The sequence below is a fragment of the Lathyrus oleraceus genome, chromosome 4, assembly GCF_024323335.1.
Source record: "Lathyrus oleraceus cultivar Zhongwan6 chromosome 4, CAAS_Psat_ZW6_1.0, whole genome shotgun sequence".
Classification (NCBI taxonomy): domain Eukaryota; kingdom Viridiplantae; phylum Streptophyta; class Magnoliopsida; order Fabales; family Fabaceae; genus Lathyrus; species Lathyrus oleraceus.
In genome coordinates, this window is record NC_066582.1 from 337757596 (window position 1) to 337829684 (window position 72089).

At 40.9% G+C, this 72089-nt stretch overlaps 1 protein-coding gene across 1 annotated transcript; it reads right to left on the reverse strand.

Moving 5' to 3' along the window:
* Positions 1–35467: 35467 nt before the first annotated feature.
* Positions 35468–36799, reverse strand: LOC127137332 (uncharacterized). The gene has a single exon (XM_051063804.1). The coding sequence runs from the start codon at positions 36797–36799 to the stop codon at positions 35468–35470; it is 1332 nt and encodes a 443-aa protein (XP_050919761.1).
* Positions 36800–72089: the final 35290 nt, after the last annotated feature.

The following is a 72089-nucleotide window of genomic DNA, read 5'->3' on the forward strand; positions in this document are numbered from 1 at the left end:
TCACACACACACACACACACTGAAGACAACGCAGGTGGGGTAAAAAAGGAGAGGGCTCGCTAGGACATCGCGTCATATGCCTACGTATCTCGTCTGGAACGAGAATCAGAGCTGCCGTAGTTCGGCTCACGCACGCCAAACAAGACACACACAAACACGGGTAAACTTGGAACCCGAATGCCAATCGCTGGACTTACATCGGCTTCCGAACCAAACAAACACAATCAGGATACGGACAACCAATCGCTGGGCTTACATCCATATCCTGACACACAAAAGGGTTAACAAGCAAATACACACAAAAAGAAAAAAGGGTGCCCGGAGAGACCTCGCACGGTCTCCTGCCTACGTACCTCATCTGGTATGAGGATCAGGGCGACGTAGTTCCCCTGAAAGGGAAAGAAATTCTAACCAGATACAAAGGGAGACACACTACTAGGGAGCTGTACTCGAGCCTAGATGTTATCATGCATCATTGCCCTATGTTATGGTTTCTACCTACTTGCACAACAGCAAGCTAATCCTAACCAGGAAGCAAGCAAAACACACATGCTCAATCAAAATAAAGCAAACATTCACATAACACACACTATATCCAGTCAAGTGAGGCTCAAACAAAGGGTGAGACTGCCAAGGCAAGTCAACTGTACAGGGTAGTGTTCGCTCTTAACCCTGACATTGAGAGTCAGGGTGAAGCAGATGAAAGGTGAGTGAAGATGAGACTTCACAGCTCTTATCCCTGGCCAGGGAGAGCTTCAGACAAAGGAGCGTGGGTTCAGAAAGGAGGAACCCTTCTACACTCATGACTCTGACTCGACTGTACAAATGTACAAGATCTTGGGTTAATGTCCCAATGCATCAACACAGTGGTGTGAGCAGAGGGACGACTCAACAGAATAGCGGGGGATGGATTGCACATCCCTTGGGTTCCGCCAATTGCCTTAATCAAGGTCTTTACCTGCTTGGGGACAAAAGTAAACAATCACAAACATCGCCTCTTAAGGAGGACTTCAGACAGTTGCTTGGCTAAATAACAAGCCAGGTCTTCCAGACTACATGGAGACAAGAGAGTCTACCTCAATTGGTTTATACAACCAAGCAGCAGCACAAAGCAAGTTCAAAGATGAACTGTTAGCGACTATGGTACCTGAAATCAATCTAATTCAGTCAGTATACCAATCACAGAGTCAAAACAAACAGCATAAGAACCAACAGACAATGTATAATAAGACAATGCAATGTGCAAAGCACAATCAACTCAAGTGAGCCAAGCACAAGCTCAAGGCAAGTGAGCCAAGCATCCTACAAAACACACAAGTTAGTTCACAACAATTAGCCAAATCAAACTCAATTAACTTGCATTATTCTCCTTTAAAGCATTTGCATCTCAACCTGAAACACAATTTAAAAGTGAGAAACAAGACCACTAGGACAAGCCTAGGGTCAAAAGGAGATGAAAAATCCAAAACAGCAAGTGAAAATCATCCAAAATCACAATCAATCAATTTAGAAACAAATCCACTTGGTCCCATGCTCATATCATTCATTATCATCATTTCATAAACAAAATATCACAAAGCATGCCATTTGCAACCTCAAAAGACCAAACAGAATGATCACAATCAAATCAATATCAAAACAGCTCAATAAATTCCACAAAAATTCCAACCTAAACAGAACACATTCAATGAGCCTCATATCAAATTTCATGCTATTTGGACCAGAGGAAGTATGGAAATTAAATTCATAAAGTCCAGACGAGTTCAAGCAAGCCAACACAAGGCATCAAAACAATCATCAACTTCCATCAATCATAAAACAGAAATGAAATATGATAAATGAATGGGATCAAAACCACAATGACCTATAATATGTCTAGAATTCACATGTCAAATTTCACACTCATCCACTCAATAACCAGAATTTCACAAGCCAAATGCCAACATGTGTCACAAAAAATCAACAAATGACCAAACAGAGGGAAAAATTCCAATCAAATAGGAAATACCATCAATAAATCCAGAAAAATTCACATGTAATCTCAACACCCTTATGCTCAATCATGCAAAAATTTGGCTCAATCCAATGTCCACAAGCACATCAAATAAAATCATGAAATTCATCAAGCATGGTGTGACACAAATTGTCACACCTCTAATCAAAAATTTATATCTCCTCAACCAGGGATCCAAAAATTGCAAACCACATATCAAAATCACCAGCAAAGAGTCCAGAACATGCACAAAAAATTTCAAGCATTTCTATGGAAGCATCATCATTTTATGAGTGAAATGGCAAAGCATATACATGAAGCATACATCCCAACAATCCCTAAGCAATTTATTTTTTCACACGTGCACAAAAATATTAAAAATCACCATTAAACACTACACATCATAAGGAGAATCATGCAAAAAACCTCACAAAATTTGGACAAGAAATGAATTAGATATGGATTTTCTAAGTTCATGCATCAAAAATGAAATGGAATTGAAAAAAGAAAAAGAAATAAACATGAATTAATATCAGAAATGGCATTTTTGTAATTTTTTGCAACGTGACCAAAACACGGTCGTTTAAATAAATGAAGTGGCAACGTGTGAGTGGCTGCTGGCAGCGTGAAACAGAAAATTCAAAGCGAAACCAGGCCAATCAGAATCAAACGCGTCTTGGCATCGTGTTCTTCATCATCTTGTTCATAAAATTTCCAGAAATCACATATGAACAGATCTCAACCTAATTCATCAAATCATATACCAATAGAACCGTCTAATCATGCACATCATGGATATGAAACTAGTTTATCCTAATTCTACCTATGCTGCACGGATCGAGCGAATTAAGTTTCATGTCCAAATGTTCAAATCACGATAACTAGAGCAATTCTTAATGAAAATCAATTTCACAAGTTGCAGCGTGCTCAGCAATGAATGAACTACAAAAAACACATCACAATTTTGAGAATCATTGAGATCGATTTCTAACCTTGTGGTGATGGCAGATCGTGATTTGTGCTTTTCCAGGTGCAAGAAGCCAAAACAGTTGCAGCTTATTGATGAGGAAGTTGATTGGAAGGGATAGCTTAGCTCAATACAGTACCAGATGCAGGAATCAACAAAACTCCATGAATGAGTGAGCTTCCAACAGTTGCGAATCTTCCATGTTCTAGCCTTGATTTTGCAAAACAGTTCCTCAATGATGATTATAGAAAGTGAATCCAACAAGCACGAGCAAGATTGATGAAGATTTTGATGAGAATTGATGAAAAATGTTGGAAAAAGTTTGAGAGAATTTGGTGAAAATTGGAGGGAAATTCTGTTACAATCTTGAGAAATGTGAATGTGATTATGATTTTCTGTTATGCTTAACACTTTATACCACATCCTAATCAATTTGCTAATCACAATTAGCAAAATTGAGTGAATTAGTGAAATGTGATTTTCAAGTGAAATGTCAAAATGGTCCTTTTCCAAATTAGGCCAATGTAACAGTAAATGACAGTTGGAGCAAGTTCTAAATGCTATTTGGGATGTGTATGAATAGGCCTTGTATGCAAAAACCATGTAATTCTCAAAATCACCATTTTTCCCACCAATTTTCAAATAATCCACTTGAAAAATGACTTTTTGCCATGATTATTTTTAATGAAATTTGATCATGCATCATGAAAGTACATGTGAAATGGGGTTTGCTCAAAGAAAGATCACCCAATTTGGCCATTCCATGTGAAAGTTATGCCACTTTGAACTTAGGCAGTTTTGGAAAATGATTTGTTCACAACTTGCCAACCATACATGAGAAATTCATGTTCTTGGACTTTTTGGAAAGGTGAGAGCAAGATCTACAACTTTCATGTTGAACAAAATTTCATTTGAAGCATTTTTGGACATGTAATTTTGTGATGAAAAACTTTCCATTTTTGGAAACTTTCAATTACAAGTCACTTTCCATTTTTGGAAAGTTTTCTCCTGACTTTATTTTCTTCATTCTTGATGTTTAAAATGTCAAATGAAACTTGTGTCAACATGAATGAAGTGTATCCAACCTTCTCCCACCTCCAAATCCATCAATTCAAGCACAGTTGACCACAGTTGACTTTTCTGACTGATAGATGAATCTGGCTATGCACTGATCAAGTTGAGCCTCAAACTCCTGATGAAATGGCTCAATGATGAAACCCTAGCTTCCATAAGCTCAATATAATCACATGATGATCCCCATATCCATTGTAGACCCCATCTCCATGCCATGCCCTGATTGGCCTAATGCAGATGATTCAACTGATTAGGGTTGACCAGTGGTCAAAACCCTAATCTCAAGGTATCTGATCAATCTTCTTGAATCTCTTGGATGATAGCAAGACCATGATGATGATGATGTATCATAGCAACCAAGATCAAGCTCAATCTTCTTGAGAAATCATGAAACCCTAATTTGAATCACACACCCTCAGATGGCTAATGATCCAGTCCATTCAATCAATGAAACCCTCAGCTTGAATCTCAACCTCTTATCTTCTGACCAAGACCTAGAAGGATGACTTGCTCCATGTTACCACATGATATGCAATATGCAATGTTTAATGACCTACAAATGATATGTAAAAAATGCAAAGCTAGTCCCAAGAGAGGAGGGCAAATTTTGAGGTGTTACAGCTGCCCCTATTCAATCCACTGTGAACCTGTCGATATGAATAGCCTTTGCTTTCAGATGATCAGGATGAAGAGTGATTGAATACCAAGAACAGACGAACAATTTGCACTCTGATGGGAAATAATTAACAATGCCGGTCAGAATTGGCAAAGAAGCAATCTTGAAATAAGAACCCGTCTGGTACGGAGAAAGTCGGCCTGATCACCGAAACAGAATGTCGTCCTGGATACCAAAATAAATGGTAACGCAGGGATAACCATGGCCTGAACACCACATCCGCTGGGGATTATCATGCTTTTCTTGAACCCCGAAAATTTCTCATGATTTCTCTTTTTTTCTATTTTCTCGAACCCCGAAATTTTCTTCGCACAAATGATCCCGGATCATTGCATTTGAACCCCGACATCTTTGTTTGCCAACATAATGAACCCCATTCTCCATTTGAACCCCAGTCGCCTGACGATAACTTGTGATCGCCATTGTGAACCCCGTTCCCCAGAAAATGTCGCAACATTTCCCTTTCTCCATTTGAACCCCGCTCTCCAGAAAATGTCACAACATTTCCCTTTCTCCATTTGAACCCCGATCTCTAGAAAATGCCTCAACACTTCCCTTTCTCCGTTTGAACCCCGTTCTCCAATTCCTTGTGATAATTCCGCTGGCAACATCGGAAATAACACCAAACACCACTCTGAGGGCGACATATCAGAGGGTACACCTTCACAAAAGGAAGGTAACATGTGCATCTCTTCTTCAGAAGACACCCATAACGACTTCCGTTGGCCTCAGCCAAAGTCTAAGGTGACACATGAACAGAAGATAATCCTGAGGACCTCATCCCGGATATAATCTTCATCTCCAATTTCCATTTGAACCCCGTTCTCCAGAAAATGTCTCAACATTTCCTTTTCTCCAATTGAACCCCGATCTCCAGAAAATGTCTCAACACTTCCTTTTCTCCAATTGAACCCCGATTGTCGCGCTGATCGCGTAGCGTCCTTTGATTTTATTTCCATCTCCGCCCTACGGAAAAGTTTCCTCCAGTATCGCACTACTGGGGGAACATTGCTGATCTGTCATCATGGTGCTAAACTCCTCAGAGTAACATCTTCCAACTTCTGTCTCGCACGACAGGAATCTCCTCCAGTATCGCACTACTGGGGAACATTGTTGAACCAACACCACCATATTGAACTCCTCAGAGTAACATCTCCACCATCCGGCGAAACTAAATCTCAAACGGTAACCACGGCTTGAGTTGCGCTGATCGCATAACATTCCCATCTCTGTCCGACGGAAAAGTTTCCTCCAGTATCGCACTACTGGGGAAGTACTGTTGATAAAAACGGTGCCAAACTCCTCGGAGAAACACCTTCACCCTCAGGCAACCACTTCTCAAACGGTAACCACGGTCTGAGACTAGCTCATGCCTGCAATATGATGCATGATTGATTTTTCTGCGTAATGCTCCATAATTATGGAAATGCTACGCGATTCTTTATGCAACATGCTATGCTATTTTTTCATGATGAATGTATAAAAAGCATCCCCCTCAAGGGACTCTTCTGAGGAGCTCGAGACACTCTGTTGAGGAACTCGCCAATACTCCGATTCCACCCTGCTGGGGAATAGCACTGCTGCTGGGAAAAAGGCAACCCTTGCTGGGAAAAACCTCCTTCGCACCCGATCCGCTTGGGGAATTGCTGGGGATAGAACCACCAATGCACTCTGTGGGGATACAACAATCTTTGACTTGCTGGGGATATCAATCCCGACTCTGCTTGAGACACCACCACGCACAAATACTTCCGCTGGGGAAATTGTCACCTTCAGGCCTGGCGACTGGGGAATATTGATCCAAGACCTGCTGGGGATAACCATCCTGACCCTGCTAGGGAAGCCACAGACCTTGGATCTGCTGGGGAATTAGTCCTCACGACTCTGCTTGGAGATGAGGAAAATCTGGTACCGAACACCCGTCGACTCGTCGACCCCTTGGTTTTCATATCCAACTCCCATGTCAGCTTTCCAATTTTGAGAGCTCCCAGACCCGTCTGGACTTTTCTGCTCCATCATCTTGTATTCCCAACCGTTCCGCGCTCGACGGAGAGCGAACTCCTGGGACCTATACAGACTTTTAAATCTTCAGACTTTGAAGAGTCTTCTTGATTAATTCCCAGGATCGTCGTACGTCTCGTCGTCGTCTCTTCACTGTTCTTCTATTCATTTGTCCCTGATTGGACTCCGTGGGGACTGTTTCGTCAACAGCTTCCACATCACAACCTGCAAGTGAGTGAAAATACCTAACAGTACCTGCAAAACAGATCGTTAGATAAAACCGTGCCCCAGGCGTGTCAAGATTTCAACACTTGGGTCACTCATCCTTCCGAATAAGATTTCAAGCTTCAATCTTATAAGCATGCACTGGAAGGGACCTGTATGTCTTAAAATGCAAGATTCTTTATCAAAATAATCGGATGTTTTTGCAATCAAAGCGGTAATGAAAAACAAAAACAAAATTATTTGACTGAATATGCATTTTATTGATTGGAAAAGTGTGGCTCAAAACTGAGCAATACAAAGGAAGCAATTCCTGAAAAGAGGTAATTGCGCACAAAAGGAAAAATCTATCCTAATGGCAATGTGAAACCGTGATCTCATCGAGTTCCAACTCGGTTACACCCCATATGTCCTCAGACTCTCCGTGCTTTCTGCCTTCTGAATAAGACGATTCTGATTGATCCCTACCGGGTATTATCCATGTGCCTTAACCAAAGCGCAAACGATCATGCCAGACGCAGTTGTTCGTTTCAATCCCTCTTTTGCCTGGACCGCCCTTTCGGGTTTTCAGCCCACCGGGATACCCCTTTTTGCCCAAGCCGCCTTTTCAGGTTTTCGACTTGCCGGGTGTACAATTTTTCATTTTTATCCCTAATTTTTGCCCGAACCTTTTCTTTCTGTTTTTTGGTTCGCCGGGATGCCCATTTTTGCCTGGACTATTTTATTCTTTTCGTCCAGCGGGTCTCTTTATACGAAGTATTCTTTAACTGCGTCCGCATTCACAGGGGATGGAAAATCCTCGCCATCCATGGTCGTTAACAACAAGGCTCCGCTAGAGAAAACCTTCTTGACCATGAATGGACCTTCATAATTGGGTGTCCATTTGCCCCTACGATCATTTTGAGGAGGAAGGATCCTTTTTAGCACCATATCACCCACGTGATATACCCGAGGTCGTACCTTTCTGACAAAAGCACGCTTCATCCTTTGCTGGTATAACTGCCCATGACATATGGCTTCCAGCCTCTTTTCCTCTATCAGGCTCAACTCTTCGTACCGGGTCCTTACCCATTCCGCCTCTTGCAATTTCACGTCCATCAGGACTCTCAACGAGGGAATCTGAACCTCAACCGGTAGCACAACTTCCATTCCATATACCAATGAGAAAGGAGTTGCCCCAGTAGATGTGCGCACCGACGTTCGATACCCATGCAATGCAAACGGCAACATCTCATGCCAGTCTTTATAGGTTACCACCATTTTCTGCACAATCTTCTTTATATTCTTATTGGCTGCCTCAACCGCCCCATTCATCTTCGGACGATAGGGAGAAGAATTGTGATGCTCAATCTTGAATTCCCGGCACAGTTCTGCCATCATCTTATTATTCAAATTAGAACCATTATCAGTAATGATTCTCTCGGGAACCCCATATCGGCAAATGATGTCTCTCTTGAGAAATCTGGCAACGACTTGCTTTGTCACGTTCGTATAAGAGGCCGCTTCTACCCACGTGGTGAAGTAATCAATAGCCACTAATATGAATCTGTGCCCATTCGAAGCCGTAGGCTCAATCTTTCCGATCATATCAATGCCCCACATAGCAAACGGCCATGGAGACGACATTAAGCTCAACGGATTTTGAGGCACGTGCACCTTGTCAACATAAATCTGGCATTTATGACACTTCCGCACGAAATTAAAACATTGGGCCTCCATTGTCATCCAATAATAGCCTGCCCTCAGCAGCTTCTTTACCATCGCATTCCCACTGGCATGGGTACCAAACGACCCTTCGTGAACCTCTTTCATCAATTGGCTTGCTTCTCTATCATCAACACATCTGAGCAAGACCCAATCAAAATTCCTCTTGTACAAAACCCCATCCTTATTCAGGTAGAACACCATGGCCAACCTCCGCAGAGTCTTTCGGTCCTTCTTGGATGCTCCCTCAGGATACTCTTGAGTCTCCAGATAGCGCTTGATATCATAATACCACGGCTTCTCGTCATCAGGCGCTGTATCAACAGCAAACACATAAGCCGGTCTATCCAGACGACCCACTTCCATACTGGGAAACTGATTCCATCATTGCACTTTAATCAAGGCAGCCAGAGTAGCCAAAGCATCTGCCAAAGGGTTCTCTTCTCTGGGCACATGATGCATCTTCACCTTGGTGAAAAACGTCAACAATCTCCTCGTATAGTCCCGGTACAACACTAAATGAGACTGATGCGTATACCATTTTCCGTTAACTTGATTTATAACCAGAGCTGAATCTCCATATATGACAAGGTTCTTGATCCTCAAATCAATCGCCTCTTCAATCCCCAATATACAAGCTTCGTATTCAGCCACGTTGTTGGTGCACTCAAATGTCAGCCGGGCAGCAAAAGGAATATGGGATCCTTTCGGCGTAACCAAAACAGCACCAACACCGCTATCATTCACGTTAACGGCCCCATCAAACATCAGAATCCATTCGGATTCAGGGTCAGGCCCCTCCTCCGGGATTGGTTCCTCACAATCTTTCGATTTGAGAAACATGATGTCCTCATCAGGGAATTCAAACTTCATCGGTTGATAATCATCAATGGGTTGCTGAGCGAGGTAATCAGACAATACACTCCCCTTGATCGCCTTCTGAAAGGTATACTGTATATCATATTCAGTCAAAATCATTTGCCACCTCGTAACCCGTCCGGTCAATGCTGGCTTCTCAAAAATGTACTTGATTGGATCCATCTTGGAAATCAACAAAGTGGTATGAACCAGCATATATTGTCTCAGTCGGCGAGCAGCCCAGACCAAAGCACAGCAAGTTTTCTCGAGCAGTGAATATCTTGTTTCACAGTCGGTAAACTTTTTGCTAAGGTAGTATATGGCATGCTCTTTTCGACCAGACTCGTCATGCTGCCCCAATACACACCCCATAGACCCCTCGAGGACTGTCAGGTACAGAATTAACGATCGTCCCTCCACAGGAGGCATCAGAATCGGAGGCTCCTGCAAATACTCTTTTATTTTTTCAAATGCCGCTTGGCAATCATTATTCCACCAACAACTTGAATATTGGTTCACACGTGGCTGTTAGGTGAGATATGAACCGTGAAATGTAGTTCAATCTACCTAAGAAACCATAAACCTCCTTCTCTGTTCTCGGTTCAGGCATTTCTCTTATTGCTTTTACTTTTGCAGGATCAACCTCGATTCCTTTCTCACTTACAATAAACCCCAGCAATTTACCGGACCGCACCCCGAATGTGCACTTATTCGGATTCAACCTCAGTCTGAACTGTCTCAGCCGGTCGAACAACTTGGCCAGATCTACCAAATGCCCCTCTTCTGTTTGGGACTTTGCTATCATGTCATCAACATAGCATTCAATTTCATGATGAATCATATCATGAAACAAAGTCACCATGGCCCTCTGATAGGTAGCACCGGCGTTCTTGAGACCGAATGGCATCACCTTATAACAAAAAGTGCCCCATGGTGTGATGAACGTTGTTTTCTCCATATCATCTGGCGACATTTTGATTTGATTATAGCCAGAAAATCCATCCATGAAGGAAAACACCGAGAATTGAGCTGTATTGTCTACCAACACATCAATGTGAGGTAGCGGAAAATCATCCTTCGGGCTAGCTCTATTCAGATCTCGATAGTCCACACACATTCTCACTTTCCCATCTTTCTTCGGGACTGGCACGATGTTCGCGACCCAAGGCGGATAATTAGTGACAGCAAGGAAACCAGCATCCCACTGCTTCTGCACTTCCTCTTTAATCTTCATCGCCATATCAGGTCGAGTTCTGCGCAACTTCTGCTTCACTGGAGGACAATCTGCTCTCAACGGTAGCTTGTGCATAACAATATCGGTATCCAACCCTGGCATATCTTGATAAGACCAGGCAAAGATGTCGACATACTCTTTCAACAATGCTACCATTCTACTCTTGACACTTCCCTCCAAAGCAGCCCCGATTTTCACCTCTTTCTTGACCTCATCGGTACCCAGATTCACAACCTCAATCTGCTCTTCATGCGGCTGAATCACCTTCTCCTCTTGTTTCAACAACCTGGCTAATTCCCCTGGCAGTTCACAATCTTCTTCGCCTTCTTCTTCGGCTTGATAGATCGGATTGTCGAAGTCATATGAGGGTGTAACAGGATTGTTATCAATGAGATCCGGAGAATGATCGCATCTGCATGAATGTGGATTCATGCATTGCTTAGAACCGGAATGAGACAAATTGAAAAAGAAAAATGAAAACACTGCCATTTTTATTTTTAAACTGCAAAAATAAATGAAAAACAGGGAACACCGCTTTTTAACTGAAAAACATCCTTTTATTAATGATGCAAACTTGCAAATTTTAAACATGAGGTGGCCCTTACAATGAACCATTACGTGTCGGGCAACGCGTATGGCTTTCATGCATATAAAATCAAAACAGGAAAAATATTACTCTTCCAGCAGAGTGACCGTGATGATCTTTTCAGCCTTCCAGTTCTGGATTCCCATCCCTGGTGCGCACGGCTTTATCCATTGGTCAATTTCGCAGTCACTATCAGCTTCCTCACTCATCATGCAGATGTGATCCGGATCCAGCATTCCGGCACTAGTGAAAGTGACTGACGGACGACGTCCTCTTCCTTGTCCTGAGCCTCGGCCCGGCTGATATCCCACTCCGAAGCGGTCTTTCTTTGCGGAGATATCCATCATCCTGCCCCAACCAGGAGCCTCTCCATTCTTCACCACCTCGGCGGCCTGTTTGTACGAAGATATGGACGGTTTCTCTTCTTCTTTTGCAAACAAAGCATTCTCCACCTTAACGGTTTCGAAAGCTTGACTCGGCGTCTCCCATATATCGCCGTCCATTTCAACGTATTTGAATGAGGACAGGTGGCTGACAAAGATGTCCTCCTCTCCGCAGACGGTGACAACCTGTCCTTCCCAGATATATTTCAACTTTTGGTGCAAAGTCGATGTTACAGCCCCAGCAGCATGGATCCATGGGCGACCCAACAAGCAACTGTATGCCGGTTGGATATCCATGACATAGAAAGTCGACTTAAACAACTCCGGGCCTATCTTCACCGGAAGCTCAACTTCTCCAAACACGGCCCGCTTCGACCCGTCAAACGCCCTCACTATCAGATCAGTGGGTGTCTGAATCAGCCCGTCACAATTCAGCTTAGCCAGAGCCTTCTTCGGCAACACATTCAATGAGGAGCCGGTATCAACCAGCACATGCGAAAACACGGCTCCTTTGCATTCCATTGCAATGTGTAGAGCCTGATTATGATTTCTCCCATCCACAGTCAGATCCATGTCTGTAAAACCCAACCCATGGCTGGCATGCACATTAGACACGACCGTTTCCAACTGATTAATTGTTATCTCCTGAGGAACATAGGCCTTCTTCAAAATTTTCAACAAAGCCTCCCTGTGCCCCTCAGAGCTTAACAGCAACGATAAGATCGATATCTTGGAAGGAGTTTGCTGTAGATGGTCAACCAACTTGTACTCAGACTTCTTGATGATCCTCAAGAATTCTTCTGCATCATCATCAAGCTTTTCTTCCGACCCCACCGGCGCCGGTGTCACCACTGGAGTACCATCACTCACCACTGCCTTCCCTTTTGCCCTGGCTAAAGCCTCGGCCTTTTCTTTTTTCTCTTTTTCTCCTTCCCCTCCCCTCAAGGCATCAGGAGCAAACAGTCTTCCACTACGAGTGAAACCGCTGGGACCGGCATTATCCACCTTTGAAACGGTGGTTTCACCTGCAGTCTGGTCTTCCACCTTCTCTCCGTTGCAGTACACTTCTCCCCCATAATGCCATGGCACGGCATCATCTTTGTCATACGGAATTGGTCCAGGTACCGTGATGGTAACTGGAGCCGCCTCAGCAAGAGTAGACAAATCCACCGGATCAAAATAAATCGTTATGGTGAAGACCTCATCTCTCCCCTTATCAGCCTTCTCAATCAAAATACTCCCCTCGTCCATCAGACCCTGAACAATCCTCCTCAACAATGAACACCCATTCTGAACAACAGTGCACTCAGCACAATCAATACCGCAGCCCGGGTGAACCCCATTTAACATCAATTGCCTCTTAACCTCAGCCAGAGGAGTCTTCAACTGATCAACAGTAGACAGCCCAACCCTACTCTCTTCAGAAATAGCATTCACCCCCCTTTGACCATGCGCGGGCATGGGATTAGCATTGACATTGGGAGATGGTGCGAAGTTGATAGCTTTCGAATCCACCAGGTCTTGAACCGTGTGCTTAAAAGCTTTACAGTTCTCTATATTATGTCCGGGAGCACCCGAATGGAATTCACATTTGGCATTTTCATCATAATTGGCTGGCCTCTGATCAGGTCTCAAAGGTGCCAGAGTCCTTAGTTGTACCAGCCCCAAGTCCATCAACTTTTTAAATAGAAAAGAATAAGTCACAGGCGGCCTGTCAAACTGCCTATCATTCATCTTTCCCCGCACCTGATAACCAGCCCTCTGAGGCCTCTGCTGAAACGGTTGTCTTTGCTGTTGAGGTTGTTGCTGTTGTTGTTGCTGTGCAGGTTGATGCTCAGCAGGAATAGTTACCGCAGCAGTGTGCTGAAAGTAACGATCCCTACTGGGTCCTTTCTGTGCGTAGACCGCACTGGTATCCCCCTCTTTCTTCCTCTGACCATTACTGAAGGGCTTCTTCGACCCTGACGACGAAGCACTACCCTGAATCTTCCCGAGCTTCAACCAGCTCTCAATTCTCTCTCCGGCCACGACGATGTTTGAAAAGTTGGTCACAGGACAACCAACCATTCTCTCAGCGTACGCCCCTTGCAGGGTCCCCATGAAGAGATCAGACATTTCCCTGTCAACTAGAGGAGGTTGCACTCGGGCAGCCAATTCCCTCCATCTCTGAGCGTATTCTTTAAACCCCTCATTATTCTTCTGAGACATACCTTGCAGCTGGGTACGACTCGGAGCCATATCAGCATTGAACTGATACTGTTTAAAGAATGCGTCCCCAAGATCCTGCCAGTTCTTGACATCTGAGGACTTGAGCTTGGTGTACCACTCCAGTGAGCCTCCGGACAGACTGTCCTGGAAGAAGTACATCCACAGCTTTTGGTCCATGGTGTATGCAGAGATCTTTCGGACAAACGCTTGCAGATGAGTCTCGGGGCAGGAACTCCCATTATACCGATCAAACGTGGGCGCTTTAAATTTTTGCGGGATCACAATCCCCTCTACCAACCCCATGTTTGACATGTTGACCACCCCAGGAGTGGCATAACTTTCCAATGCTCTGATCTTCTCAGCCAGCAGCTGGATCTCTTTATTCTGTGGTGGGGCACCGTATTGTCCGAACGGTTCATTGTGCATCGAGAACTGATCTGCCTCTCGGTCTTCCTCTCTGTCGTCATCAACACCGAAGAAAGGCGGGAACAGACTGTCCTTCATGTTCTGACCCGGTTGACCACCCGCAGTACCGAAACCAGCGGCATTGTTCACTATTCCCACAGTTGTTCTCTTTCCACCGTCTCGAGAACCACCCAGCCCCTGGTTGGAGACACCATCCAGGTTTACACCATTGTTTGCCGCTGAAGCCCGCTCGAGCTTCTCAACTTTATCAGCTAGAGCCTTTTGACCAACTGCAAAACCTTGCATGATGTTGATCAGCTCGTTCATCTTGTCTTTCAGCTCAAGGATATCAGTGTTTGGGAGATCCATTAGTCTGGGAGTATTGCGCCGAGTGAAGTATCTGTGCGGGCGTGTTGAGTGCAAAGGTACAGTTCTGCGAGCACGAGCAATGATTCCTGAAACAATCAAGCACGTTAGAACTGATACCTGCAAAATAAAACACAAGTTATTATGATCATGCATGAATGCAGTGTTTATCCATATGAGGAACACTTTGTCTCTCGATCCTGGCTTCATCGAGACAAATAATAATCCGGTATCCATATTCTGACATTTAGCATCTGATTTCATCATACAGATCAGAGATATATGATTTAGCAAAATACCCCCAACCATGTGTGTGATGTGTGAGTGCATACGGTAAAGCAAATAAAGCTTGAAGATTGATAACTGAATAAAAATAACCATCACATAGCAAAATGCACAATAAGTGCCATAGTCATACATCAAATCAGATACAAATCTTCAGAATCGGGAAAGAAATACAAGCAAAATGAATTCCGTCAACAAGCCTGACGGTAATCCACACAAATGATAACTATCCTGATGAGGGTCCCATAGAAGGCCCTATCTCATCAACCATCTTCGCGAACTCTGCGGCGAACCTGAGCTCGGTGTTCTCTTGCTGTAGTCTCCCCACCTCTTTCTAATGAATCTTCATCTGCCTGAAGTAATGATCTCTCTCAGCCATGTAATGATCCCTCTCGGCGATGGTCTTCACATTCTCCGCTTCCTTAATCTTCAGCTTGGCCTCCCACTCAGCAATGAGAACCCGGACTCTGTCGTCCCTCTGATCTCTCACGAGGATTTGCCTCCTCTTCTGATCTTCAATAACCTTTGAAGCCCTAGCCAATCTCTCTTTGGTGATGTCGTGCTCCTTTGTTGAAGATGCCAAAGCCTGACTGACCTTCCCATAGTAGGCAGTATCCATCTCAAAGCGCTTTGCCTCCAATGCATATCGCTTATCTTGATCTTCCATCCTCACTCTGATCTCCTGGTTGGCCGTCTGAATCCGAGCAACACTCATCTCCAATTCAGCTTTCTCCGCAAGCAACTGATCTCTGGCTCTCTTCATCTCGAGGAATTCTTCCATACTGACAGAAGAACGCGGACCCTCAATCATAGGACACCAAGGATCACCTCCCGGAAATGGTAGATGTGTGATCTCAATCCTCTTCCGAAGCCAATCATCGAATAGAGGAAAATACCGGCTGTTGACCTTGCCAAACGGAACCTTGCCCTTTCTTTGAATGTTACGCCATGACCCAGACACCTGCATCAGCTTGGCCTGATTACCCTCAACCGGGAAGTAAAAGGACTCCTGAGTCTCACACTCAAGGGGAGGAACTTCCATAGCAAATCCCATCTGTCTCCTAAGAAGTGTTGGGTTGTAATTAATGCAGCCCTGAACTCCTATAAGAGGCACATTGGGAAAATCCCCGCAGCTATATATAAAATTCCGTCCAGCCAAACCATTATGAGTCCATGCTATATCAGCAGCCCGCAAACCCATCAATCTGACCGACCACTTGACCGTAGGATCGAGATGAGCAAAAGCACCTCGGGAAGGCAAATACCCCATAAACCACTTGAATAGCATCTGAGCACAACATCGGATCAGACCACCACGCCGCTTCTCATTCCTGTTATGAACCGAATAATAGACGTCTCCGATCAGAGTAGGAATAGGGTTCCTCTGTATGAACAATCTGATAGCATTATGGTCGACAAAGCTCTTCTGATTAGGAAACAGAATAACCCCATAAATGCTTATAGCAATCAAAGCACAGACCGTCTTCCAATTACCCATAGCAGCATGTTCCTTGGCCTTAGCCTCCAAGAAACTCAAATGAAATCCAGGTAATTTTCCTTTCTCCTTCAAACCCTCCTTGGTCATCTCCGGACTCAAATAAAGAGCACGAGAAATCCCAAGGACATCAGGCTCTCCCCTAATAGCACAGAAAGGAATCTGATCTCGGATCGGAATACCCAAGATACTAGCATAATCCTCCATCAGAGGCCCCAACAAGTAGTCTGGGAACACAAAACATCTCAAACCCGGGTCATAGAACTGGAGAAGAGTATGAATGGCGCTTCTGTCACTGTCAGTGAGTCTGAAAACCATCTTCAGGATACTACCGTATGACTCTCTGAACATCCCCACATGGTCGGGCGTAATCAATGCTATCATATCCTTCAACTCATCAATCTCTGGGTTGAAGAAACTGTAGGCAACATCATGCTTCAAACCGGTCCTCATGTCTGAGCAAAGAGATCTCTCAACCAGGATCTCAATAGAAATGTCCCTGCATATGGATAAACATGTGTTAGATGCAAGTAAATGCAAAATATGATGATGCTGATGAATGAATGCAATGCATAGTGCCATCCTCCAAGTCATCTGAACATCTGTTGCACTGAATTACAGCCCTGATTTCTGAACCGATCACAACCATCTGAAGGAATATGTAACCACAAATCCACCTTAAAGGTTCCGAAATAAACGGAACTGAAAGATACACCATCATCATCATCACTGAGATCCACTGAATAGATAACCCCAATCCTCTGAATCGGCTCGGGGAATCCTGAAATAAACGGATCCCCACTGATAAATAACTCGGACAACACTTCGGCGTCTCAGAAACAAAGGTCCATAAATCCGACTTATAAATAGGACTCTGATCAACGGAACCAATAGTCACCATCGAAGTCACCATCTGAACATGCATCTGTAAGAATCACCCTCCCCTCACAGGTAAATTCTAAACAGGTCATCCTAAGGCGGATAATAGTCTTGACAATCGGGCAGAGATACTCAATGGGTTTGCCCTTTCGGGTGTGCCATTGTAGCTCTCCTGAGATCGTCTAAACCAAAGATCCGGGAAATGATCGGTCACCGAAGTCAATAGTTCAGATGAAGTGACACAACCAAAGTGGATACTCCACAGAGGAAGGGCACTATCAAATGAACCTCGTCCGGCTTGTGGTATGTCACGTTGCAACAATATGCTGATAAAGCAAATGAGGAACGCGAGACCACACTAATCCTAGGTGTACACTCGGGCCTGGGTTTTAGCCCCACTCAGAACACCCACCCAAAACAGAGGAACCACCTGTACAGAGGACAACAACATGATAGTATGATGCATGCAAATATTTATGCAAATATATACACAATCAGAATAATAAATGCAATAAATAAAGCAACACAAACAACCTAAACTATCCTAGAACGCTAGGAGAGACTCGCTTAGGGAAGATGGACCAGCACAGGTCAACATCTTGTGGGTCCCCAGCAGAGTCGCCAGCTGTCGCATCCGCGAAAAACAACCGGCGGGCTAAAACAAAACAACACAGAGCCGCCACCGTGCGTTATTTATCCCAAAAGAGGGAAAGGAAACGCTCAGAGTAAACCTGGGAAAAGCATGGTCTCGCGACCAAAGAGAAAGGGTACGGGAGTCGGTTACGCAAGGGGAAGGTATTAGCACCCCTCACGTCCGTCGTACTCGACGGGATCCACGCTCTAAAAGAAAGAAAAGGTTGCTAAACAAACATCACACACACACACACACTGAAGACAACGCAGGTGGGGTAAAAGAGGAGAGGGATCGCTAGGACATCGCGTCCTATGCCTACGTATCTCGTCTGGAACGAGAATCAGAGCTGCCGTAGTTCGGCTCACGCACGCCAAACAAGACACACACAAACACGGGCAAACTTGGAACCCGAATGCCAATCGCTGGACTTACATCGGCTTCCGAACCAAACAAACACAATCAGGATACGGACAGCCAATCGCTGGGCTTACATCCATATCCTGACACACAAAAGGGTTAACAAGCAAATACACACAAAAAGAAAAAAGGGTGCCCGGAGAGACCTCGCACGGTCTCCTGCCTACGTACCTCATCTGATATGAGGATCAGGGCGACGTAGTTCCCCTGAAAGGGAAAGAAATTCTAACCAGATACAAAGGGAGACACACTACTAGGGAGCTGTACTCGAGCCTAGATGTTATCATGCATCATTGCCCTATGTTATGGTTTCTACCTACTTGCACAACAGCAAGCTAATCCTAACTAGGAAGCAAGCAAAACACACATGCTCAATCAAAATAAAGCAAACATTCACATAGCACACACTATATCCAGTCAAGTGAGGCTCAAACAAAGGGTGAGACTGCCAAGGCAAGTCAACTGTACAGGGTAGTGTTCGCTCTTAACCCTGACATTGAGAGTCAGGGTGAAGCAGATGAAAGGTGAGTGAAGATGAGACTTCACAGCTCTTATCCCTGGCCAGGGAGAGCTTCAGACAAAGGAGCGTGGGTTCAGAAAGGAGGAACCCTTCTACACTCATGACTCTGACTCGACTGTACAAATGTACAAGATCTTGGGTTAATGTCCCAATGCATCAACACAGTGGTGTGAGCAGAGGGACGACTCAACAGAATAGCGGGGGATGGATTGCACATCCCTTGGGTTCCGCCAATTGCCTTAATCAAGGTCTTTACCTGCTTGGGGACAAAAGTAAACAATCACAAACATCGCCTCTTAAGGAGGACTTCAGACAGTTGCCTGGCTAAATAACAAGCCAGGTCTTCCAGACTACATGGAGACAAGAGAGTCTACCTCAATTGGTTTATACAACCAAGCAGCAGCACAAAGCAAGTTCAAAGATGAACTGTTAGCGACTATGGTACCTGAAATCAATCTAATTCAGTCAGTATACCAATCACAGAGTCAAAACAAACAGCATAAGAACCAACAGACAATGTATAATAAGACAATGCAATGTGCAAAGCACAATCAACTCAAGTGAGCCAAGCACAAGCTCAAGGCAAGTGAGCCAAGCATCCTACAAAACACACAAGTTAGTTCACAACAATTAGCCAAATCAAACTCAATTAACTTGCATTATTCTCCTTTAAAGCATTTGCATCTCAACCTGAAACACAATTCAAAAGTGAGAAACAAGACCACTAGGACAAGCCTAGGGTCAAAAGGAGATGAAAAATCCAAAACAGCAAGTGAAAATCATCCAAAATCACAATCAATCAATTTAGAAACAAATCCACTTGGTCCCATGCTCATATCATTCATTATCATCATTTCATAAACAAAATATCACAAAGCATGCCATTTGCAACCTCAAAAGACCAAACAGAATGATCACAATCAAATCAATATCAAAACAGCTCAATAAATTCCACAAAAATTCCAACCTAAACAGAACACATTCAATGAGCCTCATATCAAATTTCATGCTATTTGGACCAGAGGAAGTATGGAAATTAAATTCATAAAGTCCAGACGAGTTCAAGCAAGCCAACACAAGGCATCAAAACAATCATCAACTTCCATCAATCATAAAACAGAAATGAAATATGATAAATGAATGGGATCAAAACCACAATGACCTATAATATGTCTAGAATTCACATGTCAAATTTCACACTCATCCACTCAATAACCAGAATTTCACAAGCCAAATGCCAACATGTGTCACAAAAAATCAACAAATGACCAAACAGAGGGAAAAATTCCAATCAAATAGGAAATGCCATCAATAAATCCAGAAAAATTCACATGTAATCTCAACATCCTTATGCTCAATCATGCAAAAATTTGGCTCAATCCAATGTCCACAAGCACATCAAATAAAATCATGAAATTCACCAAGCATGGTGTGACACAAATTGTCACACCTCTAATAAAAAATTCATATCTCCTCAACCAGGGATCCAAAAATTGCAAACCACATATCAAAATCACCAGCAAAGAGTCCAGAACATGCACAAAAAATTTCAAGCATTTCTATGGAAGCATCATCATTTTATGAGTGAAATGGCAAAGCATATACATGAAGCATACATCCCAACAATCCCTAAGCAATTTATTTTTTCACACGTGCACAAAAATATTAAAAATCACCATTAAAAACTACACATCATAAGGAGAATCATGCAAAAAAACCTCACAAAATTTGGACAAGAAATGAATTAGATATGGATTTTCTAAGTTCATGCATCAAAAATGAAATGGAATTGAAAAAAGAAAAAGAAATAAACATGAATTAATATCAGAAATGGCATTTTTGTAATTTTTTGCAACGTGACCAAAACACGGTCGTTTAAATAAATGAAGTGGCAACGTGTGAGTGGCTGCTGGCAGCGGGAAACAGAAAATTCAAAGCGAAACCAGGCCAATCAGAATCAAACGCGTCTTGGCATCGTGTTCTTCATCATCTTGTTCATAAAATTTCCAGAAATCACATATGAACAAATCTCAACCTAATTCATCAAATCATATACCAATAGAACCGTCTAATCATGCACATCATGGATATGAAACTAGTTTATCCTAATTCTACCTATGCTGCACGGATCGAGCGAATTAAGTTTCATGTCCAAATGTTCAAATCACGATAACTAGAGCAATTCTTAATGAAAATCAATTTCACAAGTTGCAGCGTGCTCAGCAATGAATGAACTACAAAAAACACATCACAATTTTGAGAATCATTGAGATCGATTTCTAACCTTGTGGTGATGGCAGATCGTGATTTGTGCTTTTCCAGGTGCAAGAAGCCAAAACAGTTGCAGCTTATTGATGAGGAAGTTGATTGGAAGGGATAGCTTAGCTCAATACAGCACCAGATGCAAGAATCAACAAAACTCCATGATTGAGTGAGCTTCCAACAGTTGCGAATCTTCCATGTTCTGGCCTTGATTTTGCAAAACAGTTTGTTGCGGTGGAAATAGGATATCAAACTATTAATTAGCTTGAATCACAATTCTTAATTCACAACCGCTCTTTGATTTATCCGAAGGACAAGGTCAAAAGAGGAAAAACCTATACTTGCATCGTAAGCACAATGCGGGGAGATACCTAGGTAAGGGGTTGGTTAAGCTTAGGGAAGGTACTAGCACCCTAAACTTCGGTAGTACTCTACAGGAACCTTTTGTTGATTGTATGTCTTTTTATTTTTATTATCTGTTGGGAATATGTACTGAGCTAAAGGATAAAGTGACCTAAAAGAGACCTAAGGGTTAGTCCTAAGTTTACTCGGCAAGACGTCGCATCTTGTGCCTACATATCCTGACGGGAATGGAATCAGAGTAATTGTAGTTCCCCTCGAAAGGGAGGCTAGAAACTCCTTGACTGTGGTCAAGGTTTCGATGGGGCATAAGCATTTCTTAAGGAAACGCTTACGTGGAGCGTTGAAACTCCTATTCCTACGTTGAGGCATTGAATTGAAATTAGGGTTAAAATTAGGGATTCCACGGCGGGAAACCCTAAAGCAGAGTACGGCGACTCTTTGACCTAATGCTAGGGTAAAGGGCGTTTTCGTCCACGGCGGGACGCCTAGGCTATTGAGGTTTTGGAAACGGTCAAGGGTTTGAAAAGGGTCAAAATTTAGGGTTATTGACTCGGCGGTCACACTGCTAAACCTAATTCCTTCGGAGGGCAAGACGGTAAAAACATGCAAGCAACAGAATTATTACATGGCAGACATAAAAAATATGAAAATAAAGCAAGCAGTAAAGGAAAGCATCGCGACCACTCGCGTAAATTACAAATCCCCAAAAATGCGAAATAAAATAAACCGCGACCATGGCCTCGCATAAATTACATCCATGGGACAAAAACGAACAAATGAAATAATAATGATAAACTGAAACAAACAAATTAACCGGGGTTAGACGAAAATGAAACGGATAAGTCCAAACTGAATTTTTGATATTTTCCTTTGTTGAAAAGAAAAGTTATTATATATATTTTTTATGTTTTTGATAAGGAAGGGTTATTTTAAGACTAATGCCTTTTTTTCTAAAAAAAAACAAATTGTTTTAATTGGAAAGGTTTTTTGATTAAGAAAAGAACTTATTTTTGACTTTTGCGGTAAATAAATAAAAACAAATTAATCTAAACATTAAAAAACAACTGTGTTATTATTATCTTTTTTTAAACGGTGGAGAAGGATAAAAACAAATTATAAATTATGTACCTAGCTTTTAAAACAAATTAATTATAGACTATGAATAAAAACAAATTAATCTAAATAACAACAGCAAATTTGATTATAAATTATGTATCTAACTTTTTTTTTAAACAAAGAAAATTTATTACGTAAAAGTTATATATAAAAAAAATCTTACTTAATAACTAATTTTATTAATTAGAAGTTATTAGGAAACTTTTCAATTTACTATGTTAATAACTAATTGATTCTTGTTAAAACAATTACTAAAACTAATTACTAAATAACTAATTTACTATGTATTTAAAACAATTACTATGTTAATAACTAATTTACTATGTATTTAAAACAATTACTATAACCAAATTACCAAAACCCAACAGATAAACGTGAAAAGAAAATAGGTCATTTGGCTTTGTGGCTTGCTGCTAGGGTTTGTCCATCCTTTCTCTTTCTCTCCTTATACCGGCGGCGGCCATTGTTGCATGCTCCATGCTTCCTTCTTCTATCCTACACCTCTTCTTCTTAAACCTGAAATGCACACATCAGAGCAAAACGATTTACGGTAATAAAATCCTACCTGTACGCGTTTGCTATCGACGGCGTTTGTTGAGGTTCGTTGGCCGATGATGTTTTGCGACTGAGGCGTTGCTCGATGACGGTAATGAGTCCCGGTGGTAGTGGCAATCGGAAGGATCCACGGCCGCCACGAGTTCCCGACGTTGATCCGTTACACCGAAGCTTCGATTCTGGCTTTTTCTTCCCCTTTTCGGATTTCGGATCCCTCTTAATATTTATATCCCCCTCGAATCCACTGTGGGCTTTGATTTTTCATGATCTCCGCTGAAGTTGTTGCTAGATTTGCTGAGGTATTTTCGGAACAGATTATTAATTAGTTTTTGACTGAACGGCTTTGTTATATTGTTGCTGTGCTTTTGGATCCGGATTTTACGTTTATTGATTTTATTTCGGATTTGCTGGCTGATATTGTTTTGGATTGTTGAACGGATCCAGTGGATTTGAAAACTTGTTAATTAAACCGGTTCGATGGACTGGCTTCCTGAACCGTTTTTCTGAACTGGTTTCTGAATTGGTTTTGTTTGAACTATTTCAGCTTGTTGGACTTTTTGTTGGAATTGTGTTTCTTCATAGGATGATTGGAGTTAAGGTCCCATTTGGGGCAAACCGTCCTCCTGAGAAAAATCACTTCTCAAACCGGCTTTTCAAATAAGCTCTTTTCTGTATAATCTCTTTTTGGCCAAGCAATCTCAAAATGCAGTTTTCCTCTCAAACCGGCTTTTCAAATAAGCTCTTTTTTGTATAATCTCTTTTTGGCCAAGCAATCTCAAAATGCAGTTTTCCTCTTCCTCTTTCGGTGCCTTTCGATAAGAACAAACATCTGCCCTGTTCTGACCGAGGTCGCGAACCGGACATCCGATGATGATATCTCTGAGGGTGTCAAATTAACCGATTCAATTTCCTTGTTTTGCTCATTTTGCAGGTTTGAAGATATGTCGGAAAGGTCGGAGAATCGGAGCGAATAGACATCGGACAGCATAGTAACTTAAGAATTTTATGATTCCTTTTGTAGAAAATGTACTTATTATTTTTGTAATTTTATGTATTATTATTTTTGTGTAAAGAGCTAATAAAAATTCCTTATTTTTGTGAAAAATTATTATTATGATTATGCAAAACAAAATGAAAACCACTGCATATGCTGTTTGTTTAATGTTGGAAATAGAATTAAAATAAAACTATGAAATAAAGTTATAATTTTTTTTTAAAATGAAGTTATCTAAAATGAAATGAAAACTTAAAACGGGATTAAATGAAATGAAAACTTAAAACGGGATTAGCTATTTTAAAATGAAATAAAACTTAAAATGAGATTAGTTATTTTAAAATGAAATAAAACTTAAAATGAGATTATCTATTTTAAAATGAAATAAAACTTAAAATGAGATTATCTATTTTAAAATGAAATAAAACTTAAAATGAGATTATCTATTTTAAAATGAAATAAAACTTAAAATGAGATGAGTTATTTTAAAATGAAATAAAACTTAAAATGAGATTAGTTATTTTAAAATGAAATAAAACTTAAAATGAGATTAGTTATTTTAAAATGAAATAAAACTTAAAATGAGATTAATTATTTTAAAATGAAATAAAACTTAAAATGAGATTAATTATTTTAAAATGAAATAAAACTTAAAATGAGATTAATTATTTTAAAATGAAATAAAACTTAAAATGAGATGATCTATTTTAAAATGAAATGAAATATAAAATAGAATTAAATAAAATTAATTTAAAATAAAATGACGGTACAATGCAATATGGTTATCCGACTAACTTCGCTTCCGACACCATTTCCGATTAAAATCTCCCAACCAGATCAAACAAACCAAAGTTCCTGATTACAACTCAAAATTCAAACTTGACGGTCGGCTGTAAACAAATGACCGTTTTGCCCTTCATAAGCTAAAGAGCGCACCACGCGATGTTTCCTGCAAAAATCAACCAACTACAAGAACTTGTTAGTAATTAGTTAAATGCAAAAATGCAACAGAACGCGAGATGGTTCGACTAATCTTAGGGCAAAATTTGGGGTGTTACAGTTGCCCCTATTTAAATAACTTCGCCGAATGATTTGAGCGACGTAGGCTCGAGAAATCATGGTGAAAGGGATTTAAATATAGATAACCGAAAATTTTGCCCTTAGATGCGGCGATATGCACCGCTAGGGACAAAACGGAATAGAATAATCCTGACCATGCTATGATGCGTATGATGCGGATGATGGAATGATAAATGCAATGATACAGACGATACGACGACACAGGGGACAGACGCAATGAACGAACCACACTGGGGAATATGACGCACTGGGGAAACAGCGTGACACGGGGAATTCTAAAGATGATGGTCAACTGGTGCGAGCACGACCAACCGTCACTTTTAGAAAGGGAATAGTAAAACGGGATCCTCAATGGAGATGGCACCGATGGAACGGCCTCCACTGGGGAATATCTGAGAGTAAATGATCAACAGGTTCAGGTGTGACCGGCTGATAGCCTAGGGTAAAAAAGTAGGATCAGCACGACTGTAGGATCGATTAACAAGATGCTGGGGCATTGAGCAAAGCATAACCTCCGAGCTTCTGGAAACTCTCCCTCGTGACAGGATCAAACGGAATTTTTAGGAATCCGTAGGAAATATACGTGGTAAAACCGGCTGTATGCCAAAATAAATGGACTTTAATGGAAATGCCCTAATAAGCTTTCTCGAGAGAGAACTGCCACTTATCGTTGGAAGGGACTTATATGCCAAACTAAATAAGCTTTCCAATAAAGAGGTTGTTGCTTATCTGTGGATAATAAATGAAAAATTGATTGATTGATGAGCTCCGTTGGAGGGAATTGTCACTCATCTGATAGATAAACCTCTTCATATCTAAGGTCGGCGCCCGGAATATGATTCAGATTCTTCTTTTACTAAAGGATAAAATGGTCCACGGAGGGAGGCCCAAGAATGAGTACGGCGACTCAACATTTTGAAGTTTAGGAAAAGATATGTCCACAGCGGGACACCCAAACATGAGTGCGGCGACTCACCTTCTTAAGGTTTAGGGAAGGATATGTCCACGACGGGATGCTCAAGAATGAGTGCGGCGACCCAACGTCTTAAGGTTTGATGTAGGTGATACGCTCCTCGGCTGGGAACTGTCGCTTGTCTGCAAAGGATTGTAAATGATTTCCTTGAAAGATAGTGCAAAATAAATGCACGTCCAGGTAGGTTCAGTGACCGACGGGACCGAAGTTCGATCTGGAACTGGGCTAGAAAGACTCTATTGGGGAAATAACCTCAAATGGGGACTATCTTATCCTAACACGGAAAGATAGCTGAAATAACCATCGTCCACGAGGGTTGAACTCTGTGGCGATTAGCTGGAAATAAATAGTATTTTATGCTTAGGCTGACGATCTACTTGGAGAGAGCGGACTAACCTAGTTACTCGGAGGTAACGACAAAGGATGACGATGAATAGCAAACATGCTAATGCGCATGCCAAAGTGTATACTACTGTGTATGTAAAAACGTCATGCAATGAATATGCACTGCTTAGGCTCATGTGTATGCTGACAAAACCGACGAGCGGAGGACCTGAGATGAAATAAGCATTTCGATGGGAATACCCGGGGACCTCTGCAACAGTACCCCTCTTAGGGGATAAGAAGAGCTGATGGGAGAACCGAAATTTGGCTTCAAGGTATGACTTCCCTGGGGAGATAATATCGTGACTTTCATATGGGGATATGATACGGCTTTACTGGAGAGTATGATATCACGACTTCCACTGGGGATCTTTGACTTATGCATGAGGATACGATGTCAGGACTATCCGTGGGGGATAGCTGTCATGAACCATAGTCAGCCAAAGAACTATTAGGATCAGAGACTTCCGGGGATAAATATCCGCTTCGCGGGGACGATATGGAATTAGGCCGCTTCATGGAGACAACGTAGCAACTTCCTGGGAATAGTACCTCGGCTTCCTACTGGGGAGAACTCAACAGACATTCCTGGGGGAAGTATTCCTAAGGCAAGTAAGGCAATTCTACTGAGGAACAGATGATCCCATTGAGGATGGGCCTTCCAGAATAGATATCACTTGGAGGATACCGGGGATAGCTCTGCAGTCTTGAGAGTCACTGGGGATTATCGAATGAATCACAAAAGTGTTGTCAACTTAAAATCTCGCTGGGGACTGTCTCTGGGAATATGATGGTAATGATCAAATGCTTATGCAACACCGAGACTTACCGGGGAGCGAAAAGATCCTTCACAGATTTCCATGAGTCAAAGTAACTTTTGTTTCCAAATGTATTTTCGAGAAAATTATTTTGGTTTTGAAAACACTTTTCACGTTCAAATTTTATTAACAAAAGCAAATTGCATAACAAAATAAAACGGAGATACTGTGAACAAGGAAATTGAATAGCGAAAGGTAAATTTTATTGAAGAATGGTAACTTGCTAAAGGCATAGCTCCATGGAAAATTACAATTTTAAATTGGCAATATGGGAAAGGTTACATTGAATCCAACGACCTACTATCCCTAATGACCAAGACTACCCAAAACCTTGCTCATGAAGAGAGTGATTGGATTTGAAGTGGACTTCTGTAAATGTATCTGCGATGTTTGGTGTCATCCGATGCAGTGAAATGCCATGTCCCTAACTTTTGCCTGGACTGCCCTTTTGGGTTTTCAATCCACCGGGACGCTCATTTTTGCCTAAGCCGCCCTTTCGGGTTTTCAACTTAGCGAGCCATAGTATTATTTTTTCTTTAGGCATAATATTTTCGGACTGCATCGGAGTTCACAGGATGTGCGAGCTCTTCTCCATCCATTGTTGTAAGAATTAGCGATCCTCCGGAGAAGACTGTCTTAACAACAAATGGACCGTCGTAATTGGGCATCCACTTCCCGCGCATGTCCTTGTGAACTGGCAAGATCTTCTTGAGTACAAGTTCTCCTTGTTGAAACTCACGGATTCGGACTTTCTTGTCGAAGGCTCTCTTCATCCGTTTCTGGTATAGCTGCCCATGGCACATAGCCGTCAAACGCTTCTCGTCGATGAGGTTTAGCTGGTCGAATCTGTCTTGAACCCACTCGGTTTCATCTAGCTTGGCTTCCCTCAATACCCTTAAGGAAGGTAGCTCAACTTCAATGGGGAGGACGGCATCCATTCCATATACTAGTGAGAAAGGTGTTGCCCCTGTTGAAGTCCGAACAGTAGTTCTGTATCCATGCAAAGCGAATGGTAACATCTCATGCCAATCCTTGTAAGTCTTAACCATCTTTTGTAGGATCTTTTTGATGTTCTTGTTCGCAGCTTCAACAACTCCATTCATCTTAGGACGGTATGGAGAAGAATTATGATGTGCAATCTTGAAGGTATCACATAACTCCTTCATAGTCTTATTGTTCAAATTGGTACCATTGTCAGTTATGATCCGACTTGGAACTCCATAACGACAAATAATTTCTTTCCTGATGAAGCGGGCAACCACCTGTTTGGTCACATTGGCGTAGGAAGCAGCTTCTACCCACTTGGTGAAATAGTCAATAGCAACTAGGATGAATCGGTGACCATTGGAAGCTTTTGGCTCAATTGCCCCAATCACGTCAATGCCCCACATGGAGAAAGGCCACGGTGAAGTCAAAACGTTCAACGGTGCAGGAGGAACATGCATTTTGTCAGCGTAGATCTGGCACTTGGGACACTTCCGGGCGTATTGGATACAGTCAGACTCCATCGTTAACCAGTAATATCCAGCTCTTAACATCTTTTTAGACATCGCATAACCATTGGCATGAGTCCCGAAGGTTCCCTCATGAATCTCCTGAAGTAACATGTCTGCTTCATGCTTGTCAACACATCTGAGCAAAACCATGTCGTAACTTCTTTTGTATAACACACCATTGCTGATGAAGAAACGGGATGCCAGTCTTCTCAATGTCTTCTTGTCAAGACAGGAAGCACCCTCGGGATACTCCTGTTTGAGCACATAATTCTTAATATCATGAAACCAGGGCTTTTCATCCACCTCATTTTCTTCGACCACCTGACAGTACGCGGGCTCGGTCCTGCGTTCAATTCGAATGAGAGGTGCTTCATTGACCAATTTGACCTTCCACATGGATGCTAACATGGCTAAAGAATCAGCCACATGATTCTCAGATCTCGGAACATGTTCGAACTTGATCTCGTCAAAATACTTAATCAACTCGATGATGTAGGCTCTATAAGGGATTAAATTCTCGTGCTTCGTCTCCCATTTACCCTTTACTTGATAAATAACCAAGGCTGAATCTCCACTTACCTTGAGAAGTTTGATTCGGAGGTCGATAGCTGCTTCAAGGCCAAGAATGCATGCTTCATACTCTGCGACATTGTTTGTACATTCAAAGTCTAACCTTGCTGTAAAAGGGGTGAACCCACCTTTTGGATTCATCAGAACTGCGCCTATACCATGCCCACTGTAATTTGAAGAACCATCAAACATCATCCTCCACCAGAGACCCGGTTCCGGACCTTCCTCCGGACCTGGCTCTTCACAATCTCTCTTTATCAATAGGATGTCTTCATCAGGAAAGTCGAACTTGAGAGGCTCATAATCTTCTACGGGCTGATCTGCCAGATAATCTGATAAAATACTTCCTTTGATAGCTTTCTGCGGTACGTACTGGATGTCATATTCCGATAGCAACATGTGCCAACGGGCAAGCCTCCCCGTCTGAGCCGGCTTTTCGAAAATGTACTTTATTGGATCCATCTTCGAAATCAATAATGTGGTATGACAAATCATGTACTGCCGGAGACGTCTAGCAGCCCATGCTAGCGCACAACAAGTCTTCTCCAAGAGTGAATATCTGTTTTCACAATCAGTGAACTTCTTGCTTAGATAGTATATGGCATGTTCCTTCCTTCCAGTCTCATCATGTTGCCCAAGTACGCAACCCATAGACTTCTCAAGAACGGTAAGGTACATGAACAACGGTCTTCCAGGAACAGGAGGGATTAAGATAGGAGGCTCTTGCAAGTAATCCTTGATCTTTTCAAACGCCCGCTGACAGTCATGATTCCAATCAATAGTCTGGCCTTTGCATAGCAACTTGAAGATCGGTTCACAAGTAGCAGTCAAATTAGAGATAAACCTGGAAATATAGTTTAAACGCCCCAGAAAACATCTGACTTGTGTTTCAGTCTGCGGAGCTGGCATGTCTCGAATGGCTCGGACTTTATCAGGGTCTACTTCAATTCCTCGCTGACTGACAATAAAACCAAGTAGTTTTCCAGATCGAATACCAAAGGTACACTTAGCGGGATTCAGCTTCAATTGGTACTTTCTGAGTCGTTCAAATAACTTTATCAAATGATCCAAATGGTCCTCTTCGTTTCGAGATTTGGCGATCATATCATCCACATAAACTTCAATTTCTTTGTGCATCATGTCATGGAAGAGGGCAGTCATGGCCCGCTGATAGGTTGCTCCTGCGTTCTTCAACCCGAAAGGCATAACTTTGTAGCAGAAGGTCCCCCAAGGGGTAATAAATGTAGTCTTTTCTCGGTCGGCTGGATCCATCTTGATCTGATTATAACCGGAGAAACCATCCATAAATGAGAAAACTGCAAAACTAGCTGTATTGTCGACAAGGGTATCAATATGAGGCAATGGGAAATCGTCTTTTGGACTAGCTTTGTTCAGATCCCTGTAGTCTACGCACATTCTGACCTTACCGTCCTTTTTGGGCACTGGAACAATGTTGGCAACCCAATCAGGATACTTTGCAACCGCAAGGAAACCCGCATCCAACTGTTTCTTAACCTCATCTCGAATCTTCAAAGCCATGTCAGGTCTCGTTCTTCGAAGTTTCTGTTTGACAGGAGGACATTCTGGCTTAAGCGGTAGTTTGTGAACTACAATATCTGTGTCTAAACCTGGCATATCTTGATACGACCATGCGAACACATCAACGTATTCCTTCAAAAGCTTTATCAACCCCTTCTTGATCTCAGCCCCAAGCATTGTACCAACCTTGACCTCTTTCTTGTTCTCGTCTGTGCCAAGATTAACCAAATCTACCTGCTCCTTATCTGGTTGAAGTTCTGTGTACTCGTACTCGACCAACTTTGTCAGTTCAGTGGGTACTTCAGAATCTTCCTCACCCTCATCTTTAGCTTGATAAATGGGTGAATCCCAATCAGGAGAGACAATATCGTCATTAGATTCAACAAGGTTTGTAATGTCACTGCATGTTGAAAGGTTTATTTTATTAAATGCTTAATGAAAATGAGAGAAGTGAAAATGTATTTTAGTTTGTTTTTGAAAAGATTGCCAATTTCATTTTTAAAGGTGAAAAAAAAAACAGTGGAACAATTTGGAACAGAACAAAATGCATTTATTAATAATTGTTTGAAATGAAAGGTGGCCCTACAATGCGATCCAATAGCCTGGGGCAGAGCTAATGGATTTGAAAACACAAATGAGACATTAAATTACTTTGACACTGGAAAAATAACAGGAATCTCTATAGCCTCCCAGTTGCTCAATGTTGCACTACTCTTGAACACCAGGTTGCTTAAATCGTCATCTTCATCACCATCGCTGATGGCATTAACTTGAAAACCTCCGCTGATAAACACTTCTTGGTAAATCTTCGGACGCCCTTCGACATTTGTAGAAGCTTTATCATGAGTTGGTCTGTAACCCAACCCGTGGCGATCAGTTTTGGTCTTGACGTTGATTATCTCTCCCCAACCTTCAGGAATGCCCCTGTCAATTGTTGATCTGGTACTCTTTAAGGATGAAAAAGATGGATTACTCTGGCCTTCCACAGTCTCTTCGACCTCCACTAACACAGCATTGGCGATCTCAAGTGCTTGGAAAGAAGTTTCCAACGCGTCTTCATCGGCCTCAATATAACGGAACGAAGATAAATTACTGACCATTAAATCCTCCTCACCGTGAATAATCACCAGCTTATCATCAACTACAAACTTCATCTTTTGGTGCAAGGTAGAAGTCACAGCCCCAGCAGCATGGATCCAAGGTCTTCCAAGTAGACAGCTGTAATTGGGATTGATATCCATGACTTGGAAAGTGATATTGAAAACATGCGGACCAATCAGAATTGGAAGTTCCACTTCTCCAATCACAGCTCTACGAGAACCATCAAACGCCTTGACAATCAAAGACGTAGGCTTCACCATAGTTTCTTTGTAAGCCAACTTGCTAAGAACTCTCTTGGGTAGGACGTTCAAAGATGAACCGGTATCCACAAGCACCCTGGCTAAATTATCCTCTTGACACTTCGCTGATATGTGCAAAGCACGGTTGTGATTCGGGCCCTCTTTCGGTAGCTCTTCATTGCTGAAGCTAAGAGTATTACATGCGGTAATATTGGCGATCACACTATCAAACTGACCGGTAGTAATATCTTGAGCGACATGAGCTTGCGTCAACACTTTCTGCAAAGCAGCCCTATGAGCGGGTGAATTCAATAACAGAGACAGGATAGAGATCTTCGAAGGGGTCTGATGAAGCTGATCAACGACTTTGTAATCACTCTTCCTGATGATCCTTAAGAATTCAGCATCTGCATCATTAGTAACAACCTCTTTATTTTTATCTCTGGCAGGCACATCAGTGTTAGTAGTTGTCTCTCTAGGTGGAACCTCATCAAAACGGGGAGTGTACACGCGACCACTGCGAGTCATCCTGCTTGCCCCAGCTATGTTAGTCACACTTTCACCATCAACCTTCACTTCTTCTCTTGGAATGACCTTCCCAGATTCTTTGTCAATCGCGGTTACCTCATACTTCCAAGGTACTGCTTTGGGATCACTGAACGGAAATGGACTCGGTTTTTGGATAATCAACGGTTTAGGCTGGTCCACTGTTGGAGTAACAGGAGTCGGTATACTGAACACTGGCATGACAGAATTTGGTGCTGGCAAATTAAACACTGGTATCCTACCCCTTGATTCTGGCAAGTTGAAGGTAGGCTCAATTGCGGCTACTTCTTTCACCTGGTTAACTACTTGCAAAAAACCATCATCAATCAATCTCTGAACGTCTTTCCGAACCATAACACAACCCTTATCACATCCCTTACAGTTCGTACAACCGATATGGGAAACAGATACTAGGCCTGCTTGAAACAGCTTTGAATGGAATGCCCTGAGAGGAGTCTTAATCTGAGCTACATCAAGGATAGAATTCTCTTCAGACGAAGCATCAATGGCATTAACAGCCCCATGGTCAGGCAAAGGGTTACTTTTGACATTGGGCGGCGGATCGTTGAATGACAGAATCTTCTTTTCCATCAGATCCCTCACGAGGTTTTTCAACGCATAACAATTCTCCAAGTCGTGACCTGGCGCACCCTCATGAAATAAACAATGAGCGGCGGCATTGTAGTTGGCTGGCAAAGGATTCGGAGGCGGTCCCAAAGCTCGAGTAGTGACCAAACCGCGTTGCACTAAGTAAGGATACAACTCGGTGAACGTCATCGGAATCGGTGGACAAGTCTTGTATAGTCTCCTAGGAGCATTCTGGCGAGGTGCCTGGTTCCTCGGTTGTTGACTCGCCTGAGCGTTGGATGCTTGTTGATAATTCGGAGGAGGATAAACCGGAGGCGGATAACCAGGAACCTGTTGCATGGGCTGATAAACGGGCGCTTGTGGAGCTTGTTGGTTAAAAGATGGTGCAACAGCAGCCACGTACGGCGGTGGCGCGTACTGTACCGGGTAACCCTGTGGTTGGGCATACTGTGGCGGATATTGATATTGCCTATTCCTTCTCCTATCTGAAGACACAGCATGAGTCTCTCCCTCCTTCTTTCTCTGAGGATTGACGAAAGTCTTCTTAGCTTGGTCCTTCGAACTCATACTGCTAGAACCACTTGACATCTTTCCACTTTTAATAGCTAATTCAACCTTTACTCCAACAGCAACAATATCAGCGAAATTCGTGGTTACACTACCCACCATCCTTTCATAGAACTCAGGACGAACGGTGTCAACAAACCAGTCAGCTAATTCTTTATCAGTCAATGGAGGTTCAACCTGGGAAGCAATTTCCCTCCATCGCTGGGCGTATTCTTTAAAGGTTTCAGAATTTTTCTGCGTCATACTCAAAAGTTGTCTCCTGTCAGGAGCCAAATCCATGTTGTACTTATAATGCTTAATGAAAGCGTCAGACAAATCTTGAAAAGACTTGATGCGAGATTGGTCCAATGTTAAATACCACTTCGACGAGGCACCTTTCAGACTGTCTTGAAAACAGTGGACCATCAACTTGTCATTTTCCACATGGGCAGCCATCCTACGGTAGTACATTATCAAATGGCTTTTCGGACATGTAGTCCCTTCATAGGAATCAAAGTTCGGAGTCTTGAACTTTGGCGGAATAACTAAACCGGAAACCAAACAGATGTCTCTAGCAGCAGCACCAAAGATCTGGTCTCCTTCCATCTTTCTTAATCTTTTATCAATAGTAACAACCTCCTCACGGAGCCTATCACGCGGCTGGTACCCTTCATCATTATCATCCAGAATTTCATAAACAGGCTCATTAAGATAAGGCTGCACCCGAGTATGGACATTAGCTTGTGTGAAGGTAGGGACCACCTTTGGAGGCTCGGGAACCAAAGGCACAGTCTGTTGAACGTTCTGTATAACCGGCATGGCTTGTTGACCACTTGGTGCAACCGGCATAGTTTGTTGAACTGACATAACAACAGGCGGATGTATGAAACTCTGCGAAAGACCATAAGGAAACGGGTTCTCAACTGAAACAACCGGCGGATCTACGGCAGCGGTAGTGTTGATCTCAGAAACCACAGTAGGCTGAGTATCCATCTTTGCATTGATAACCTGAAGCAGTTCCATAATTGTTCCTACATTCCCTCGAAGGTCTGCTAGCTCGTTGTTAACGCGATCCATCTCTTGAGCGTGCTCTTCCATCCTTCTTCGAGCTTGAGCTCTAGTGTTGTATCGATTCAGGGTGACGAAACTGTACGCGTTAGAACCGAGTATGAGACAACCGGGAGACACATGAAATGCAAAATGTGATGCAAAATGCGAATGAAAGATTTCATGGAATTCAAGCCTTTACGAACATCGCGGAATACCACTGGGATCTTTATTTATTAATTTGAAAATGGATTACAAATAAATATTCTTAAAAAATCTTAACAAGGAAAAATAAAATAAAAATAAAAGCTACGAAAGCCCTAAGGAAGCGTAGTCCACGACTTCAACGAGTAGGCGGAGAGTCGGAGGAAAATAAATCCTCGTAGATTCTTCTCTTTTTGTAGGAAAGCACTTCTTCATTCTTCGCCTGCAGCTGCTTTTGTAGCTCTTCATTCTCACTGACGATAACCTGATATTTATTTTTCCACGTTTCTGCCTCATGTTGTGATCTCTTCAAAGCGATTTCCAACTTTTCAGCTTCGGACATGAATACTAAAACAGGTTCTCTTCTCGGAGGTAAAGGATCTTGGCGAGGATAAGGCATCTTCAGCTTGATGGCTCTTTCCCGGACCCAACAAAGATAGGGTTCCATAGACACACAATTCGGCTTTCCCAAACTTTCTTTGCCTTTCTTGTGCAAATGACGCCAAGCGGATACAATCTGATCTTGAAGTTCTTTGTCACCCTTAAAGAAGATTTTCTCCACATGAACACTTTTAGGCGGTTCTTTCAAGGGATACCCTAACTGTCGGCGAGCTAGGACTGGATTGTAGTTGATTCCTCCATTAAAACCAAGTAAAGGTACGTTGGCAGAGTCTCCACAGCTGTCAATAATTAGTATTCCATCATACACACGATTATACCAAACGATGTCCGAGTGTGTCAGCGCCATGACCCTTGGTGACCAAAATCCCTTGTCAAGACTCAAAAAAGACTTGGGCAAGTGCGAAATAAACCACTTGTATAACAAAGGCACACAACAGGTGATCATTCCTCCACCATGAAAATTCCGGAGATGTATGGAATGATAAGTGTTACCCAATAACGTTGGTACTGGATTGTTCTTCATGAATATTTTGATGGCGTTAATGTCAACGAATCCTTCAAAACTTGGGAAGAGTAGCATTCCATAAATAAGCAAAGCAAGGATTGTTTCAAAGGTAGGCATGCTTAAATGATCGGCATGATATTGGGCTTTCTTGATTAAGAAATGCGTAGGTAACCCTACAGTTCCGCCTTTGGCGATCATATTGCCTTTGATGTCTGACACCTTTAAGCATATGGCTTTAGCAATGTCTTCCTCTTTAGGGTTCTTCTCTAAGAAAGGGAACGGAGACCTATCCAAAATAGGTAACCCCACCAACTGAGAGTACTCTTCTAAGGTAGGTAATAGCTGATAATCTGGGAACGTGAAACAATGGTAATCCGGATCATAGAACTGTAGTAACGTAGAAAGAAGCCCATCCTTCACTTGGATTCTCAATAAGGATAATAGCCTTCCGTATTTGTCCTTGAACCTCTCTTGATCTTCAACCAAGGCTCCTAGCTTCCTTAGGTCATCCAACTTAAAATTCTTAAAAGAGTATTTCAAGGTGTTTCTCTTATTGTAATCCATGGTAGCCTACGATGTTCATAAATAAAGTTTGAATTCCATGAGATGTAATGCAATGTGATGTTTTATGGATGTAATGCACATAAACACACAAAGTCCTAGGTTAAAGGTATACGAGCGGAAGTCAAGGTCTACCCATCCCACAGAGGTATGTACTATAGGGTTAATTGTACCTGCGGAACAAGGGTTCTAAATCGGTGCCCAAAGTCATCGGTCCATCTTTCGGATATTATCAATTTCCCAATTGACTCGGTGGTTAATAATATTCTCAAGAGAACCTCTTTTGAGTGTGGTATCGCGTAGCAACTATTTTGGGATTACTCCCTCATAGTCCCCGCACTACGTCCTATATAAGGCCAAAGTGGTGTTAAGGTAACTACGGTCCCCAGTGTCATAGGCTCCCATCGAAGATAGTAAGTGTCTTCACGATTACTCGTTCAACAGAACTACCTTTCAAAAGGGCCTCAACTGAGCGGTGATTCTCAAGTCGACTTGGTCGGGATTCAACTCCCTATAAGCTTCGTTGAATCTATCACCTCCTATAATAAGTTCACTCAAATCCGGGTGTAGGACTTATCTCACAACAAAGATACCCCCCATAATACACAATAATATATACAGACAATTAATAGTATAAAATATCATACAATACACAAAATAGGGGCAACCCTTAATTATGTAGATCCCCAGTGAAGTCGCCATTTTCTGTTGCGGTGGAAATAGGATATCAAACTATTAATTAGCTTGAATCACAATTCTTAATTCACAACCGCTCTTTGATTTATCCGAAGGACAAGGTCAAAAGAGGAAAAACCTATACTTGCATCGTAAGCACAATGCGGGGAGATACCTAGGTAAGGGGTTGGTTAAGCTTAGGGAAGGTACTAGCACCCTAAACTTCGGTAGTACTCTACAGGAACCTTTTGTTGATTGTATGTCTTTTTATTTTTATTATCTGTTGGGAATATGTACTGAGCTAAAGGATAAAGTGACCTAAAAGAGACCTAAGGGTTAGTCCTAAGTTTACTCGGCAAGACGTCGCATCTTGTGCCTACATATCCTGACGGGAATGGAATCAGAGTAATTGTAGTTCCCCTCGAAAGGGAGGCTAGAAACTCCTTGACTGTGGTCAAGGTTTCGATGGGGCATAAGCATTTCTTAAGGAAACGCTTACGTGGAGCGTTGAAACTCCTATTCCTACGTTGAGGCATTGAATTGAAATTAGGGTTAAAATTAGGGATTCCACGGCGGGAAACCCTAAAGCAGAGTACGGCGACTCTTTGACCTAATGCTAGGGTAAAGGGCGTTTTCGTCCACGGCGGGACGCCTAGGCTATTGAGGTTTTGGAAACGGTCAAGGGTTTGAAAAGGGTCAAAATTTAGGGTTATTGACTCGGCGGTCACACTGCTAAACCTAATTCCTTCGGAGGGCAAGACGGTAAAAACATGCAAGCAACAGAATTATTACATGGCAGACATAAAAAATATGAAAATAAAGCAAGCAGTAAAGGAAAGCATCGCGACCACTCGCGTAAATTACAAATCCCCAAAAATGCGAAATAAAATAAACCGCGACCATGGCCTCGCATAAATTACATCCATGGGACAAAAACGAACAAATGAAATAATAATGATAAACTGAAACAAACAAATTAACCGGGGTTAGACGAAAATGAAACGGATAAGTCCAAACTGAATTTTTGATATTTTCCTTTGTTGAAAAGAAAAGTTATTATATATATTTTTTATGTTTTTGATAAGGAAGGGTTATTTTAAGACTAATGCCTTTTTTTCTAAAAAAAAACAAATTGTTTTAATTGGAAAGGTTTTTTGATTAAGAAAAGAACTTATTTTTGACTTTTGCGGTAAATAAATAAAAACAAATTAATCTAAACATTAAAAAACAACTGTGTTATTATTATCTTTTTTAAACGGTGGAGAAGGATAAAAACAAATTATAAATTATGTACCTAGCTTTTAAAACAAATTAATTATAGACTATGAATAAAAACAAATTAATCTAAATAACAACAGCAAATTTGATTATAAATTATGTATCTAACTTTTTTTTTAAACAAAGAAAATTTATTACGTAAAAGTTATATATAAAAAAAAATCTTACTTAATAACTAATTTTATTAATTAGAAGTTATTAGGAAACTTTTCAATTTACTATGTTAATAACTAATTGATTCTTGTTAAAACAATTACTAAAACTAATTACTAAATAACTAATTTACTATGTATTTAAAACAATTACTATGTTAATAACTAATTTACTATGTATTTAAAACAATTACTATAACCAAATTACCAAAACCCAACAGATAAACGTGAAAAGAAAATAGGTCATTTGGCTTTGTGGCTTGCTGCTAGGGTTTGTCCATCCTTTCTCTTTCTCTCCTTATACCGGCGGCGGCCATTGTTGCATGCTCCATGCTTCCTTCTTCTATCCTACACCTCTTCTTCTTAAACCTGAAATGCACACATCAGAGCAAAACGATTTACGGTAATAAAATCCTACCTGTACGCGTTTGCTATCGACGGCGTTTGTTGAGGTTCGTTGGCCGATGATGTTTTGCGACTGAGGCGTTGCTCGATGACGGTAATGAGTCCCGGTGGTAGTGGCAATCGGAAGGATCCACGGCCGCCACGAGTTCCCGACGTTGATCCGTTACACCGAAGCTTCGATTCTGGCTTTTTCTTCCCCTTTTCGGATTTCGGATCCCTCTTAATATTTATATCCCCCTCGAATCCACTGTGGGCTTTGATTTTTCATGATCTCCGCTGAAGTTGTTGCTAGATTTGCTGAGGTATTTTCGGAACAGATTATTAATTAGTTTTTGACTGAACGGCTTTGTTATATTGTTGCTGTGCTTTTGGATCCGGATTTTACGTTTATTGATTTTATTTCGGATTTGCTGGCTGATATTGTTTTGGATTGTTGAACGGATCCAGTGGATTTGAAAACTTGTTAATTAAACCGGTTCGATGGACTGGCTTCCTGAACCGTTTTTCTGAACTGGTTTCTGAATTGGTTTTGTTTGAACTATTTCAGCTTGTTGGACTTTTTGTTGGAATTGTGTTTCTTCATAGGATGATTGGAGTTAAGGTCCCATTTGGGGCAAACCGTCCTCCTGAGAAAAATCACTTCTCAAACCGGCTTTTCAAATAAGCTCTTTTCTGTATAATCTCTTTTTGGCCAAGCAATCTCAAAATGCAGTTTTCCTCTCAAACCGGCTTTTCAAATAAGCTCTTTTTTGTATAATCTCTTTTTGGCCAAGCAATCTCAAAATGCAGTTTTCCTCTTCCTCTTTCGGTGCCTTTCGATAAGAACAAACATCTGCCCTGTTCTGACCGAGGTCGCGAACCGGACATCCGATGATGATATCTCTGAGGGTGTCAAATTAACCGATTCAATTTCCTTGTTTTGCTCATTTTGCAGGTTTGAAGATATGTCGGAAAGGTCGGAGAATCGGAGCGAATAGACATCGGACAGCATAGTAACTTAAGAATTTTATGATTCCTTTTGTAGAAAATGTACTTATTATTTTTGTAATTTTAGGTATTATTATTTTTGTGTAAAGAGCTAATAAAAATTCCTTATTTTTGTGGAAAATTATTATTATGATTATGCAAAACAAAATGAAAACCACTGCATATGCTGTTTGTTTAATGTTGGAAATAGAATTAAAATAAAACTATGAAATAAAGTTATAATTTTTTTTTTAAAATGAAGTTATCTAAAATGAAATGAAAACTTAAAACGGGATTAAATGAAATGAAAACTTAAAACGGGATTAGCTATTTTAAAATGAAATAAAACTTAAAATGAGATTAGTTATTTTAAAATGAAATAAAACTTAAAATGAGATTATCTATTTTAAAATGAAATAAAACTTAAAATGAGATTATCTATTTTAAAATGAAATAAAACTTAAAATGAGATTATCTATTTTAAAATGAAATAAAACTTAAAATGAGATGAGTTATTTTAAAATGAAATAAAACTTAAAATGAGATTAGTTATTTTAAAATGAAATAAAACTTAAAATGAGATTAGTTATTTTAAAATGAAATAAAACTTAAAATGAGATTAATTATTTTAAAATGAAATAAAACTTAAAATGAGATTAATTATTTTAAAATGAAATAAAACTTAAAATGAGATTAATTATTTTAAAATGAAATAAAACTTAAAATGAGATGATCTATTTTAAAATGAAATGAAATATAAAATAGAATTAAATAAAATTAATTTAAAATAAAATGACGGTACAATGCAATATGGTTATCCGACTAACTTCGCTTCCGACACCATTTCCGATTAAAATCTCCCAACCAGATCAAACAAACCAAAGTTCCTGATTACAACTCAAAATTCAAACTTGACGGCCGGCTGTAAACAAATGACCGTTTTGCCCTTCATAAGCTAAAGAGCGCACCACGCGATGTTTCCTGCAAAAATCAACCAACTACAAGAACTTGTTAGTAATTAGTTAAATGCAAAAATGCAACAGAACGCGAGATGGTTCGACTAATCTTAGGGCAAAATTTGGGGTGTTACACAGTTCCTCAATGATGATTATAGAAAGTGAATCCAACAAGCACGAGCAAGATTGATGAAGATTTTGATGAGAATTGATCAAAAATGTTGGAAAAAGTTTGAGAGAATTTGGTGAAAATTGGAGGGAAATTCTGTTACAATCTTGAGAAATGTGAATGTGATTATGATTTTCTGTTATGCTTAACACTTTATACCACATCCTAATCAATTTGCTAATCACAATTAGCAAAATTGAGTGAATTAGTGAAATGTGATTTTCAAGTGAAATGTCAAAATGGTCCTTTTCCAAATTAGGCCAATGTAACAGTAAATGACAGTTGAAGCAAGTTCTAAATGCTATTTGGGATGTGTATGAATAGGCCTTGTATGCAAAAACCATGTAATTCTCAAAATCACCATTTTTCCCACCAATTTTCAAATAATCCACTTGAAAAATGACTTTTTGCCATGATTATTTTTAATGAAATTTGATCATGCATCATGAAAGTAAATGTGAAATGGGGTTTTCTCAAAGAAAGATCACCCAATTTGGCCATTCCATGTGAAAGTTATGCCACTTTGAACTTAGGCATTTTTGGAAAATGATTTGATCACAACTTGCCAACCATACATGAGAAATTCATGTTCTTGGACTTTTTGGAAAGGTGAGAGCAAGATCTACAACTTTCATGTTGAACAAAATTTCATTTGAAGCATTTTTGGACATGTAATTTTGTGATGAAAAACTTTCCATTTTTGGAAACTTTCAATTACAAGTCACTTTCCATTTTTGGAAAGTTTTCTCCTGACTTTATTTTCTTCATTCTTGATGTTTAAAATGTCAAATGAAACTTGTGTCAACATGAATGAAGTGTATCCAACCTTCTCCCACCTCCAAATCCATCAATTCAAGCACAGTTGACCACAGTTGACTTTTCTGACTGATAGATGAATCTGGCTATGCACTGATCAAGTTGAGCCTCAAACTCCTGATGAAATGGCTCAATGATGAAACCCTAGCTTCCATAAGCTCAATATAATCACATGATGATCCCCATATCCATTGTAGACCCCATCTCCATGCCATGCCCTGATTGGCCTAATGCAGATGATTCAACTGATTAGGGTTGACCAGTGGTCAAAACCCTAATCTCAAGGTATCTGATCAATCTTCTTGAATCTCTTGGATGATAGCAAGACCATGATGATGATGATGTATCATAGCAACCAAGATCAAGCTCAATCTTCTTGAGAAATCATGAAACCCTAATTTGAATCACACACCCTCAGATGGCTAATGATCCAGTCCATTCAATCAATGAAACCCTCAGCTTGAATCTCAACCTCTTATCTTCTGAACAAGACCTAGAAGGATGACTTGCTCCATGTTACCACATGATATGCAATATGCAATGTTTAATGACCTACAAATGATATGTAAAAAATGCAAAGCTAGTCCCAAGAGAGGAGGGCAAATTTTGAGGTGTTACAGCTATAAATGTGATAAACCATTTCTTGAGAGAGAGTGTACTTGTACGGTTAGGGCCCCAAACATCACTAGGTATAAAAGAAAAAGGTTTTGATGGTTTATAAGGTTGTATTGAAAACTAGGAACGATGATGCTTTGCAAATTCACATGCTTCACATTTAAACGAAGAAAAGTTTTTATTGTGAAATATCTTAGGAAACAAGTGTTTTAAGTAACGAAAACTAGGATGACCTAATCTTAAATGCCATACCATAATGTTGTCATCTTTATTATTCAAAACAGAAAAAGACTCAAAGTAGGAACTTATTGTTTTTGAAGGTAGTTGTGATGCAGATCCAATTTCAAGGTAGTAGAGTCCTCCACTCTCCTTAGCACTGCCAATCATCTTCCCCGAATTCAAATCCTAAAAGACACAGTGAGATCGGAAAAAATTAGTTTGACAATTTATATCTTGGGCTAATTTACTCACGGATATTAAATTACAAGATAAATTTGGAACATGAAGGACATTATTAAGAGTTAACATTTGAGACAACACAACTGACCCTTTACCTGCAATGGATGAAAAAGAGCCATCTGCAATTTTTATTTTTTGATTACCTGCACATGGACTATATGAAGTGATCGGAGGCTCCTGAATCTACTATCCAAGTATGACTGGGATTGACACTAAGAAATGCAGAATTACCTTTTGTTGCTATAGAGCAAGAAGGGGTTGGAGACTCAAGAAGTTTGTACAGTCTGTCTAGTTGCTCCGTAGTGAATGGAAACTGAGACGAAGGAGGTTGCTGCCCTTAATCAGAATTACTCGCCTGAAATGCATGACCACTTTTCTTCTTCCAGTTAGGAGGTTTGCCTTTGAGCTTCCAATAAGTTTCACGTGTATGCCATTCACGCTTGCAGTGATTACATCAAGGAACTTTGTCTGACCTTCTTCCCTCGTCAAGGTTCCTAGTAGCCAGAGCTGAGCCTTCAGATTCAGAATTTCGTTGTGTCTTACCCATCATAATTCCTTGCCGTGCCTATTCCCTTCTTATTACTGCAAAAATTTCACGAAGAGTTGGCAATGGTACTTTTCCTAAAACTCTACCTCTTACCTCATCAAGGTCTTCTGTACACCTCCAATTGTCATCATAACAGAGATCTAACTCTTGCCACAGTGTTAACAGTTCATTGTAATAAACAGTTACACTCCTGTCACCTTGTTTTGCATGCCATAACTTTGATTTTAAACCAAAAATTTGAGAGGAGTTTTGAATATCAGAGTATGTTTCCTTAACAGCTTCCCAAACATCCTTTGCGGAAGGTAAAAACATGTAAGACTTACCTATTCCAGTTTCCATAGAGCTTACCAGCCACACAATAATCAAGGAGTTTTTCGACTTCCATTGTTTGTAACGAGGGTCTCCTGTTGTCGGTTCAGCTACTGCTCCTGTTAAGAAATCAATTTTTCCTTTGCTATCCAATACCAATCGAACGGTTTGAGCCCATTCATTGTAGTTATTCCCATTCATTTTAGGGATATTGACCTTGAGGCAGTATGAGGAACCCTCTTGATCATTACCGCCTATGTTGGAATAACCGTCACCAAAAACAATCTTGTTCCTGTTTCCATTGTTGCCGTCATTACTGCCATTGTTTATGACCATCGGCGGTTCCTCATTTACATCGTTTCCGCGGCCACCGCCGTTTCCACGACCGAAGCCCGAATCAGATTGTTGTTGGTCGCCATTACTGCTATTGTTTATGACCACCGGAGGTTCCCCATGTACACCGTTTCCGCGGCCACCGCCGTTTCCACGGCCACCACCCAAATCGGATTGTGGTTGGTCGCCATGGTTGGATCCAGTGTAGGCTTGTGATAGGGGATGCCACCTGTTGTTGTCATTCGCCATAGGAGGTTAACAAAGTATGTGAATTGGGTCGAACAAAAAATATGTTCAGAGAAATTTTATGGTAACCCCTAAACCAACAAAAATAGGCTGAGGAAAGTTTTAAGATCTGATGTGAAACGTTTACCCTTCAAAATTCGTGACGTAATCAAGAAACTCAACAAATTAACATTGTAATAATTTGTCTTAACCTATTAACAAATTAACATCACAACCTGTCATGACAGTTATCCTTGAGAATTTCTAAACATTCGTACAAGATAATTTCATATAAATAGACCACAACTCATTCACAATGGAAAACAAGGCAGAACCCACTCAACCTGCATAAGCCTTTTCTAATAGCAGAGTTGTAGTTCTTGCGAGTGACAAAACCATCATCAATTAACTAACATGCTCATCCAAAGTTGCTTCATCTTTCCACATATTTAAGTTTCACTTTAACAGAGATAAATAAAAATTTAGATTAACACTAACCTAATCCACTCTAACCTGAAGCATAATTAACTAACTATAGAGTTTGAGTAGAATAGCTAACCGCCCGATCCAATTGGACTCCCTCCATTCCATTTCACCATGTAGTCGACTCAAAAGAGTTCTGCCACGGCGTCCTAACAGAACATACATTTCAATTTCATAAAAGTTGTGTAAGTTACCAACCTGTCACTAACAGAAATACGCAACTAACATAAGATACAAAGGCATTCGAAGTAACCGCGTTCCCTGAACAACTAACCGAATTAACTGATTAAAAATTGACGGCTTAACAGTTTGTAACAGTGAGAAACGTTTAACAACCTTCCATTTCCAGAGCTCAACTGAAAGAGCTCTAACTACTTTATGTTAACATGACACTTCTATAAATATCACCTGCACATAAAGCTGAGGGGGAACTCGTTCTTCGATCTTCATCCGACTCTCTCTCAACCTCACGCATAGCCCAATTAGGAAGCCATTGGAGCTTCACATTGAAGCTCTAGTTACACTTGCGATAGACCGCATCAAGCACACAAACATCAAGAAGGATTCAACACCGCTAAAGCGTTTCGAACCAGAATGGCAACGACACATATGAAGAAGAAGAAGATCGAGTGTCCAAGAATTCGAGAGTCTACCTTATCTTCAGACATTCGTTCCGACTTCGTCCCCGATGTACTCGAGTTTGGCCGGAGCAATCCCCAATTCCGAAGGTTATTATGCTTGTTTGAATCTCTCTTTTTCTTATTTCCAATTGATAAAGTTAATATAGATAGGCTGTAACCCCGGGATTAGGGAACGAACCGAGCCGTAGGAGAAGCTTAATTTAGTTTTTCTTATTCTAGGTTTCTAAGTTTCTTTCCCTGATTCGAGTTATCGGTCGTTGAATTGATGGAAGTGAAGGGATAGGTTAGAGAGAGGACGCCAAGACGAACATTTTGGATGGTCAATATGGAACCTTTGGCCGCTCCGCCGCCTCCGGCATGGCGGAGCCTCTATTTTTTAGGGAGGCGTCATTGAGTGAGGAGAGACACATAGTGGATGCATTTTTCTCCCGTTTTAATACCTGGCCATGTGATTATTGAGCTTTAATGTGAATCAATGTGCATTCATGACACGCGCACATGTGCTGACCATCATCAAGGAATCTTTGACCGAAATGCTAGCTGGACCTGAGTCAGCTTCTAGATCCTTATCCTTTTGGGATTTTTTTGCTAGGATGGTTCTATTTTTGAGCGTGATCGGCCTTGAGAAGATGGAATAGCACTACCTTAATCTTAGCACACACCTCCGCTCCCTCTTGCACCCCTTCGCAAGAATTGATTTCCTTGGGCCTTGACCCCGCGAGGCCCGTACGCAATAACACGAAAGCACTACTGCACCCCTCTCTGGAGCACAACAATTTTTTTCTAGCCAAAATACCACTATTACTGGGCCTGAATTAAGGCCAAACCTATTTGTGTTACCTTGAGTTTTCTATTATTATTAACATTATATTTAGGGTCAATTAGGATATACTAATTAGAGTTAATATAAATTAGTTAGGTTTTAATCTTGATTTAATTCTTAAGAATAATAGATTTTAAATTAATTAGGTTAAGAAATTTTTAGATTAAATACAAATTAATTAGAGTTTTTAGAATTTTAATTAGATATTAGAAATATTGGAAATCAATTAGGATTATTAGAAATCTTTAGATAATTAGAATTGCTAGACTATTCGATTCTTAGAATTGGAGTTTGAGTAGAATTTCCATGATTATAATGTTAATTTAATATTAACCATTTTTAGCATAATGACCATTTTGCCCTTTTAGGATTTATTTTGGTTTTGACCATGAACACACACTCCTTTAGGGATAAAATTTAACATAGAATTCCAATCCAAAAGTTTGATTAACATTAACATGCTCCCTTAGGACTCTTAACATAGATTTTTAACCAACTTGGATTAACCAAGGCATGATCCCTTAGGACAGTTTGGTTAGTTTCCATGATTATAATGTTAATTCAATATTAATCATTTTTAGCATAATGACCATTTTCCCTTTTAGGATTTATTTTGGTTTTGGCCATGAACGCACACTCCTTTAGGGATAGAATTTAACATAGAATTCCAATCCAAAAGTTTGATTAACATTAACATGCTCCCTTAGGACTCTTAACATAGATTTTTAGTCAACTTGGATTAACCAAGGCATGATCCCTTTGGACAGTTTGGTTAATTTCTAACCATTAGATTAGATTCTAACGTAATTCTCAAAACTAAATAAAACCTCCGATTCGAATTGATCAAAAGCAATTTTAATCAACTAAATCCTTTGAACTTGTATAATCCCACAATCTAACTTTAGTGACCAAGAGACGCTTGGTCATTTGATAAGACTTTTTCTTCTAAGCTGTGGAGCTCGAGGCCTCAAGTCAAGATTCTCAATCAAGGCATCCTCAGTCATACCAAGAAGTGGATAATACAAGTATTTCAAAGGTGGAAACTTCGAGAGCTTGTTAAATCAAAGTTGGAATCGTGTGGCATGAGCCTTAAGTAATAGATAAGGAGTGGGACTAGATAATTCCTACCCCCATTTTGGATATCTTTGGGTATGGGATGAATGACCCAGTGCTCATCGTATTCACCTATATTCACAGACTTTAGCACAATTCTAATCATACGATTGACAAGTCTCTCTCCCTTCATAAAGCATCATGCAACAAGTAAGGACTACATCAATAACTTAGCAATCATGAATCAAGTTGCACGACACGAGCCTTAAGCAATAGAGAAGGAGTGGGGCTGGATAATTCCTACCCCCAATCTGAACATCTTTGGGCATGGGACGAATGATTGAGTGCTCATTGTATTCACCTCTATTCAAAGACTTTAGTGCAATTCGAATCAAACGATTGTTAAGGTCTTCATTACAAGAAACAACAACAAATATTCTTCTCCTTCAACTTGAATGTTAAGACAAGAGTTACATGTCAAGAGCCTTAAGTAGTAAAGAAGGAATGAGACTGGAGCTTTCCTATACTCATTCTGGATATATTTTGGTGCGAGACGTTTGACTCGTTGCTTATCGTATATGTAGCACCTCAAATTTGCACCCCCCATTCATTCACTCTTTTCATGTTTAGGTCATTGACATTACACTAACATTTCATTAACATTGCATAGAGCATTACATCACATTCAACTGGCATGGGCATCAGGAGAATTCCTCTGTGCAAGAGAGCAAGGTTCATGAGAAAAAGGCCCTATGGGTGTTCCAATGAGCTTATGTGAACCCAAGGTTCATTTTGAAACAACTTGACCAAGTATCAGAGGTTCAAAGTCCACAGTGCAGTTTCAGGTCATCTAGGACCCATAAAAGTCAACTGCAAGCCAACTGAGGGCTAGGAGATGGAGAAATGGTTTGAGACACTTCATTCATGTCTAAAAGAGGTTTATTCAACATGTCAAACTCATACCTTGAAGATTTTGAAGCCAGATCAAAAGTTTCCCAAAATGGAAAGTGACATGTAATTTCAAGTTTCCAAAAATGGCAAGTTTTTGGACCAACTTCAACTCAACTTTCCAACATCAAAGAAGCTTCAAATGAAATTTTGTCCAACATGAAAGTTGAAGATCTTTCTCTCCCATTTCCAAAAAGTCCAAGTTCATGAATTTCTAATGAATGGTTAAGGAGTTATGATCAAATCATGGCAAAGTGTGCTTGAAACTTCAAATGGCCATATCTTTTGAACCAAAACTCCAAATTTGGTGGTTCTTTTTGAAAAATGTTTCTCATGTCATGAAGTTTCTAAATCAACCATCATATTGCATGAATTTCCAACACATGAGCATCTGCACATCCAAGTCAATTTTGGAGGGAAAAGTGGAAATTTAAAAAGGGTGCATTGTATGGACTTTCTACTAATGCCATTGTGTTTAAAATGTAATTTTGAGTGAATTTGGGCCAGCATGGTGTACTGTTCACGCATGCATTTCATGCATGAGGTGAAAATGCAAATTTGTGCATGCACCTTATTTCTTTCTAATCCCAATTAAACATGGCTTAGTGTTAATTTCAGAATGATTAGCAAGGGGTATAAAAGCTTAATCACAACTGCATTGCTCAGAATACACATTTTCAGATCTAGATTTGAGAATTGATCAAAATTTTCTCTCACAAAGAACTTCCAAATTCTTCACACAAACACTCATTTCCTTGGTGAATTCATGATCATGGAGTGGTTTTGAGTGAGATTGAACGTGCATCTTGTGTTTTTCTGCTCAATTTCGTGCATGCTCAAGCTTGGATGCACCAATGGAGTTTTCAAATTAAGCTAGATCCACGCGTGTTTGAGCTTTAATTTCTCCATCAATCATCTCTACAAGCATCCTGGAAGTGATCTGGATCGTTACAAGTGCTGGATTATGCAAAACCATAACCTGCTCTTCAAGAGGTAGGAAATTCGATCTCACTTATTCTCAAATCCATGTGTATGTTTGCGTAGATCTTTGTTTGCTGAGAATTCTGAGCTAAAAATCAATTGAAATGGTGTAGTATTCATTGAGTTATACGCGTTTGAAGTTTGAGATGCAAAAATGTTCATGTTCGATTTGAACTTGTTATGATGTTTTAGCATGAATTGTTAGTTGATCTATGATGTACATGGAATAAGGATTTGAATGATATAATTTTGTTGAATTCTGGGCGTTTCTGGATTTTCTGGAAAACTGATGCATAAGGTTCATCATCTTCATCTTCTTCCTCATGAAGAAGATGAAGATTCATGCGTTCTGGAGATTTACGTCGGTTTCTGGAGAATAGCGTTGGTTTCAAGCGACGTTTTCTGAATATTTCGCACGCAGCTTAAGGTTTAGGGAGAAACGGTGGCGTTTTGGTAATTAGCGCGCATTTCATTCAAAAATTGACTGGCTTCGATCCTCAGCGAGGGCATTATTTCAATTGTTCAGCATTTTTTGCTTTTTCCCTCCAAATCACATGCCATGTACATATTTGAATTTCATTTTTTCTATCAACTTGTAAAAATCATAACAAATTGAAAAATGCATCAAATCACTCCCAATTTTTTGCAAAATGATCCTTGTGATGTCCAGTTTTTTATGATGATGAGTTTGCAAGTTGTGCCTGGCTGTAATTTTATTTGTGCTAGGTTCATTGAACACATGTGCATTTGTGACATTGCCTTACTCTTTCTATCATGAAATGCTTGTTTTTAATCCAATGGACTTGAAATTTTACATGTTGATTCTAGACACGTTGATGGACCTTTGAGGCTTTGTTTGATATTTTTATCATGTACCAATTCTGTTTTATGCTTGTGTTTGCATGGTGTGACAATTTGTGTCACACATTTGGTTGTCTTACTTGTGCTATTTGATTTCCATGCCAAATGACCTCTAATGCTTCTGATTTTTTGTGTGATGGATTTTTGGATGTGTTGAATACTTATGAATTTTTCCAGAATTATTTGAATCATTTCTGTTTTGATTGGGAATTTTCATTCTTAATGTTCAAATGTGTGCCTTGAATTGGTCATTGACTTCTCTTGCCTATTACATGAACTTGTATGATTATTTTGGTTTAGTTCTTTTTAGGACTTGTTCTTGATTGATTAAATATGATTCATGTTGAATATCAAGTTCTGTTTTGGATTTTTGATTCCCTTTTGACCCTAGGCTTTGACCTAGTGGTTTGTTACTCACATTTGAGTTGTGACTTTCAGGTTCAAGAATGCATCTCCATGATTGATGTTGCTCCTTCATTTGAGCTTGATAATTTGTTATTGTTGACTAATACTTGCTGTTTTATAGGCCTTGATGATGGTTCACTTGTGTTTATGGCTTATGTGTTGCATATTGGGTTGTTTGTTTGATATTGACTGTTGATTATTGTCTGGATTTTGTACTGATTGGTTTAGCTGTTTCCACAGGTACTTAAGTTGCTTTAAGTTCATTTGAACTTTGCTTTGCTTGCTTGTGGATGGCATACCACTGAGGTATAATCCCTTGATCTTCATGTAGTCTGGAAGACCTGCCATGTTACTTTGGCAGGCACCTGTCTGAAGCCCTCCTTAAGAGGCAATGTTTGTGGATGTTTAATTTTGTGCCAAGCAGGTAAAGACCTCTTAAGAGGCAATTGGCAGATGAAAGGGATGTGCAATCCATCCCCTGCTATTCAGTGTGTCATTCACTTTGCTCACACCATGTGTTGACGCATCTTGAATAAGAACCCAAGATCTTGTTGTGTCAGTCATATGGAGAAGAGTTCCTTCATTCTGAACTCCCACACTTTCTATTTGAGTCAAGCTCTCCCAGGCCAGGGATAAGAGCTGTGAGGTCTTTCCCTCACTTCCCATTTCATCTGCTTCACCCTAACTCTCAATGTTAGGGTTAAGAGCTAAAAATACCCCATTCCAGTTGGCTTGTTTCTACAGCCCAGCCTTGTTTGAGCCAATTGATTGCATATAGTGTGTGATACTTGTGCTTGTGTTTGTTTGATGTGTTGTTTAGGATAGCTTGCTTCCTGTGCAAGTTAGGATAGAAACCTCAACATAGGGATCATATGCATGACAACTTCTAGGCTCGAGTCGTAGTCTCCCTAGTCGCTTGTTATCTCCCTTGTCTCTGGTTAGGTTAGAAGTTCTTTCCCTGTTAAGGGGAACTACGTCGCCCTGATCCTCATACCAGATGAGGTACGTAGGCAGGAGATGAGCAGATCTCTCCGGGCGCCCTTTTTTCTTTTTCAACCCTTTGTGTGTGTTTGGAGTCTGACATAAGCCTAGCGATTGGCAGTCGGTTTCCTGTCTGTATCTCTTTGTTTGGAGTCTGACGTAAGTCTAGCGATTGGCAGTTAGTTTCCTGTGTGTGTTTTGTTGGTTCGGAGTCTGATGTAAGTCCAGCGATTGGCCTTCGGTTTCCATGTTTGCCTGTTTGTGTGGAGTCTGACGTAAGTCCAACGATTGGCAGTCGGTTTCCTGTTTGTGTTTTGTTTGGCGTGCGTTAGCCGAGCTACGAGTGCTCTGATTCTTCTCTGGTTAGGGAAGATACGTATGCATAGGATGCGACATCCTAGCGAGCACGTTTCCCCTGTCCCCGAACTACGTCGACTCTGATGTCTGTGTCTGACAGACTACGTAGGCCCAGGATGCGATATCCTTCCGAGTCTCCTTCTTCCGTCTTTCATCTGTGTTTCAGTCCAGTTTTGTGCAGTTCTTGAGCAGTTATCTAGGAACCTTTCTTCTATTCTCTGAGCGTGGATCCCGTCGAGTACGACGGATGCGTAGGGGTGCTAATACCTTCCCTTCGCATAACCGACTCTCGATCCTTGCATCTCTGGTCGCGAGACCATTCCTTTCCAGGTTTACTTCGAGCGTTTCCTTTCCCGCCTTTGGGATAAATAACGCACGGTGGCGACTCTGTTGTTTCTTTTTCCCGCCGGTTTTTCGCGTAATGCGACAGCTGGCGACTCTGCTGGGGAAAGACCGAGAAGTTGACCTATTGCTGGTCCATCTTCCCTAAGCGAGTCAATCCTAGCGCTCTTTAGGATAGTTGTGGTTGCTTTTACTGCTTTATTTATTGCATTTATTAGTATGATGTGATTGTATATACGTGCATTATGTGTTTGCATGCATTATTTATCATTGTGCTGGCTGTCTGTTTCTCTGTTGGGGTGGGAGTTACAAGAGGTAAAAGGCTCAATACCCAGGCTATGAGTGAACTTTAGGACACCTAGGAATAGAGTGATTCATGGGAAGCGGGTGGTATTGCGCCACTTAGCGGAACATGGTATCACGAGCAGTTTAGATTCTGATGGGGTATTATCGGTACATACATCGGGTGTGCACATGATGATATTCTTGAAAGGGTTGTTTATCCTGCGTTTCTCTTGACCTTACCCTGACCTAGATGACACCCGTGAGTGGGGAGGGAATGAATCATTAGAGGTACAGTTGGTGACTATTGATCAGTTGGTGACTTGATCTGTTGGTGACTCTTGGTCCTGTTGGTGACTATTGGTTCCCGTTGGTGACTTGGTTCAGAGATATGGGTCTCAGATGACTTTGGGTTTCAGATGACTTTGTGGTTCCGAATTCAAGCCGAAGTTTTGATCCTGTGCCTTGAGATGCACAGCCCCCCAGTCATAGTTGCATCATTGGCATCATAACATGTTTATTTTCAAAAAAAAAAAAAGTAATGCATGAAAAAATGATGATGAAAAAAAAGAAGAACAAGTTAACCTGCATGTGCATATCCTTTCTCAGGATCATTCATGATAAAATATCACCCATATCATACATATCATGCACATATCATTCTTGCATTACAGACATGCTTGGGAGAGATTTCTCACTCTGGTTCCTGACTGAGACAGGATTGCTGATCAACGTCCGCACCGCTACGCTACCAGACTGAACCAATAGAGAAGTATGGATCAAGTTCAAGCTGAGTTGGCAGAGATGAGGGCTAACATGGCCCAGTTTATGAGCATGATGCAGGGGGTCGTTCAAGGGCAAGAGGAGCTGCGTGCCTTAGCCCAGAGACAGGAAGTTGTGGTTCCACTAGTCTACCGTGCCTCACCAGAGGGGATCCCTGTTAACGCCAATGCTGCTGCTGCTACTATTCCCGTCAACAACTATGCTGTGGGTGATGAATTAAGGGGTATTCAAATTAATGGACAGCCTCTTGCTGCAGAGACTATTAATGCCAAAGTGACCCGTGCTCCAGTTCGTCATCCTGCTTCTTTGGTTGACAGACAAGAGGATATGTTCACCCTTCTCAGTGATGAAGACGAAGTTGTGAGGACTGAAGAGAGGGATAGAAAAGTGGATGCCCTTGCTGAGAAAATCTGTGCCATGGAGTGTCAGAACTCTTTAGGCTTTGATGTTACCGATATGGGTTTGGTTGATGGATTGAGGATCCCTTACAAATTCAAGGCGCCATCCTTCGACAAATACAATGGCACTTCCTGTCCTCGCACTCATGTACAGGCTTATTACAGGAAGATCTCCGCATACACTGACGATGAGAAGATGTGGATGTACTTTTTCCAAGACAGTTTGTTTGGAGCGTCTTTGGACTGGTACATGGATCTGAAGAAAGAATCAGTCAGAAGCTGGAGAGATATGGGTGAAGCCTTCTTGAGGCAATACAAGCATAACATGGACATGGCTCCAAGCCGAACCCAACTGCAGAGTTTGTGTCAGAAGACTGGCGAGAGCTTCAAAGAGTACGCCCAGAGATGGCGTGAGCTAGCCGCAAGAGTATAACCTCCGATGTTGGAGAGAGAGCTGACTGACATGTTCATCGGGACCTTGCAGGGTGTGTTCATGGACCGCTTGGGGAGTTGCCCGTTCAGTAGCTTTTCTGATGTTGTTGCCTGTGGGGAGAGGACTAAGAGTCTCATTAAAGCAGGAAAGATACAAGATCCTGGATCTTCAAGTTCTTCGAGTTCCAAGAAACCATTCCCTGGGGCACCCAAAAGGGGAGAGGGTGGAATAAATGTTGTGCATCATCAGAGGAATGTAAATAGAGGACAGTTTCGTCAGGTTGCTGCTGTGACTATTCCAGCAACTCAACAACAGCAGAGAAGACCGGCTCAGCAATATCAGCATCAGCAACATCGTCCTCAACAGCAGGCTTACCAGTCTCACCATGGTAATCAAGCTGGTACGAGTAATGAGAGGAAGAAGATCATTTTTGACCCGATTCCTATGTCGTACGCAGAATTGTATCCCTCTTTGATAGAGCGGAACTTGATTACTCCCAGAGACCCGCCGGCTATACCCGTCAACCCTCGGTGGTGGTATAAGCCTGATCAGCATTGTGTGTATCATTCGGGTGCTCCTGGTCATGATGTGGATAGTTGCTTTCAGTTGAAGATTAAGGTGCAAGACCTTATGAGATCAGGTATCCTGAGCTTCGAGGACTTAGGTCCCAATGTTAATCGAGCCTGAAAACAGCAAATCCCGGGCTGACGGTGGCTGTTCTTCTGAGGTCTTCAACGAAAAAGAGTCGTTCAAGAGTAGAGGTGTTATCCACGTCAATCAGAGTGGGGAAGCTACTGATGCAAAGGATACTGACATTTGTCATCCCTGGCGGGATCTGCCACAATTGGGTCGCTGTGGACGTTCCTACAGTCATTCCTAAGTCAGAGTAATAATCACTTTGTTTAAAACCCTTCTCCCATACCAAAAGGAGAAGTGATGACATTGTTGGCAAAATAAATACAATGACATTTTCATTCAAATAAAAGCATGTTAAACATTTGTTTTTCCATTTGTTTTCCCTTTTCGCTTTTTGCATGAAATTGGTGATCACAAAAAACCCTAAAAACAAGAATAAAAGCAATATTTTCATTTGCATAACGATTGTCTTGTTTGTTTTCCAAAAAGCTTTTATATTCAAAATCATTATGCAGGTTGATTCCTAAACCCATTGAACATAATGATCCAACGCCATCTCCCAACTTTGAATTCCCTGTATTCGAAGCGGAAGAAGATGATGTTGAAGGGATTCCTGACGAGATTTCCCGACTTCTTGGGCAAGAAAAGAAGATCACTCAGCTGTATCTCGAGAATCAGCAAAACAGTCCAACTGGGGCATTACAAAAAAAAAAACAAAAAAAAGAGGAGGGTGAAAATCAAAATCAAAATCAAATCAAAATCAAAAGAAAGAAAAAGAAAGAAAGAAACAAAAGAATAATAGCACCCTCAAGTCCCAAGTTGACTGATGCTGAATGGATTCAGAGTCGTTACGACCAAGTGAATCTGATCAAAAAGAAGAGATTAACTGCCATGTATCATGGTCAGTCATATCAGCAGAGAATGAAGAAAGCATTCGATAAGAAGGTCAAGCCTCGTGCGTTCCGAGAAAGTGACCTCATGCTCAAGAAAGTCTTGTCTTTCGCGCCCGATTCCAGGGGCAAGTGAACCCCAAACTATGAATGTCCATATGTAGTTAAGAGAGCCTTTTCAGGCGGTGCTTTGACACTTACAACAATGGATGGGGAGGATTTCACGCGTCCTGTGAATTCAGATGCAGTCAAGAAATACTTTGCCTAAAACAAAAAGCAGAATAGCTCGCTAAGTTGAACACCCGAAAGGGCGACTTAGGCAAAAATGAGCGTCTCGGTGGATTGAAAACCCGAAAGGGCGATCCAGGCAAAAGTTAGAGACATTGAAAAAAAGAATTTGCATCCCGCTAGATTGAGTACCTCACACTGGGGCAATCTAGGCAAAAATTAGGGATTTGGCAAGTAACTGCATCCTGACAAGACCGTGTTCTACATCTGTCATCAGCCAGAAAATTCTTGATTCGTCGTCGACTGAAGCTTCGAATACGTCGAAATTCGGAATTGGTGGAGAAAAGGTCATTATGTTCAATGTAGCCCTCTCCAATATATATCACCAATTTCAAACTTGTACATATCTATGGAGTCTTGCCATTTACAGGCTACCATTCCATCAAATCAGTTTGAGATTTTATCCAATTATTTGCACTCTTATTTGTTTCAACTCAACAAATGTTTTGCATGTTTTAATTGATAAAATATAATTGTTTTCAAAATAAACAAATCTTTTACAAAATTGTTCTTAAACAAAGTGAACATTCACGATGATGGAATGATACTTAGGAGATCTGCAGTGCTCTCCCAAGGGTGGTATGATTCCCAACAGGGTAAGACTTGTGTTCATATCTCTGGCATAACTGTATCTTTTTCCTGTAGAACCTTTCATGGTTTCTCCTCAGCGAGGGTGCTCAGTGCAGTGTTGTTTGAAGTTGTTCATCTTTATTTCTCTGACAAGTACAACATTCTTTCTCCTAGCCTCTACTAGCCCCATGGTGGTTTTCGTCCCCAGTGGAGTGCTGTTCTAGCCCTATGGTGGTTTTCATCCCCAGTAGAGTGCCGTTTGAACATTTTGTGGGCCAGTCCCGAGCAGAGTGTTTGTTGAAGACTTCAACTTTCTTCTCTCCAGCAGAGCAGTCTTCTCCCCTCCCCAGCATGGGTGCTTTTCTTTGAAAATTCGGTATTTGGTGGATTGACATCATCATTTCCTCAGATAGATCCCCAGCGGAGTTGTTGGCATGATGAGCTTTATCAATGCCTATCTATCCCCACCAGAGATCTGGTTGCTTCTTGGTGTCTTTGACCCCCAGCATGAGTTGCTGTTGTGGCAGTGTATGCCTGTGCTATGAACTCTTTTCTCCGGTTGTGACTGACGATCCCTCCGGAAGCCTCTTGTGGCCTTCCTCCCCTGCAGGATGGTGTTGTCCCCTGATATCCCATTCTCCGGCAGATCTCTTTTGCTCTCGGGTGATCTTTTGGCTTCCCCTCTGGAAGGGTAGTATCGGGTGGTTGATCCCTGGACCTGTGTGTTAGACATGTCTGTTTGTCAGCATTCATCATGCATCATGCATATACGCATAATCATAACATTCAGATACTCATGTTGCATCTTTTGCCATATATCCGTTGATTGTTGTCTCCTGTTAATTGGTGATACAAATCTCTCTAGTAGATCTCCCCAAGCAGATGTTGGTGTGTCTGATCTCTCCATATAGAGTCAGCCCCGTAAGCAGAAAGTGTCTACCATTTCCTTCTGCACTCCCCACTGAGTTATATCCTCGTGGATGACGGTTGTTTCCGTTCCCTCCCTACACACATAACGGGATGGGCTTTCCCTATTGAGTTCTTTCCTCATTAGGATGAGTCTTGATTCAGTTTGCCTTTTTGGATCGATCCTAAATTGGCTTCCTATTGGCTGTCTCTTGTGCTTCCCTGTGGTATAAATGAATAGTTGGCCACTAACCGACACTCATTCATCTTATCCTCAGCGGAATTTGTGGGCTTCTACCTACTAACCGGTAGTTGTAAGTCCTATCTTTACGGTTTTCTACCTACTAACCGGTAGTTATAAATCCTATTTTCATCCCCTAGCAGAGGTAACCTTTGGGGTTCATTCTGGTTGTTGGCGGATTTTTGCGGTCTTCTACCTACTACCCGGTAGTTGTAAATCCTATTTTCTCCCATTTTGTTCCTCAGCAGATTGTTGTGGTCTTCTACCTACTAACCGGTAGATGTGAACCCTCTTTTCTCCCCTTTGTGGAGTCAACCCTTGTGCTCATCCTAGTCGATGACGGTTACTGTTCCGTGGTTTTCTACCTACTAACCGGTAGATGTAATCCCCTCTTTGTGGTTATCATTATCCAGGTTTCGGTATTGATATTCCTTTCCCCTTTCGGATATTTGCTTTGATTAAGCAACTTTATCCCCAGCGGGCCTTCCCCTTCCTTGTGGGTAATTGCTCTGAGTAAGCAATTTTATCCTCAGTGGGTCCTCTTTCATTCACCGTTTGCCGGTGATGTTTGTTGTTTCCCCTTTTGATTGGTCGTCATTTACATACCTAGTCCTGGTATCCCGATGCCTTTCTTTTCGGTTGATTTATCCTTTAACAACCTACAACCCGGTTATGGATAATCTTCCATGCGAGTGTATTATCTACGTTTTGACGGCTATAGATAATACATCTCATGCACTCTTTGGTCGCAGCCTTTTGTGTTTCCCCAGTCGAGTAAGATTCGTTGTCCCTTTGCGGACTCGAATATTCATTCTACCCCAGTTGTTTGGATAACTGCCTTGTTCGCGCAATTTATCCCCAGTGAGTCATCTCTCGTCTACCCTGTTGTTGTTGATAACGATTGTCTCATGTTTTCGGTTGATTTATCCTTTAACAACCTACAACCCGGTTATGGATAATCTTCCATGCGAGTATATTATCTACGTTTTGACGGCTATAGATGATATATCTCATGCGCTCTTTGGTCGAGGTCTTGTCCTTCCCAGTCGAGTAAGATTCGTATTCCTTGTGGAATCGAATGTCCATCCTTTAACAAGTTTGCTTTCGCTCTCTTCAGGATGATGAGTGTTTTGGAACACACACCAATTCACGATTTCGGTCGATTTATCCTTTGACAACCTACAACCCGGTTATGGATAATCTTCCTTGCGAGTATATTATCTACGTTTTGACGACTATAGATAATATATCTCATGCGCTCTTTGGTCGAAGTCTCGTCCTTCCCAGTTGAGTAAGATTCGTATTCCTTGTGGAATCGAATATCCATCCTTTAACAAGTTTGCTTTCGTTCTCTTCAGGATGATGAGTGTTTTGGAACACACACCAATTCACGTTTTCGGTTGATTTATCCTTTAACAACCTACAACCCGATTATGGATAATCTTCCTTGCGAGTATATTATCTACGTTTTGACGGCTATAGATAATATATTTCGTGCACTATTTGGTTGAACCCTTTGTTTGTTTCCCCAACTGAGTAAGATTCGTATTCCTTGTGGAATCGAATGTCCATCCTCTAACAAGATTGCTTTGCTAGCTCTCTTTAGGATGATGAGTGTTTTGGAACACAAACCAGTTCACGCCTTGGTCGGTCACCTGTTATATGCCTACGACCCAGTATCCTTGGTGTTCCTTCCTTCCTGCTCCCTATTGCGACCTTAGTCCCCTGTGGAGTCAGATTTTCCTGAGTCAAAGTATACCTTTTCCAGGTTTTCCTCAGATGTTTTTGGTTGATTGATATATCTCACCCGTACACTGGTCTTGGATATTCATTCTTCTCAAGCTTGTTACCTACTAGCCGGTAACACCTCACCCCTTTCTTTCTCCCATTGCATCTGTCGATGTCTGGTTGAGTCCTTCCTATTCGTCCGTTGGCGTCTAGCCGTGGTTTCTTTCTCCCACTCATCCGTTGATGTCTGGTTGAGTCTTTCCCATTCGTCCGTTGGCGTCTGGTCATTGTATCCTTTCTTTGATAAATATCAAAATCCCCAGTAGAGTCATCGGTAAACGTCCTATCTGGTTAATGTTGTAAATATCTTGTGCATCCCCCGCAGAGTGCAAATTCCAGGTACTTTTGGTATTCAATCCCTGATTACCTTGAAAGTATGATAGTCGTTGCCTTCATCCATTCAGGTTCTCAGTTGATTGAATAAGGGGAGCTGTAGCACCTCAAATTTGCACCCCCCATTTATTCACTCTTTTCATGTTTAGGTCATTGACATTACACTAACATTTCATTAACATTGCATAGAGCATTGCATCACATTCAACTGGCATGGGCATCAGGAGAATTCCTCTGTGCAAGAGAGCAAGCATTTTCATGAGAAAAAGGCCCTATGGGTGTTCCAATGAGCTTATGTGAACCCAAGGTTCATTTTGAAACAACTTGACCAAGTATCAGAGGTTCAAAGTCCACAGTGCAGTTTCAGGTCATCTGGGACCCATAAAAGTCAACTACAAGCCAACTGAGGGCTAGGAGATGGAGAAATGGTTTGAGACACTTCATTCATGTCTAAAAGAGGTTTATTCAACATGTCAAACTCATACCTTGAAGATTTTGAAGCCAGATCAAAAGTTTCCCAAAATGGAAAGTGACATGTAATTTCAAGTTTCCAAAAATGGCAAGTTTTTGGACCAACTTCAACTCAACTTTCCAACATCAAAAAAGCTTCAAATGAAATTTTGTCCAACATGAAAGTTGAAGATCTTTCTCTCCCATTTCCAAAAAGTCCAAGTTCATGAATTTCTAATGAATGGTTAAGGAGTTATGATCAAATCATGGCAAAGTGTGCTTGAAACTTCAAATGGCTATATCTTTTGAACCAAAACTCCAAATTTGGTGGTTCTTTTTGCAAAATGTTTCTCATGTCATGAAGTTTCTAAATCAACCATCATATTGCATGAATTTCCAACACATGAGCATTTGCACATCCAAGTCAATTTTGGAGGGAAAAGTGGAAATTTAAAAAGGGTGCATTGTATGGACTTTCTACTAATGCCTTTGTGTTTAAAATGTAATTTTGAGTGAATTTGGGCCAGCATGGTGTACTGTTCACGCATGCATTTCATGCATGAGGTGAAAATGCAAATTTGTGCATGCACCTTATTTCTTTCTAATCCCAATTAAACATGGCTTAGTGTTAATTTCAGAATGATTAGCAAGGGGTATAAAAGCTTAATCACAACTGCATTGCTCAGAATACACATTTTCAGATCTAGATTTGAGAATTGATCAAAATTTTCTCTCACAAAGAACTTCAAAATTCTTCACACAAACACTCATTTCCTTGGTGAATTCATGATCATGGAGTGGTTTTGAGTGAGATTGAACGTGCATCTTGTGTTTTTCTGCTCAATTTCGTGCATGCTCAAGCTTGGATGCATCAATGGAGTTTTCAAATTAAGCTAGATCCACGCGTGTTTGAGCTTCAATTTCTCCATCAATCATCTCTACAAGCATCCTGGAAGTGATCTGGATCGTTACAAGTGCTGGATTGTGCAAAACCATAACCTGCTCTGCAAGAGGTAGGAAATTCGATCTCACTTATTCTCAAATCCATGTGTATGTTTGCGTAGATCTTTGTTTGCTGAGAATTCTGAGCTAAAAATCAATTGAAATGGTGTAGTATTCATTGAGTTATGCGCGTTTGAAGTTTGAGATGCAAAAATGTTCATGTTCGATTTAAACTTGTTATGATGTTTTAGCATGAATTGTTAGTTAATCTATGATGTACATGGAATAAGGATTTGAATGATATAATTTTGTTGAATTCTGGGCGTTTCTGGATTTTCTGGAAAACTGATGCATAAGGTTCATCATCTTCATCTTCTTCCTCATGAAGAAGATGAAGATTCATGCGTTCTGGAGATTTACGTCGGTTTCTGGAGAATATCGTTGGTTTCAAGCGACGTTTTCTGAATATTTCGCATGCAGCTTAGGGTTTAGGGAGAAACGGTGGCGTTTTGGTAATTAGCGCGCATTTCATTCAAAAATTGACTGGCTTCGATCCTCAGCGAGGGCATTATTTCAATTGTTCAGCATTTTTTGCTTTTTCCCTCCAAATCACATGCCATGTACATATTTGAATTTCATTTTTTCTATCAACTTGTAAAAATCATAACAAATTGAAAAATGCATCAAATCACTCCCAATTTTTTGCAAAATGATCCTTGTGATGTCCAGTTTTTTATGATGATGAGTTTGCAAGTTGTGCCTGGCTGTAATTTTATTTGTGCTAGGTTCATTGAACACATGTGCATTTGTGACATTGCCTTACTCTTTCTATCATGAAATGCTTGTTTTTAATCCAATGGACTTGAAATTTTACATGCTGATTCTAGACACATTGATGGACCTTTGAGGCTTGGTTTGATATTTTTATCATGTACCAATTCTGTTTTATGCTTGTGTTTGCATGGTGTGACAATTTGTGTCACACATTTGGTTGTCTTAATTGTGCTATTTGATTTCCATGCAAAATGACCTCTAATGCTTCTGATTTTTTGTGTGATGGATTTTTTGGATGTGTTGAATACTCATGAATTTTTCCAGAATTATTTGAATCATTTCTGTTTTGATTGGGAATTTTCATTCTTAATGTTCAAATGTGTGCCTTGAATTGGTCATTGACTTCTCTTGCCTATTACATGAACTTGCATGATTATTTTGGTTTAGTTCTTTTTAGGACTTGTTATTGACTGATTAAATATGATTCATGTTGAATATCCAGTTCTGTTTTGGATTTTTGATTCCCTTTTGACCCTAGGCTTTGACCTAGTGGTTTGTTACTCACATTTGAGTTGTGACTTTCAGGTTCAAGAATGCATCTCCATGATTGATGTTGCTCCTTCATTTGAGCTTGATCATTTGTTATTGTTGACTAACACTTGCTGTTTTATAGGCCTTGATGATGGTTCACTTGTGTTTATGGCTTATGTGTTGCATATTGGGTTGTCTGTTTGATATTGACTGTTGACTATTGTCTGGATTTTGTACTGATTGGTTTAGCTGTTTCCACAGGTACTTAAGTTGCTTTAAGTTCATTTGAACTTTGCTTTGCTTGCTTGTGGTTGGCATACCACTGAGGTATAATCCCTTGATCTTCATGTAGTCTGGAAGACCTGCCATGTTACTTTGGCAGGCACCTGTCTGAAGCCCTCCTTAAGAGGCAATGTTTGTGGATGTTTAATTTTGTGCCAAGCAGGTAAAGACCTCTTAAGAGGCAATTGGCAGATGAAAGGGATGTGCAATCCATCCCCTGCTATTCAGTGTGTCATTCACTTTGCTCACACCATGTGTTGACGCATCTTGAATAAGAATCCAAGATCTTGTTGTGTCAGTCATGTGGAGAAGAGTTCCTTCATTATGAACTCCCACACTTTCTATTTGAGTCAAGCTCTCCCAGGCCAGGGATAAGAGCTATGAGGTCTTACCCTCACTTCCCATTTCATCTGCTTCACCCTAACTCTCAATGTTAGGGTTAAGAGCTAAAAATACCCCATTCCAGTTGGCTTGTTTCTACAGCCCAGCCTTGTTTGAGCCAATTGATTGCATATAGTGTGTGATACTTGTGCTTGTGTTTGTTTGATGTGCTGTTTAGGATAGCTTGCTTCCTGTGCAAGTTAGGATAGAAACCTCAACATAGGGATCATATGCATGATAACTTCTAGGCTCGAGTCGTAGTCTCCCTAGTTGCTTGTTATCTCCCTTGTCTCTGGTTAGGTTAGAAGTTCTTTCCCTGTTAAGGGGAACTACGTCGCCCTGATCCTCATACCAGATGAGGTACGTAGGCAGGAGATGAGCAGATCTCTCCAGGTGCCCTTTTTCTTTTTCAACCCTTTGTGTGTGTTTGGAGTCTGACATAAGCCCAACGATTGGCAGTCGGTTTCCTGTCTGTGTCTCTTTGTTTGGAGTCTGACGTAAGTCCAGCGATTGGCAGTTGGTTTCCTGTGTGTGTTTTGTTGGTTCGGAGTCTGATGTAAGTCCAACGATTGGCCTTCGGTTTCCATGTTTGCCTGTTTGTGTGGAGTCTGACGTAAGTCCAGCGATTGGCAGTCGGTTTCCTGTTTGTGTTTTGTTTGGCGTGCGTTAGCCGAGCTACGAGTGCTCTGATTCTTCTCTGGTTAGGGAAGATACGTATGCATAGGATGCGACATCCTAGCGAGCACGTTTCCCCTGTCCCCAAACTACGTCGACTCTGATGTCTGTGTCTGACAGACTATGTAGGCCCAGAATGCGATATCCTGCCGAGTCTCCTTCTTCCGTCTTTCATCTGTGTTTCAGTCCAGTTTTGTGCAGTTCTTGAGCAGTTATCTAGCAACCTTTCTTCTATTCTCTGAGCGTGGATCCCGTCGAGTACGACAGATGCGTAGGGGTGCTAATACCTTCCCTTCGCATAACCGACTCCCGATCCTTGCATCTCTGGTCGCGAGACCATTCCTTTCCAGGTTTACTTCAAGCGTTTCCTTTCCCGCCTTTGGGATAAATAACGCACGGTAGCGGCTCTGTTGTTTCTTTTTCCCGCCGGTTTTTCGCGTAATGCGACAGTATCCACCTTTACTCATAGACTTTAATATGATTCTTATTCTACAAATACCAAGTCTACTCATTCTCCAATCAATCATTTCAATTCAATCATTCAATCATTCATTTTCCTCCAATCACTTTGTTTTCAGCCCTAGTGGGTTGAACTACGAAAGCTCTTATTTCCTTATTGCACTATAAGGATACGTAGGCAGGAGAATCTAGATTTTTCGCGAGATACCTATTTATCAATCTATCATATTTTCAATCGTCATTCAGTTCATGCATTTCTTGGGATTATTATCTAAGGGTCACATACCCATTTCTCAATCAATAGCTTTAGGCATTTTCTATCAGTTCAACCCATGGTTTACTTTGTTGCTTACTCTTAAGGTGCAGACCTTGGCAACCTCCTTTAGCCCATGGAGTTCAGACTCTGACTTTGCTTCTTGCCCTTAAGGTGCAGACCTTGGTAAACCCTTTTCGCCCATGGAGTTCAGACTCCAGCTTTATTAATTGCGTATAAGATATAGATCTTGGCATATTTTCCCTATTGAGTTCAGACTTTGGCTATCCTAATTTTTTCTATACAGTTCAGGCTTTGACATACTATCCTGCCTTATAGTTCAGACTTTGGAATTCATTTATCCATCCCTTGGAGTTCAGACTCTAGCGATCTCTTCCATTACACACACCGTTCGTACTTTGGAACCATACTCTTATGCCCTGATGGAGTTCAGACTCTGGCATTTAAATCAGTTCCTTTGCCTTATAAAGTTCAGACTATAGCATGCTTATACATCTTGCCCATGGAGTTCAGACTCTGGAAACCTTTGACATTGACTTGAAGTTCAGACTTTTGTACTATATCACATTTTCCCTTATTGAGATCAAACTCTGGAAATTTGTTCCTTGCCTTGTGCCTAGTTCAGACTATGGCATTCATCTTTCTTGCCCTATGGAGTTCAGACTTTGGCTATATCTCATTTGTCCTTGTGGTTAATTACCATCATCGGTTAATGCCACTCTTGCTTGTTAAGCAATCTACCTTGCCTTTGGGAAATCCTATCAAGTACCTCTCTTTACTTTCAGCCGGAGTAGGCTGAACTATGATTGCTCTGATTTTCTCATTGCAAGATAGGAATATGTAGGCACGAGGGTTCGAATCCTCCACGATCATACTTATTTATTATTCCTGCCTTAGGGCATTCATTCCATTCATCTGCATGATGCATCCATATTTTACCTTCCTTCACTCCATGTGATATACCAGTCATCTTTGAGCTAAATACACAACCTCTTTGTGCTCCTTCTTGCGTCACCTTGTGAACCAAGAGATGTTAGGCTCGTACCCAAACACTTAATTCTCCTTGTTTTCGGATATACCATATTGTGGCAGACGCTTCCGGCTAGTCCACATATTGGTCAAAGCCAATTTACTCTCGGGTTCATCTTTTCACCCTTTTTGGAGTTTAAAAACATTATTCTTTGGTTCAGACCATACTTTGATCACCATTCTTTTCATGTCCTTCCTCTAGTTCCTTGAACTACGAAGCTCTGAATTCCTCATTGCACTATGAGGATACGTAGGTATGAGGGCCCAAATCCTCATCGAGCATTTTATCTATTTCTCTTCCTTTCCTATTCTTTCGCGAGTAATCTTTAGATATCACACTTGTTCGAGCGAGAACAATCAAAACGGTTCCCAAGGAGTACCGTGGATGTTTGGGGTGCTAATATATTCCCCTTACATAACAGACTTCCTTACCCAACATATCTCTTTCCCCCGGGTTTTATCGACGTTTTCCCTTTCCTTTGGGGATAAATAAAGTTCGATGGCGGCTCAGTTGTATGTTCGACCGTGCGATACATTCAGGTATATTTCCGCTAGCTTCAAAGTGCTAACCGGATTCGCTACTGGAATCTCTGCCTTCTTACTGGTTGCAGCATCTTCTTCCTCTCTCGGGAAAACCAGACCAAACACACGACTACTACGGATGCATACTGGTAAAGGAACCTCTTGACCATTTTCTATCATTGTGGCATTGTATTGATAAGGCACAACTTTATCGGATGCATACGGAATAGGGCCCGCTAACCGTATAACCAACGGCGATATCGATCTATTAACATTGTTGATGTTGCTGCTATCAAACTGAATAACTACATGCCCAGGGGTCTTGAATACTGACACGATTAAATTCACATCATCTATATCTCTCGACTGTTGAAATTTGGATTACATTCTCATTCAGCGACTTCTGGATATCTCTCTTGACAATCATACACCCACGAGGGTTCACACTACAGATTGCACAACCATCATGGTCGTGCTCACAGTCACTGATCAAACACAAGGTTTTATGAATTTCCACCAACGACCTACGGATACGTAGCACATCGAATACTCAGAAATTCCCTGGACATCCATCCACCATGTTGACAGTAGCATTACCATGAGCAGGCGATGGATTAGCTTTCACATTAGCCGCTCTATCCTCAAAGGACACCATACCACTCTTCACAAGCTTTTGCACTTCATATTTCAACGGGTAGTAGTTCTCTATGTCGCGGCTAGGGGCTCCCTGGTGAAAAGCACAACAAAGTTCAGGTTTGAACCACCATGGAAGTGGCTTAGGAATCTGTGGAGGATTTCTGGGTTGAATGAGGTTCTTCGGAACCAAGGATGGATATATTTCTTAATACGACATAGGAATAGGGTCAAAAGAGACCTTCTTCGTCTCAAAGCTTAGCTGGTTATTATTGTTGTTGTTGTAGTTGGTTCTTTGTTGCGGTTGTTGTTGACGTTGTTGTTGCTGAATCAGAATAGATTGATTGTTGGAATTGTTGGAAAAAACTGGATTCACTGAAGAAACTTGATGTTGATGTTAACGGGGTTGAGAACTCTTTATGACATGAGGCCTCCTCTGCCTCCCTACTAATACTGAATTAGCTTATCCCTCCTTCCTTTTGGAGAAACTACCCTCACGCTTCTTGCTAGACGATGCTTCTTCTTTAGACAGGCGTCCCTCATAGACTCCTTCTTCTAACCTCATCCCTATGTTTACCATTTCGGTAAAGTCATTGGGGCACTGGAAATCATACGTTCATAATAAAACAAACTCAATGTCTTCAGGAAGATCTTCTTCATCTCCTTCTCTTCCAATGGTGGACTTATCTAGGCAGCAAGCTCTCTCCACCTCTGAGCATACTCTTTTAATGTCTCATTATCTTTCTGAGACATAGACCTCAACTGGTCTCTATCAGGCACCATATCAACATTGTATTTGTACTGCTTGACAAAGGCCTCGCCTAATTCAATGAAAGTATGGACACTTGCACTGTCCAACCCCATATACCATCTCAAAGCAGCACCAGTCAAACTATCTTGGAAGTAGTGAATCATCAACTGATCATTATCAGTTTGAGTAGACATCTTTCTGGCGTACATCACAAGGTAGCTCAACGGACAAGTGTTACCCTTATACTTTTCAAAGTCAGGTACCTTGAACATCATCGGTACTTTCACATTAGGCACTAGGCAGAGCTCAACAACACTCTCCCTAAATAATTCCTTTCCTCTAAGAGTCTTCAACTCTTTACGCATCTCGAGGAACTGATCCTTCATTTTGTCCATTTTCTCATACACGTCTGCATCCTCAGATGGAAAGGAGTGGTAGATGGTATCCTTAGCATGAGGTAGAGTGCGAACAACTAGAGGAGGCACTGTCATGACCGGGCTAGATGTCGGCAAAGAAACAAAAATGGGTGCATACCCTTATGGCATAAAGTTTAAGGGCATCCCTCAAGGGAATCCATCAGGGATAGAAGGACCGGATTGACTGGCAGCAACAGGAACAATTGAGGTAACAACCTCAGAAATGACAGTCCTCTGGGGAGGAGTTGCAAGAGTTGGTGAAGAATGGTTCTGTGCAGCAATAATAGACTCCCTCAGCATAGTTAATATGCAGATCTCGTTCTTCAACTCTCAGTTCTCTTACTCTAGAAGCTCCATGATCCTTGGTTGATTAGCGTGAGTGTTGTATCGGTGAGTCAGCTTGGCTGAAGCACAGAAGAATAACTAATAAGACATCTGGCTGAAGAAAACCTGCTGTGAAAATGATGCATGAAATGCAATGTTTTTTATTATTTAAATTTCAAGGAACATATGAAGTTCTAGTTTCAAATATTAAATAATAACAATAGTAACAATTTGATTGACCATGAAATCTCTTTTTATTCTTAAAATTGGGAAGAATTACACTGAGTATAATTTCAGAAACCATAATACAAATACAAGAGAAAGGGAAACTAATCATCCTAAGGACCCCGTAGAAATTATCTCAGATGATCTAGCTGCGGGCACGTACTTCCTTTGGATGCGTCGAATCTCCGACTCAAAGGATTTCTTCCTCTGAGCTTTCTCAAGGACAAGCTGATCAACAATCTTCTTCCAAGCACCGGAAGGCTGAGGTATACTAGAGGAAGGTAGATCCTTTGGCTCCCTCTTTCTCTTCACTACTCGGTCTTCAAGAAGTTCAATAAGCGCATCTTTGTCTTTCGACTCAAGTTGTAACTCCTCATGCTTTCAGCTCAAAGCATGGAACCGCTCTTCCCACATATCTCTCTCTTGCTTCATCTTGGTGAGTGCGTCTTCCAACTTCTCTACATCTTGGTTAGGGATAGTTGATGGCTCATCCATAACCAAAGACATAGGTCTTTCACAAGCGTACGACATCTTTAGTTCCAAAGCTCTTTTCTTCACCCAAAAAGTGTAAGCTTCCAAAGATACACAGTTGCGCGAACCAGACTCGAATCTTCCTTTCAAATGTTGGGGATCTTTACCCTCTTGATAGAAAATACCTTTTAACTGAGTGTTATTAGGTTTGTCTCTCAAGGGAAACCCAAGTTGACAATGAGCCAAAGCAGGGTTGTAGTTGATTCCTCCTTGTGTACCAATGAGACGCACATTAGAGAATTCACCACAACTATCAATAATATCCAATCTACTCAATGAAGAATCATACCAAACAATATCATCATTAGTGAAAGACATGAGTCTCTGAGACCACCATAGACATTGTTTGTTCTCCAAGAAAGAAGGCGTCTGAGGCAAGTGCGAAATAAACCACTTGTACAGAAGAGGAACACATCACACAATAGTCCCACCATCTTTAGAATTCCTTAAATGCAAAGAGAAATACATGTCACCCAACAGAGTAGGAACATGATTCCTAATTAAGAAGATTCTAATGGCGTTAACATCCACAAAACTGTCAATGCTAGGGAACAAAGCTAGACCATAGATGAGCAATACAAAGATGGCTTCAAAAGCATCCATACTACCGGCTTGAGCAAATACAATAACTTTTCCTATGAGGAACTCAGAAGTCAACCCAAGGATACCCCCTTTCTTCACCAAATGAGCATCGATCTCAGATTTCTTCAAATGAAGAGCTTCAACTATGATATGGGATCTGGGAATCTCCTCCAATCCACTAAAGGATACCTTGTCAGATACTGGTATTCCCAAGAGATAGGCGTACTCCTATAATGTAGGCACAAGCTGGTAATCAGGAAAAGTGAAGCACCGGTAAAGAGTTTCATATAACTGAACCAAAACACTCAAAAGGCCTTCAACTACATCAGCAGATAACACAAACAAAATATTCCCATGGCGTTGCTTGAAATCCAAGGGATCTAATACAATGGATGACAACTTCCTTAGCTCCTTCAAATCTGGACATCTGAAACTGTACTTCTTAGTGTTCCTTCTTCCACAATCCATGGTCTGAATATATTTGCAAATAAAACCTCAGTTTGTTGAAATTTATTTTCCTGTGATGAATTTTATGATGCACATGTATGCATGAATGCAACAATCACACATAAGCGATCACACACAAGGCAAACACAAACAAATGTCAAGGGATGGATCAAGTCATAATCAAGATCAATCATCCATTTTGGTGGATTATGGTCTTCACCTTATCAACACCCAAGTTCCATTGATATTGACAAGACTTAAACGGATCAACCAAAAATCAAAGGGTTTGTTGTGAGTCACGAGCACGGAGCCAGGTTAAGAACCATCCCAAAGGAGTGTACTAAGGATAAAAACATGTAGATCATGTTATAAACAGTTCCCAGAGCTTAATCCCATCTATCAGATATTATAGGTTAGGATGACTGAATCTTCAACCCATAATATTTTCAAGAGAAACTCGTCTGAGTGTAGTATCGCGTAACAACTATTATCAGGTCTACACCTGAACAGTCTCCGCACTACGTCCCAAATAGGCCAAGTTGGGTTAAATGTTCTATGGTTCTAAGCTTCTCGTACCCCAAATCAGAGAAAGTAATGCCTAACCACAAATGACTTGTGTGACATTAGTAACTCTAAAAGGGTCTCCACTTAGTAGATGGGTCTCAAGCCAACTTGTTAAGGACTACTCCACACAAGTTGAACATGACTATACCGTCCTCCTATCTTAATTGCACTCAAGTTTGGGTTAGAACTTATCTCACCACTCAGAGATCACCAAGCACAACAGACAGATTATATCATACAAACAAATATACAAATAGCAGATATACAAATATGTACACATAAAAAAGTAGGCTAAACCCACTGAGAACTACTCCCCAGCAGAGTCGCCACTTAATTTCTGTAGCGGTAAATTCATGACCATCTAGCTATGGATAAACTTGACGTCAATCAAACCAGAGTCGCCACCACACTTTTACTGTTTCTAAAGAAAAAGGGAAAAGTATGAACAAAACCCAAAGATAAGAAGTTTTCAAATCAAAACTAATAAAATGCCAGAGATTACAGGTAAGAGGGTTGGTTACACAAAGGGAAGGTCTTAGCACCCAAAGTGTCATAGGTACTCCGAAGGAGCCCTTTTTATATGTGCATATGTGTTTGGTATAAAAGATGTTTGAGAAAATTAGAGTGTGGGGATGAGAAAAGAATCCATTGATTATATTTTTGTGTTTGACAAGACCTTCGGACTTGTGCCTACGTATCAACATAAAAATGAGGGATAAAAACCTCGTAGTTCGTGGTAATAATTTCAAAATGAGTGAATTTATTTTAATCAAAAGTTTAAGTAAAAAGGGCCCAAAAGGGCCAAAAATTTGAATGAAGTTGTTAATTCTATTTGTCTTTTGAAATTTTAAGTCAATATGATTAGATTTAATTACAAGTTTGATTTAAGAAAAAAAAAGTTCAAACATTCAATGGCATAAGGCCAAAGTTTCTACTTGAAATAAGGTCTAAGTTTGAAATCACAAGCAAAGAAAGTTTTTTTTGTAAAGGGGGAGAGATTTTGAAATTTAAGAAGTGGGAGGAGATGAAGAGACTATCCTAAGCATAAAATTAAAAGTTAAGAGTTAAAAAGATCTGACCAATGGGATGCAATCCAACAGACAAGAATGTCATATAGAAAACCCACTTTCCCTTTGGACTTTGAATCAGCAATAACCAACAAGCAAATAGCAA

What these genes read in the sequence shown, in the direction of transcription:
- LOC127137332 (XM_051063804.1), bottom strand. Translation starts at nt 36,799, where the DNA reads ATGGATTACAATAAGAGAAACACCTTGAAATACTCTTTTAAGAATTTT.